The sequence below is a fragment of the Mercenaria mercenaria genome, chromosome 18 (genome assembly GCF_021730395.1).
Source record: "Mercenaria mercenaria strain notata chromosome 18, MADL_Memer_1, whole genome shotgun sequence".
In the NCBI taxonomy this organism is placed as follows: domain Eukaryota; kingdom Metazoa; phylum Mollusca; class Bivalvia; order Venerida; family Veneridae; genus Mercenaria; species Mercenaria mercenaria.
Window position 1 is genome coordinate 63,760,362 of NC_069378.1, and position 72,089 is coordinate 63,832,450.

The 72,089-nt window shown below is 34.1% G+C and overlaps 4 protein-coding genes across 5 annotated transcripts; all 4 read left to right on the forward strand.

Annotated features, from left to right (window-relative positions):
* The first annotated feature begins 10,627 nt into the window (after nt 1-10,627).
* LOC128550607 (uncharacterized) lies at nt 10,628-13,634 on the forward strand. Its single transcript, XM_053529903.1, has 5 exons — nt 10,628-11,132; nt 12,103-12,198; nt 12,419-12,526; nt 12,891-12,950; nt 13,576-13,634. Exons 1-5 carry the CDS (start codon nt 10,805-10,807, stop codon nt 13,632-13,634), a joined length of 651 nt encoding a protein of 216 aa, XP_053385878.1. The 5' UTR covers nt 10,628-10,804.
* Nucleotides 13,635-16,026: 2,392 nt separating this feature from the next.
* Nucleotides 16,027-36,667, forward strand: LOC123538461 (uncharacterized). Its single transcript, XM_053529904.1, has 24 exons — nt 16,027-16,708; nt 17,670-17,765; nt 17,986-18,075; nt 18,460-18,519; nt 20,745-20,852; nt 21,177-21,284; nt 21,613-21,720; nt 22,775-22,882; nt 23,173-23,280; nt 23,609-23,716; nt 24,000-24,107; nt 25,334-25,402; nt 25,770-25,871; nt 26,340-26,408; nt 27,384-27,443; nt 27,933-27,992; nt 29,673-29,732; nt 30,489-30,600; nt 31,221-31,325; nt 31,526-31,596; nt 34,041-34,196; nt 35,532-35,708; nt 36,145-36,401; nt 36,611-36,667. Exons 1-24 carry the CDS (start codon nt 16,372-16,374, stop codon nt 36,665-36,667), a joined length of 2,694 nt encoding a protein of 897 aa, XP_053385879.1. The 5' UTR covers nt 16,027-16,371.
* A 1,953-nt stretch (nt 36,668-38,620) lies between these two features.
* LOC128550744 (tyrosine-protein kinase Src64B-like) lies at nt 38,621-41,348 on the forward strand. Its single transcript, XM_053530451.1, has 3 exons — nt 38,621-39,152; nt 39,358-39,495; nt 39,991-41,348. Exons 1-3 carry the CDS (start codon nt 39,008-39,010, stop codon nt 40,236-40,238), a joined length of 531 nt encoding a protein of 176 aa, XP_053386426.1. The 5' UTR covers nt 38,621-39,007; the 3' UTR covers nt 40,239-41,348.
* Nucleotides 41,349-56,183: 14,835 nt separating this feature from the next.
* On the forward strand, nt 56,184-65,236 carry LOC123537812 (interferon-induced very large GTPase 1-like). 2 transcript variants are annotated; one of them, XM_053530452.1, is made up of 3 exons: nt 56,184-56,369; nt 57,351-57,692; nt 62,346-65,236. In XM_053530452.1, exon 3 carries the CDS (start codon nt 62,474-62,476, stop codon nt 65,234-65,236), a length of 2,763 nt encoding a protein of 920 aa, XP_053386427.1. In that variant the 5' UTR covers nt 56,184-56,369; nt 57,351-57,692; nt 62,346-62,473. The 2 variants fall into 2 exon arrangements, with proteins under 2 accessions (XP_053386427.1, XP_045177580.2); XM_045321645.2 differs by lacking the exon at nt 57,351-57,692 and having other exon boundaries at nt 56,185-56,369.
* Nucleotides 65,237-72,089: the final 6,853 nt, after the last annotated feature.

Here is a 72,089-nt window from a genome sequence, read left to right on the forward strand (position 1 = left end):
ACAGAACAGAACAGAATTTTTATTTCACTTGAACTAAAAGTTCCTCGGATAAATACATTTACAAGCATATTTGTATGGCCCGAAAATACAGATGACATTCATACAATTACAATGGATTTTGACATTAATCATATACTATTATTTATAAATTATTTGTAAGATATTTCAGGATTGGATGGACGGATTAACATTTAAATAGCATACAAGTTTTATACAGTTAATTATATAATTATTCAGTGTTGCACCTATGCCGCAGGTCAATTATTTACGCTACATAATACGAACAATATTCCAAATGTATACAGATTCTTATTCAGTTCTCACATTTGTTCATATTTGGATATTTTCAAATGCGTACAAACAAATCCAGACAAAAAGAAAAAATTCCAAATTGTATTTTTTTTAAAATTAAATTTCTTTTTCTTTTCTTATTTGTTCGTACGACAAATGATTATGAGAAATGAAAAGAATTTATACAATTTTGGAAATTTGTTCGTTCGTATGAACAAATTCCAAATTTAAAATTTTTTTTTTTAAAAAGTTAAATTTTTTTTCAGTTCTCGCATTTGTTCGTACGAACAAATGCAGGCTGCTCTTAAGAACAATGATTGTGATATGAAAAAGAATTTTTAAAGCAGTTTGAAATTTCGTTCGTACGTCCGAACAAATCTGGGCTGTTTTGAACAGAATATCAGAATTGAAAAATAAAATGGACAGGATTTGTTCATAGTACGAAACAAAATTCCAAATTGCATTTTTTTAAGAATAAATTCTTTTCAGTTTTTCTCATTTGTTCGTACGTATGAACAATGATAGTGAGAAATGAAAAAGAATTTTTTTTAAAACAGTTTGGAATTTTTCGTGTCCGAAACAAATCTGGGCTGTTTGAACAGAATATCAGAATTGAAAAAAAATATGGACATGATTTGTTTGTACGTACGAACAAAATTCCAAATTGCAATTTTTTTAAGAATAAATTCTTTTTCTGTTCTCCCCATTTGTTCGTCGTTTCGAACAAATTTAAAAGTGAGAAATGAAAAAGAATTTTTTAAAGCAGTTTGAAATTTTGTTCGTACGTCCGAACAAATCTGGGCTGTTCGAACAGAATATCAGAATTAAAAATAATATGGACAGGATTTGTAGAAAAGAATATCTGAAATTTAAAAATTATATGGACGGATTTGTTCGTAAAGTCCGAAAAAAAATTCCAAATTGCATTTTTTTTTTTAGAATAAATTCTTTTTCAGTTCTTCATTTGTTCGTACGTACGAACAAATCCAGGCTGTTTCGTACATACAAACAAATGATAGTAAAAAATGAAAAGAAATTTTTAAAGCAGCTTGGATTTTTGTTCGTTTCTGTTCGTACGTCCGAACAAAATCTGGGCTGTTTGAACAGAATATCAGAATTTAAAAACAATATGGACAAGATTTGTTCGTACGTTACGAACAAAATTCTAAGTTGCATTTTTTTAAGAAAAAATTCTTTTTCAGTTCTCTTATTTGTTCGTACGTACGAAAAAATCCAGACTGTTGTACATACGAACAAATGATATTGAGAAATGAAAAAGAATTTTTTAAAACAGTTTTGGGAATTTTTTGTTCGTTCGTCCGAACAAATCTGGGTGTTTCGAACAGAAGATTTCAGAGTTGAAAAATTTAAAATTTTGGGCAGGATTTGGGTTTGTACGTTCGAACAAAATTCCAAATTGCATTTTTTAAAGAAAAAAATTTTTGTCGAACAGAATTCAGAATTGAAAAATAATATGGACAGGATTTGTTCGTACGTACGAACAAAATTCCAAATTGCATTTTTTTAAGAAAAATTCTTTTTCAGTTCTTTTCATTTGTTCGTAGTACGAACAAATGATAGTGAGAAATGAAAAAGAAATTTTTAAAGCAAATTTGGGATTTTGTTCGTACGTCAGAACAAATCTGGGCTGTTTGAACAGAATATCAGAATTGAAAAATAATATGGGCAGGATTTGTTCGTACGTACGAACAAAATTCCAAATTGCATCTTTTTAAGATTAAATCTTTTTCAGTTCTCTCATTTGTTCGTCGTCGAACAATCCAGGGTGTTCATGCGTACAAACAATGATAGTGATAAATGAAAAATAAATTTTAAAGCTATTTTGGAATTTTGTTCGGCGTACGAACAAATTTGAGCTGTTTGAACAGCATTTTCAGAACTGAAAAATAAACGGAATAGGTTATTGTTCAACGTACGAACAGCCAGGATTTGTTCGTACGTACAACAAAATTCCAAATTGCATTTAAAAATGTGAGAAATGAACAAGAATTGTAATTTTTTTTGGAATTTTGTCGTAAGTACGAAACAAATTTTGATTTTCTGTTGCTGTGGTCTGCGATTTCTTCAATTTTTGCTGTGATTTTCACCGGTAAAAACTCCGTATAGCGGCAAAAAAGAGGGACAGACCGGAAGATCCTCTTTTATTCCGGAAGCAGATCTGTCAAATTTAGCAGAAATGAGAAGAAGAAAAAAAAAAAGATACATTAATCGGGCTCAACGAAGACGTTTGGATATAGGCGGTCTAAGACCACTAAATTTCAAAATTGTGCTAGGAAACAACTGTTGATATTTCTTAGATTTCATTCTTGTTTCCAGACGCTACTTTATATGTTGGACCCCAGCTTTTTAGTATACAAATCTAAAAGCGAGGGTCCAGATTACCTTTCTGTGTAAAGGTCTGAAAGTAAGTTTTTTTTTTCAGATATTATACAATGTGATAGTTATTTATTTTTCATAGTGATGTTAGAATGTATGTTTATAGCATAATATTGTTAGAAAAGAAGAGTCAACATATTGAACTATGATAATAACAGTACTAATTATAATATTTTAAATGTATAGAAATTATGGAAATATGAGATATAACATGTGTTTATATGGTATACAAACATTTGTTTGTAAATAATGACAGTTCATGCCTGTAATATTTAATTTAATATACTAGAAAACTTTAACTTGTAAGCTGATATCTCAGATACCACTTGTGAAAATGGATTGAAACTCTCTTATTCTCTGTGATAAACTGAATTACACTGCACAGGTTCCATAACTCTATTTTGCTTTTCATTCAAAATTATGCCTCTTTTTCGTCTTAGCAATTTTTGGTTAAGTTTTTGCCTGTAAACTTAAAGTATCTCGGTTCCCACGCATGGGAATGGATTGAAACTTCACACATTTGTTCACTGTGATGATCTAACATTCATTGCAAATAGTTTATAACTCTGCTTTTCATTTTTTACAAAATTATGCCCCTTTTCCGACTTCTCAATTTTTGGTTTGGTTTAGTATTTAATGTAAGCTGGTAGCTTAGCACCCACTAATTGGATTGAAACACTTTTTCATTGTGATGAGCTGACATGCATTCTACAGGTTATATAATTCTCTAAATTGCATTTTAAAAAAAATATACCACTTTTTCAACTTCATTATTAATTCAGTTGACAAGGTTGTCCAGTAGTCAAGCGTTGCCATCCTCCGTAAGCTTCTCGAAACCTGTTTAACAATAAATTCCTGTTATATAAATTACTAAATATTTATATATGAATTTAGAGTTATTTTTGTTTAACATCAATATTACTTCTACTTATATTAATGGACATTTGATTGAATGTCTTTCTTATAAAGGTACCGTGAAATATATATATACACAACAATGGGCGTTGCTTATAAAATACATGTACAAGTATGCGAAGCCTATAGGCCTGACACGCATTTTCAGACTCATAATATTGACGCGTGCTGGTTCGCACTTACATTGTCTAGAAAGCGATGTCGCACTTACATTGTCTATAAAGCGCTGATTTTCATGTTTTTTTTTACCCTTGACAAAATTTGGTGTCTTCTTCAATGCCACATAGCATGTACAAACTATTCTGTTTATATACCAATTTATCAATGGAACAATATGTGTGTACATATGGAGATTTTAGCTCAAATTTCTTTTTGTTCTGCCAAAACAATGCAATACATTTATGTAGCAGTACATAATTATATATCGATGTTACTGCCTTAATTATGGAACCGATTTTTGGCGCGAAAACGTGTTTTGAAAGGTTTAAGGTTGATGTATTTTTGCGTATCATAAAGCGGCATGCCTCCAGATCGTTCGACAACAAAAAAAATATTTTTTAGATATCTTCAAATAAATGCTATATTTCTTAAGAAGGCTTTAAAACTTAATTACTGACAAACTTTATGTTAAACACATGAGAATTTGCTGTTTTTACTACTTTTTACGATGAAAATCGAAAAGCGTTTGTCGCGCTTTTACTCCAGGTAAATTGTCTCGATTATAATTAACTATATTTTGAAGTCATTATTCACTACTTCAGCTATAGCGCTATTGGTTACGGCGGTCCGGGGTTTGATTTCGGACGCGGTCATCTTTTTTTCTTGATTTGGAATTTTTGAAATATTTTAGAAACAAAAATTCATATTCTAATGTTCATAATAATTATGACCAAAACTTCAGTTTGAAAGAAAGATTATTTTTTAGCCAAATCAGAAGGCATGCTGCTTTAAATCTAACAGAGAATATGACATATCTTGTTCGGCTTTTTGGAATATGAAAAAAAAATCATTTTTGGTCAAAACTGTATCTCGTAATCTTAACAGTTATCTTCCCTGAATAATTGTAAACTTCTAAAACAGTGCCATTATGATATGTTTTGATGTCTTAATGCTTTTCTGTACTGCATAATTATGTTTATGTACTGTCAGTTGATTACAATTTTTTGTTATTAAAATAAAAAACAACATGAAATGGACATTATAATGGTTTGCTTTGTTATTTATTTCCATAATGGTAATATTCCATGAGAAAACCAACATAGAGCGTTTTGCGCAGTCTGGTCTGGAGCCATGCTGTTCGCAAACGGTTTCTCTTAATTGCAACTGGCTTTGATAGCAAACAGCATGGATCCTGACCAGACTGCACGAATGTGCAGGCTGTTCTGGATCCATGCTGGCTGCAAATGCACTATGTTGGTTTTCTCATGGCGCGGCTCAATTATATTATTCCATGATTACGTCCAATCCCATGCATTTTAAGTGATGATGTAATTAATTCTTAATTAGCAATGACCATGAAATAGATCCTGAGTATTTAGGCCAGTATTTTATACCTTTGGTGATCTTTTGAAATGCCATAATGAAAACACTTAATGTGAATAATTCCATACAGCGGTCTTGTTGGAGGTTGGTTGTTCTACCAAGGGCCTGAAAATAATACCGAAGGTGCCCCTGTAAAAGCTTGAATACCTACCATTTTCAAAACAAAAGTCTTTTGGGAAGGTAACGTCTACAAGACAATTTTCATGTTTTTCCGGTTCCTGAGAAAGCGATGCACGATTCATGGGTGAAAAAAAGATAACCGTCTAAAAGATTACGTCTCCAAAATTCTTACATGTGTTGAGAAATAAACTCTTACCTGTACCTAAAATTACGAAAACACATTACTATATCCGAATACGGTACGTCCGTTTACACTTGTGCTAGTGTATATGGGGCATGGTACCGGTCCCAGAGCTTCACAATCATTGTGTCTACAGTGCATAGAAGTTGTACCTTTAGGGTAGTTGAATGATATAAAGCCCGAGCTTTGGGGAGTTGAGACAGTAACACAAGTTGGTAATCTACTAAGGCTGTAGGAGAATTCCATCTTACAGACGAGGTTCAGCGTTATATGTGATTGGCTTCCCGAAATCATTGAGCTGAACCAACAATTTAAATCATTAACATATCATTGGAATATTATAATATTTAGACACACGGGCCTGGGGAAATAAACAATATTCCCGCGCGCTTAGGAGAGGATATCTCTGAAGCCTCATACTATCGTCCTATTTTATTGAACTGTCAAATGCATATTGATTAAATGGGCGGTGCATAGAATATTTTAATCTTCGATTGATTTTCGGTACATTCCGTTTAGTATACGGAAAGTAACCAGCAAATAAAATAGTTTATTTTTAAATCGTGTATACGTATATACGCAAGTCACAATAGCTCAGTGGTCATTGTCAATAGCTTGAAACCTGGAGTTCGTAAGATCGATACCGTTCAGTATCTGATTTTCCCTCCCCCCCCCCCCCCTCACAAATTGCACAACTTTGCAACAAAACCACTTTTCATGTAATTTATTAACCAAATATTTTCCTTAATTGTTTTTCAAGTATTTTTTATCTTTTTCATTAATTTTCATTATATATATTATGTATTTTTTTCACAGTTCATTTCACAACTATACAAATTTCATAAATATGAATTACAACTAGCTAAATTCATCATTCAGTTTCATTCGCGGTGTGGGTACTGCTGTCATCGAAGTCATATAAATCATATAAATAATTGAAAATGAAAAATAAAATATGTGCTCTCCCTAATGGGCTCAGACCAGCGATTTCCCGCATTCGAGCCAAATGCTGTAACCACTGAGCCACAGATACGATCGAGGAGAATGTGTTTCACTTACAATACTAATAATGATATTTAGACAGTTTACCAAATTGTTTTTCCGTAAAACATACGGATAGCACCGAAGTTGGGCCGAATATTATAATATCGAATGCACAGAGCGTGTAATGTATGCATATTTGACAGGTTAAAAAAATAGCACAATACCAGATTAAGACGATCGATGCGCTACCTGCCCTTCAGAAAAATCTACAAACTGTCCCTGTCGCTTTTACCAGGAGACATAGCAACTAACCCAGGGCCTGTATCATTTCCCTGTGGAATTTGTAGGCGACCCGTGGCAAAAAAAAACCAAACCCACCGTTCCCTCCTATGCGACATAATTATGTGAAATATATATATCCTGAAAATGCATTTTATAGCTAGTTTTCTCTCAAACGTCTGTTTTCATTCAAAAACGTTAAAAGATCTTGTCAAAAACACTCATTTTTTGAAAAAAAAGAAGAAGATTTTCCTATAACCTTAGGACAATCTCGCAAGCATACATACTTTATGTTTTTAACAACACAGAAAATGAATGACTTCAGATCACCTTCAGCTTTTCCCGGAAGTAAAGAAAATGAAAGTACACAGGCTAAACTTGAAAACTAAAGTCGCATTTGCATTGGACAATAGCCGGTGTTCACGCGCAGGGGCCACCCCGTCGAAATGTATGTGCGTGGACTTCTTTTTTTTATTTTGCTAATGAGGAGTCAATTTTCAGCACTTTCTAACGATTTGAAGACATGTCAGCTTTTAATCTATGAAAAAATATTTGCACTCGGAATAAACGCTCCGTAACGGAGCAATGGTATATGCAAAATTTTGGAACATCGTCAAATCGTTCAAAAGGTCCTTTTTGATGTTGTCTAAAAGTGTCAGTAAATGCCCCGGATGTCAGATAGTTCGGTATTTGAGTGTTGCAGACCTAGACATTTCAGAAATATTTTCAAAAAAATATTTCGTGTAGTAAATTTTGATTCTACGGAAGCGTGAAAGGGTCATCAGACGCTAATGCGTATTATTACGTTTACGGCCGCGGAAAGGATGTTAAATGTGAAAACGTATCTCCAAAGGAGTATCACAATTGATCGAACTTGGACGAACACTGGTTCTGTAACAACTGTAAGAAACAGGACTAAGCTTCTACCAAGAAAATGAGCTGTCCAAACTGCTCTTTTTTCAACCAGATCAGTAAACTAGGCTATAAACTCTGACAGAATCAACATTCTATTAAACCATCATGGCACTCCCAAACGTTGCAAGGGAGATAGATTATACAAACTTTACAAATACGATAAATGACAGTTACTCCCCGTCGACCAATAAATAAGAGGACTGCCCCCACGCGTTCGCAAAACATTTTTCGGTCTCAGATAAGTTTGAGTTGGAAATTTTGACATCAATTTTACTAAAACTGCAATGTTAAATTCCAACTGAGAATGACCATCAATACTGAATAGTCACTTGGAAAGAGTTATTCAATTCAATTTTAGTTTTAAACATGCTGTTGAGATATAAATAACAAATAAGTATCAAACTCAGCCGAGACCGAAAGTGTTTTGTGAACACGGGGCCTGGGGTGACCTCCCCTCAACGCCACAAAATGGCAGTGCCCACGATCCCAGTGATTCGATGAATTCGTCACCAGTCTCGAACGAATCTACTGCGTATGACAATTTTTCAGGAGGTTAAAAGCCTCAGAAATATAAAGAGAAACATGCCCTTGCTGGGCCATCTAAACATAAACAGTGTTAGGTATAAAATTCAGGAAATCAGACCATTGATTGACCGGAAACTAGTTGATGTGTTCTGTATCACTAGAACGAAACTGGGCACTGCTTTTAGTGATAATCTTTTTTTTTCAGTGCCAGGATATAAATTACATAGAACTCATGTCTTTTGTCATTGCAGAGATCCCTATAAAATACAGATCAGACTTAAAAAGCAAAGTTCTGGAATGATTATGTTGTTTTGAATTAAATTTCTAGAAAGGAAAATGGGGGGGGGGGGGGGGGGGGGGGGAGTGGGGCAGGAAGAGGAGGGGGTGGGGCGGGGTTCTATTTGTTTTTTTTTTTGACTCCCGTCACAGTCAAATGTCATTTTTGATACAGAGATGACTAACATGTTACTAGTAGATTAATTATTGATTAATTTTGATCATATTATCACAATCGGAGATATGAACTATGATGTGAAGTCAGATAAAGGCAAACCAGTAGAAAATCTTTTCGACACCTTTAACCTAAAAAATATGAGTAAAATACCAACTTGTGTCTCCAATTTTGAAAACCCGTCAATAGTAGACCTTATTTTAACAGACTCACCGACTTGACTTTATTACACAACAATGATAAATACAAGTATAAGTGATTGCCTTTGTATATGAGCCGCGCCATGAGAAAACCAGCATAGTGGCTTTGCGACCAGCATGGATCCAGCCAGACCTGCCTGCGCATCCGCGCAGTCTGGCTAGCATGCATGCTGTTCGCTTTCAAAGCCTACTGCAATTATAGAAACCATTAGCGAACAGCATGGACCAGGACCAGACTGCGCGAATGCGGTCTGGATCCATGCTGGTTGCAAAGCCACTTTGTTGGTTTTCTCATGGCGCGGCTCATATATATTTCACTAGCCTTAAGGAACAAGTAAAAACTGTTCCTAAAACAAAAGTTATCTTCCGTAGCTACAAAACTTTTGATGAAACAGTCTCTAATAACGATCTACTAGAATCTTAAGTCCATTTCACGTAGCACATGTCTATCATGACATAGGTGATATATTGAGCACACATCGCCATGTTTGTAGACATCCTAAATGAACACGCAATAATAAGAACAAAATACCCCGCAAACACCCACCACCCTTCACAGTTACAGAAGAATTATGTACAAGGCACGTCAGCACACAAAAGATAGTCAAAGTAAAAGTACAAGAGACTGGGAAAATCACAGAAAACTAAGAAACCGCAAACCACCTACAAAAAGATATTCCATAAATGTATACTCAAAGGAAAGGTGTAGCGATACACCAAACTCTTAGGACTTCTACAGTCAAACAGTTCCTCTCTAAGGTATCTATAAATAAAACATTTGTGACATAATTTTAAAAGAAAATGACATGCTTATATCAGAACAATTAAAGTATGTGAATTATTAAACGATTTCTATGAAAACATCGCGAAAAATACTTACATAAGTATAGACGACACTCACAGAAGTATTCAAGAAAGAGTTCAACCTTAAAACCGAAAGGAAGTCGACAGAATTTGATACCTCTGGCTTTTTTGTGTGTGTGGACTAATTGTGGATAAACTGATTCAATGCGTACATTAATTATTTCTGTTTCAGATCAAGATCATGATTTCTGAATAAAACCAAATGTGTTGAAAAAGGGCACAGTGCTGAAAAGAAAATCTTCGGACTTATTCTTGTGAAACCCATAGTTACCAAAGTGTGTCATTCTATGGTCTAAAAGTCATAATCATTTATAGTATCGAAGTCGTTGGTCAAAATTGACTTGTTTATAAAAGTTAAAGAAAGTAGTTTTTTGATCTTTGGACAGCAAAAGCTGACACGTGATAAAAAGAATATTTCATTTGTGACTTTCCGCATTGCATCTATTGAACTGTTGAATTATTGATAAATTGCTCTTTATTATTTTATTCAGGTCGTTTAATATTAATATGAAAAGACACTCGTGTAATATCCTCAGGCTGTATTTACAAAATGCAAAATACTAATCTCTTATTACATTGAACTTCTGGAACAAAGTGCACAAATTCTTTTTAGATAAAAATCTGATGCTTTTTCGGTAGTACATATCGCAGCAGTTAATAACAATGCCTTCATTAAATGACTGAGATATAACTGTCTCAAGTGAATTGGAAATACATGCATGAGATTACGCTGTTTATTTTGATAACTAAGAATTTTAAGTGTTTTAAAATATGTTATCTTACTCAATGTTCATGTTAACTCATACTGATTAAATAGTACTATTTTAGCCTTGTTATGAGAAACGGTCTCAATTAGATAAACTAGATTCAAACTGTGAACGAATTTTTCAAGGTTAAGTAGTCAACATTTGACAATATACGGACTTTCGTAGTTCAAAGGTTAATATCCATGTTTAAGTGTCTCATGGGTGTCTTAAGAATTCAAATACGTAATTACTATACGAATGACTATTAAATAAAACGATTTGGTTGTCTTACTAACTAGAATGTTTGTTTTCGGTATTAAAACACTTCGGATGACGTTTTTGTATTCATGTATATTTATCTACTACAAGTGTTAGATAACTAACAATAAACGCAATGGAAATCAACAGACTAAGTAAACCAAAACTAAAGAAGCTTGGTAACTTTTGGTTTCTTGACACCGAGGGCAAACTGAAGCGCCTGAATTGCCTAAACAATGCTCAAAATGTGTACATGGAGGAGAACGTTATTTTCGCGGATGATTCTGTTTTCCAAGTTGACATAAGTAGTAATAAAACGGTAAAGATCACGAAGGTAGAAGAGGTGTTTGACTGTACAAATGATGATGATAATCATTTTACACAAACAATGAAAAATGATGCTGAAAATTCTGAAGTATGTGTAACCACTGGAACTATTCACATTGAAAGTGCAGCGCATAAAGGTGAGAAACCATATATTATTTTCAACCTTATAACAAAAACATTCTTCTAAATGTTTACTTCGTTTTCTTAGTCATATTTCAGTAAAATGATTGAACAAAAGAAAAATACCCTTGATTTGCACTGATGATAAACGTTATCCGGTCAAATTATAATGTTATTGCACAGATGAAGACAAATGTTAAAATACTTCTTTGAATTTCATGAAGTTATATGGGACAGACAATAGTAAAGTCACACACTTGTCAGGTCAAGCAGTTATCATCCGAGTTTAAAATACATTTGAGCCGCGCCATGTGAAAACCAACATAGTGGCTTTGCGACCAGCATGTTCCCTAACGGTTTCTCTAATTGCAATAGGCTTTTAAGGCGTAGAGCATGGATCCTGACCATACTGCGCGAATGTGCAGGCTGGTCTGGATCCATGCTGGTCGCAAAGCCGCTGTGTTGGTTTTCTCATGGCGCGGCTCATTTGTCTGTTGTTTAAAGAGTGTTGAGTCCAGTGGCGTTTGCGTGTTCTTTTAAGGACGAAACAGTTATTTTGTATACAGATAATAAAACCATAACCATAGATTATCCTTATATTTACAGTTCTTTTCTCTTGCACATTTTAAAGAAGCAGATATACCCTAGTAACGTCAGGTGTCAGAATAACAAACATTTATGTTACATCACAATGTACACTTCCCATGCAAAAGTTTCGTTTTGCTTATGTTAACATATCGTATATAAACAACTGTAGCCAATCAAGTGGTCTGACCTCCTCTGGATAGCCCCTCCTTTGTGATAAAAAAATATTTCAATTTAAATGCACATGTATAAAGCTTCATCAACTAAGCAGAATGTTACACAATTTGTATCTGAATTCGTTTAAGGGTGTATCTTGTTTATCTTACTAAACTGGAAGAATTTATGAGCACAAAGATAAAGTATAAACACAATCATTATATGTGACAAATTCTCATTTCATAGGAACTGTTGAATGCCTAGATGACAATGTTGTAAACGACTTGACAATTTCTGATGTGTTCGTCGAGAGAAGTCAGAATGCTTGTAAAAATACAGAAGGTAACTCCCGGCCAATTATAATTGTTATAGAACTGAAATACGTTACATATGTGTTAATATGAATTGTGAAGATATTGGAGAAATTGAATAATCTATGTACGAAGGCAATCAAAATAAATGTCCACAGCTCTATTCAGTTGCATCGGCATTATATGTAACATTTTGTGTAAGCTGCTAATCAAATTCGACAGAATTCAATATATAATTACTAATTTTACAGGATCTGTTGATTGCCAAAATGACAATGTTAAAATGACTGTGAGCCCATTGAGTACGCCCGAGATGCTCTTATATTTACACCTAAAGAAGGTAACGTCAGTATTGATAGGTATAAATTTGGAATTGTTACATTACTAACAACCTGATTATAATTATGTCGATGATGGACCTCAACATCATCAAACCAGAAATATCACAAAATACATGTCAGATCACATCTCACGTTAACATAAAGAACCTTACAAAAATTCGAATAGTTTTTGTTTTGCCTCTTTGTTCATCTTTAATATTTGGCATGCAAAAACTACTTTTACATGAAATATCACTTCTTATGCAGTTTATATATCATACGATGCAATATGAGCCGAATCAGACGTAAGAGTGTTCCTCAAATTGCCGATCTTACAATGTTGCTGAATAGTGAAAATATTTGTGAATTCATTTTTATTCAATCAAACCTTTTTTTATTTTAGACAATCCCGATAGGGGCGAAATACTTGAAATTGACAAAGAAGAGTATGTACCTGATGAAGGTATGCACATAAATGTCAGATCTTCACTATGTTGTAATAAAATAAAATGATATCTCCATTGGTAGATAGGGCATATTTTAGTGTAAAATTACGATGTATTGTCAGTGTCAAGCTGTAATGCTGCGTTTACACTTTGTTTTTGGATTTAACGTCGCACCGACTCATGATATGTCATATGGCGACTTTCCAGCTTTAATGGTGGAGGAAGACCCCAGGTGCCTCTCCGTGCATTATTTCATCACGAGCGGGCACCTGGGTAGAACCACCGACCTTCCGTAAGCCTGCACTTAGCCACGATGTCCACGATGTTTTATTACGAAACCAACACGATTCGGGTCAAGATCTGCCACGATTTTCATCACGTTCTCTCACGATTATCACGATATGCTATCACGTTTTGTCACGTTCTGTTTAGATACCTCACGTTATCAAGTTTTGTTAAGCTCTCCTACGATTTATGGCCACGATTGGATCAAGATTGTCACGTTTTGAGCACGATTGGAGTATAAATAGGAGGCATGGGTCATCCTCTCATTCTCTATAGAGATTCCAAAGAGGTACGAGCTATGCATCCAAGAGATTAACAATATGCTGAATTTGCAATTTTCGTGTATGCCTATAATAGTTGGCTCGTCGGCGGCAGCAACAAGGGACGGAACATGGCAGAATAAAAGAGAGAGGTAGGAGAAGAAGAAATAGAAAGCCGTAGAAGACCTGCTAGTGAGACCATGGTTAAGTGGAAACCGAAGGCACCAACAGGGGCAATACACTCAACTTTCCAACAAAGAACTCAGGGTTGAAGATGTTGGCTCCAACGTCAACTACGTAAGGATGCCTCCAGATCTAGTGTTAGGTGAAAAATTCAGGAAATCAGACCATTAATTGATCAGAAACTAGTTGATGTGTTTCTGTATCACTAGAACGAAACTGGACACTACTTTTAGTGATAATCTTTTTTTCAGTGCCAGGATATAAATTACATAGAACTCATGTCTTTTGTCATTGCAGAGATCCCTATAAAATACAGATCAGACTTAAAAAGCAAAGTTCTGGAATGATTATGTTGTTTTGAATTAAATTTCTAGAAAGGAAAATGGGGGGGGGGGGGGGGGGGGGGAGTGGGGCAGGAAGAGGAGGGGGTGGGGCGGGGTTCTATTTGTTTTTTTTTTGACTCCCGTCACAGTCAAATGTCATTTTTGATACAGAGATGACTAACATGTTACTAGTAGATTAATTATTGATTAATTTTGATCATATTATCACAATCGGAGATATGAACTATGATGTGAAGTCAGATAAAGGCAAACCAGTAGAAAATCTTTTCGACACATTTAACCAAAAAATATGATAAAAATACCAACTTGTGTCTCCAATTTTGAAAACCCGGCAATAGAAGACCTTATTTTAACAGATTCACCGACTTGACTTAATTACACTACAATAAAAAATACAAGTATAAGTGATTGCCTTTGTATATGAGCCGCGCCATGAGAAAACCAGCATAGTGGCTTTGCGACCAGCATGGATCCAGCCAGACCTGCCTGCGCATCCGCGCAGTCTGGCTAGCATGCATGCTGTTCGCTTTCAAAGCCTACTGCAATTATAGAAACCATTAGCGAACAGCATGGACCAGGACCAGACTGCGCGAATGCGGTCTGGATCCATGCTGGTTGCAAAGCCACTTTGTTGGTTTTCTCATGGCGCGGCTCATATATATTTCACTAGCCTTAAGGAACAAGTAAAAACTGTTCCTAAAACAAAAAGTTATCTTCCGTAGCTACAAAACTTTTGATGAAACAGTCTCTAATAACGATCTACTAGAATCTTAAGTCCCATTTCACGTAGCACATGTCTATCATGACATAGGTGATATATTGAGCACACATCGCCATGTTTGTAGACATCCTAAATGAACACGCAATAATAAGAACAAAATACCCCGCAAACACCCACCACCCTTCACAGTTACAGAAGAATTATGTACAAGGCACGTCAGCACACAAAAGATAGTCAAAGTAAAAGTACAAGAGACTGGGAAAATCACAGAAAACTAAGAAACCGCAAACCACCTACAAAAAGATATTCCATAAATGTATACTCAAAGGAAAGGTGTAGCGATACACCAAACTCTTAGGACTTCTACAGTCAAACAGTTCCTCTCTAAGGTATCTATAGATAAAACATATGTGACATAATTTTAAAAGAAAATGACATGCTTATATCAGAACAATTAAAGTATGTGAATTATTAAACGATTTCTATGAAAACATCGCGAAAAATACTTACATAAGTATAGACGACACTCACAGAAGTATTCAAGAAAGAGTTCAACCTTAAAACCGAAAGGAAGTCGACAGAATTTGATACCTCTGGCTTTTTTGTGTGTGTGGACTAATTGTGGATAAACTGATTCAATGCGTACATTAATTATTTCTGTTTCAGATCAAGATCATGATTTCTGAATAAAACCAAATGTGTTGAAAAAGGGCACAGTGCTGAAAAGAAAATCTTCGGACGTATTCTTGTGAACCTCATGATGGATATAGTTACCAAAGTGTGTCATTCTATGGTCTAAAAGTCAGAATCGTTTATAGTATCGAAGTCGTTGGTCAAATTGACTTGTTTATAATAGTTAAATAAAGTAGATCTTTTGATCTTTGGACAGCAAAAGCTGACACGTGATAAAAAGAATATTTCATTTGTGACTTTCCGCATTGCATCTATTGAACTGTTGAATTATTGATAAATTGCTCTTTATTATTTTATTCAGGTCGTTTAATATTAATATGAAAAGACACTCGTGTAATATCCTCAGGCTGTATTTACAAAATGCAAAATACTAATCTCTTATTACATTGAACTTCTGGAACAAAGTGCACAAATTCTTTTTAGATAAAAATCTGATGCTTTTTCGGTAGTACATATCGCAGCAGTTAATAACAATGCCTTCATTAAATGACTGAGATATAACTGTCTCAAGTGAATTGGAAATACATGCATGAGATTACGCTGTTTATTTTGATAACTAAGAATTTCAAGTGTTTTTAAAATATGTTATCTTACTCAATGTTCATGTTAACTCATACTGATTAAATAGTACTATTTTAGCCTTGTTATGAGAAACCGGTCTCAATTAGATAAACTAGATTCAAATTGTGAACGAATTTTTCAAGGTTAAGTAGTCAACATTTGACAATATACGGACTTTCGTAGTTCAAAGGTTAATATCCATGTTTAAGTGTCTCATGGGTGTCTTAAGAATTCAAATACGTAATTACTATACGAATGACTATTAAATAAAACGATTTGGTTGTCTTACTAACTAGAATGTTTGTTTTCGGTATTAAAAAACTTCGGATGACGTTTTTGTATTCATGTATATTTATCTACTAAAACTGTTAGATAACTAACAATAAACGTAATGGACGCAATGGAAATCAACAGACTAAGTAAACCAAAACTAAAGAAGCTTGGTAACTTTTGGTTTCTTGACACCGAGGGCAAACTGAAGCGCCTGAATTGCCTAAACAATGCTCAAAATGTGTACATGGAGGAGAACGTTATTTTCGCGGATGATTCTGTTTTCCAAGTTGACATAAGTAGTAATAAAACGGTAAAGATCACGAAGGTAGAAGAGGTGTTTGACTGTACAAATGATGATGATAATCATTTTACACAAACAAATGAAAATGATGCTGAAAATTCTGAAGTATGTGTAACCACTGGAACTATTCACATTGAAAGTGCAGCGCATAAAGGTGAGAAACCATATATTATTTTCAACCTTATAACAAAAAAATTCTTCTAAATGTTTACTTCGTTTTCTTAGTCATATTTCAGTAAAATGATTGAACAAAAGAAAAATACCCTTGATTTGCACTGATGATAAACGTTATCCGGTCAAATTATAATGTTATTGCACAGATGAAGACAAATGTTAAAATACTTCTTTGAATTTCATGAAGTTATATGGGACAGACAATAGTAAAGTCAGACACTTGTCAGGTCAAGCAGTTATCATCCGAGTTTAAAATACATTTGAGCCGCGCCATGTGAAAACCAACATAGTGGCTTTGCGACCAGCATGTTCCCTAACGGTTTCTCTAATTGCAATAGGCTTTTAAAGCGTACAGCATGGATCCTGACCATACTGCGCGAATGTGCAGGCTGGTCTGGATCCATGCTGGTCGCAAAGCCGCTGTGTTGGTTTTCTCATGGCGCGGCTCATTTGTCTGTTGTTTAAAGAGTGTTGAGTCCAGTGGCGTTTGCGTGTTCTTTTAAGGACGAAACAGTTATTTTGTATACAGATAATAAAACCATAACCATAGATTGTCCTTATATTTACAGTTCTTTTCTCTTGCACATTTTAAAGATGTAGATAACGTCAGGTGTCAGAATAACAAAAGTCTATGTCACATCACAATGTAATCTTCACATGGCCAAATTTCGTTTTGCTTATGTTAACGTATCGTATATAAACAACTGTAGCCAATCAAGTGGTCTGACCTCCTCTGGATAGCCCCTCCTTTGTGATAAAAAAATATTTCAATTTAAATGCACATGTATAAAGCTTCATCAACTAAGCAGAATGTTACACAATTTGTATCTGAATTCGTTTAAGGGTGTATCTTGTTTATCTTACTAAACTGGAAGAATTTATGAGCACAAAGATAAAGTATAAAACACAATCATTATATGTGACAAATTCTCATTTCATAGGAACTGTTGAATGCCTAGATGACAATGTTGTAAACGACTTGACAATTTCTGATGTGTTCGTCGAGAGAAGTCAGAATGCTTGTAAAAATACAGAAGGTAACTCCCGGCCAATTATAATTGTTATAGAACTGAAATACGTTACATATGTGTTAATATGAATTGTGAAGATATTGGAGAAATTGAATAATCTATGTACGAAGGCAATCAAAATAAATGTCCACAGCTCTATTCAGTTGCATCGGCATTATATGTAACATTTTGTGTAAGCTGCTAATCAAATTCGACAGAATTCAATATATAATTACTAATTTTACAGGATCTGTTGATTGTCAAAATGACAATGTTAAAAATGACTGTGAGCCCATTGAGTACGCCCGAGATGCTCTTATATTTACACCTAAAGAAGGTAACGTCAGTATTGATAGGTATAAATTTGGAATTGGTTACATTACTAACAACCTGATTATAATTATGTCGATGATGGACCTCAACATCATCAAACCAGAAATATCACAAAATACATGTCAGATCACATCTCACGTTAACATAAAGAACCTTACAAAAATTCGAATAGTTTTTGTTTTGCCTCTTTGTTCATCTTTAATATTTGGCATGCAAAAACTACTTTTACATGAAATATCACTTCTTATGCAGTTTATATATCATACGATGCAATATGAGCCGAATCAGACGTAAGAGTGTTCCTCAAATTGCCGATCTTACAATGTTGCTGAATAGTGAAAATATTTGTGAATTCATTTTTATTCAATCAAACCTTTTTTTATTTTAGACAATCCCGATAGGGGCGAAATACTTGAAATTGACAAAGAAGAGTATGTACCTGATGAAGGTATGCACATAAATGTCAGATCTTCACTATGTTGTAATAAAATAAAATGATATCTCCATTGGTAGATAGGGCATATTTTAGTGTAAAATTACGATGTATTGTCAGTGTCAAGCTGTAATGCTGCGTTTACACTTTGTTTTTGGATTTAACGTCGCACCGACTCATGATATGTCATATGGCGACTTTCCAGCTTTAATGGTGGAGGAAGACCCCAGGTGCCTCTCCGTGCATTATTTCATCACGAGCGGGCACCTGGGTAGAACCACCGACCTTCCGTAAGCCTGCACTTAGCCACGATGTCCACGATGTTTTATTACGAAACCAACACGATTCGGGTCAAGATCTGCCACGATTTTCATCACGTTCTCTCACGATTATCACGATATGCTATCACGTTTTGTCACGTTCTGTTTAGATACCTCACGTTATCAAGTTTTGTTAAGCTCTCCTACGATTTATGGCCACGATTGGATCAAGATTGTCACGTTTTGAGCACGATTGGAGTATAAATAGGAGGCATGGGTCATCCTCTCATTCTCTATAGAGATTCCAAAGAGGTACGAGCTATGCATCCAAGAGATTAACAATATGCTGAATTTGCAATTTTCGTGTATGCCTATAATAGTTGGCTCGTCGGCGGCAGCAACAAGGGACGGAACATGGCAGAATAAAAGAGAGAGGTAGGAGAAGAAGAAATAGAAAGCCGTAGAAGACCTGCTAGTGAGACCATGGTTAAGTGGAAACCGAAGGCACCAACAGGGGCAATACACTCAACTTTCCAACAAAGAACTCAGGGTTGAAGATGTTGGCTCCAACGTCAACTACGTAAGGATGCCTCCAGATCTAGTGGAACTTAGAATCGTGTTTCCAAGATCCCCATACGATGGAGCATCAAGGTCTGGTGCGCTACGTTAAGGTCTGTTAAGCTGCATTACGCTGTACAACGATTTCCACGTTCTTTCACGCTCTCTCAAGATTTAAGATAAATCGGGATAATCGTGGCAAAATTTTTGACTATCACAAATTTTGTCACGATGCTTATGCTGCGTTTACACTTAGCCACGATGTCCACGATTTAAGAGAAGCGTGGTGAGCGTGGGGGCTCGTGGGATCGAATCGTGGTGATCTTGAGGGAACTTGGTGGAATCGTGATGATCGTAAGGATCGTGACAAAATTTTTGACAGTCAAAAATTTTGCCATGATTATCCCGATTGATCTTAAATCTTGAGAGAGCGTGATAGAACGTGGAAATCGTTGTAGAGCGTAATGCAGCTTAACAGACCTTAACGTAGCGCATCAGACCTTGATGCTCCATCGTATGGGGATCTTGGTGAACTTTGAAACACGATTCTAAGTTCCACTAGATCTGCAGGCATCCTTACACAGTTGACGTTGGAGCCGACATCTTCACGCCTGAGTTCTGTGAAAAGTTGAGAGTATTGTCCCAGTTGGTGCCTTCGGTTTCCACTTAACCATGGTCTCACCCACCAGGTCTTAGGCTTTCTATTTCTTCTTCTCATTTCTCTCTTTTATATCCTGCCCTATTCCGTCCCTTGTTGCTGCTACCGACTAGTAACTATTATAGGCATACACAAAAAATGTAAATTCAGCATTTTGTTCAGCTCTTTGATGCAGAGCTCGTTCCTCTTTGAAATCTCTGGAGAGAATGAGTGGATGACCCATGACTCCTATTTATACTCCAATCGTGCTCAAAACGTGACAATCTTGATCAAATCGTAACCATTAATCGTAGGAGAGCTTAACAAAACTTGATAACGTGAGGGATCTAAACAGAAAGTGACAAAGCGTGATAGCATATCGTGGTAATCGTAAGAAAACTTGAGAGAACGTGATGAAAATCGTGGCAGATCTCGACCCGAATCGTGTTGGTTTCGTAATTAAACGCTGCAGGTAGTAACAAAACGTACTGAGAGCGTAAGAAAGCGTAGAAAAGCGTAGTAATACAAAATTCGTGCAATAAATCGTGGAGCTCCGAGCTTTTCTTTAAATCGTGGACATCGTGGATATCGTGGCTAAGTGTAAACGCAGCATTACGATCATCACGATTCCACCAAGTTCCCTCAAGATCACAACGATTCGATCCCACGAACCTCCACGCTCACCACGCTTCACTCAAATCGTGGACATCGTGGATATCGTTGCTAAGTGTAAACGCAGCATAAATAAACGTAAACTAATACTTGTATAGTATTTTTTTTACCAGGATCTGTTGAATGCCCAAATGACAATGTTGTAAATGACTTGGATGAAACAGTTTCGGATAGGTCACAGGAGACCGGTCAGGATGCTTGTATATTTAAAAGTAAAGAAGGTAATACTCAACCAAATCTGGTAGTTACAAAACTGAAACTAATTACGAAATTAACAATCTGATTGTAATATAATTATGCCAGAAATTTTAGATTATGAAATCACACAGGCAAAAGAAATACGGGTCCCACAGGTATCTGTCAGATCATTTCTTTACGTTATTGTAATAAAATGAAATAAAATTAAAGTAGGTAGATCTTCACGTTGCTGTAATAAAATAAAAGAGTATTTCCATTGGAAGATAGGACATTTCTAAGTGTAAAATTACAGTGTATTGTGTCAAGCTGTAAATGAACATATAATTGTATGGTGTTTCTTTTTCTAGGATTTGTTGAATTCCCAAATGACACTGTTGCACATGACTGGGATGAAACAGTTTCGGGTAGGTCACAGGAGAGCGGTCAGGATGCTTGTATACTTAAAAGTAAAGAAGGTAACACTCGACCAAAACTGGTAGTTACAAAACTGAAACTAATTACATAATTGATAATCTGATGGTAATGTAATTATGTTAGAAATTTTAGATTATGAAATCACACAGGCAACAGAAATACCGGTCCCACAGGTATATGTCAGATCACTTCTTTACGTTATTGTAATAAAATAAGATAAAATCTTAGTAGGCAGATCTTCACGTTGTTGTAATAAAATAAAAGGATATTTCAATTGGTAGATAGGACAAATCTGAGTGTAAAATTACAGTGTATTGTAAGTGTCAAGCTGTAAATAAACATAGAATGATATAGTGTTTCTTTTTCTAGAATCTGTTGAATGCCCAAATGACACTGTTGCACATGACTGGGATGAAACAGTTTTGGGTAGGTCACAGGAGAGCGGTCAGGATGCTTGTATACTTAAAAGTAAAGAAGGTAACACTCGACCAAATCTGGTAGTTATAAAACTGAAACTAATTACATAATCTTATTGTAATGTAATTATGCCAGAAGCTTTAAATTATCAAATTACAATTGCAATAAAAACATTAATAAATCAGATCACTTCTTCACGTTATTGCAATAATTATAATGAAATTATATTTTTGTAGGCAGATAGGAAAATACTGACTAACAAATTTAAAATGTTTTGTAATTGTTCAACTGTAAATGCAAATCGGTTTCGACAGAATACCATATGAATATGGTTAATTTTATAGGACCTGTTGAATGTCTAAATGACAATTTTGTAAATGACTCGAATGAAACAGTTCCGGATGAGTCAGCCGAGAGCGGTCAGGATGCTTGTATATCTAATAGTAACAAAGGTGACACTTGACTAAATCTGGTAGTTGCAAAACTGAAACTAATTACATAATTAACAATCTGATTGTAATGTAATTAAGCCAGAAATTTTAGATTATGAAATCACACAGACAAAAGAAACACGGGTCCCACAGGTATATGTCAGATCATTTCTTCACGTTGTTGTAATAAAATAAAAGGATATTTCAATTGGTAGATAGGACATATTTAAGTGTAAAATGACAGTGTATTGTAAGTGTCAAGCTGTAAATAAACATAGAATAATATAGTGTTTCTTCTAGGATCTGATGAATGCCCGAATGGCACTGTTGCACATGACTGGGATGAAACAGTCTTGGGTAGGTCACAGGAGAGCGATAAGGATGCTTGTATAATTAAAAGTAAAGAAGGTAACACTGGACAAAATCTGGTAGTTATAAAACTAAAACTAATTACATAATCTTATTGTAATGTAATTATGCCAGATGTTTAGATTATCAAATTACAACTGCAATAAAAATATTAATAAATCAGATCACTTCTTTACGTTATTGCAAGAATTATAATGAAATAATAGTTTTGTAGGAAAATACTGAATAACAAATTTAAAATGTATTGCAATGGTTCAACTGTAAATGTAAATCGGTTTCGACAGAATTCCATATGAATATGGTTCATTTTATAGGACCTGTTGAATGTCTAAATGACAATTTTGTAACTGATCGGAATGAAACAGTTTCGGATGGGTCAGCCGAGAGCGGTCAGGATGCTTGTATATCTAATAGTAACGAAGGTAACACTCGACAAAATCTGGTAGCTATAAAACTGAAACTAATTACATAATTAATAATCTGATTGTAATGTAATTACGCCAGAAACTTTAAATTATCAAATTACAATTGCAATAAAAATAATTAATAAATCAGATCACTTCTTCACGTTATTGTAATAGTTATAATATAATAATTGTTTTAGGCAGTAGGAAAATACTGAATAACAAATTTAAAATGTTTTGTAATTGTTCAACTGTAAAATGTAAATCGGTTTCGACAGAATTCCATATGAATATGATTCATTTTATAGGGACTGTTGAATGTCTAAATGACAATTTTGTAAATGACTCGAATGAAACAGTTTCGGATGGGTCAGCCGAGAGCGGTCAGGATGCTTGTATATCTAATAGTAACGAAGGTAACACTTGACTAAATCTGGTAGTTACAAAACTGAAACTAATTATATAATTAATAATCTGATGGTAATGTAATTATGCCAGAAATTTTAGATTATGAAATCACACAGGCAATAGAAATACGGGTCCCACAGGTATATGTCAGATCATTTCTTTACGTTATTGTAATAAAATGAAATAAAATTTTAGTAGGCAGATCTTCACGTTGTTGTAATAAAATAAAAAGATATTTCCACTGGTAGATAGGACATATTTAAGTGTAAAATTACAGTGTATTGTAAGTGTCAAGCTGTAAATAAACATAGAATAATATAGTGTTTCTTTTTCTAGGATCTGTTGAATGCCCGAATGGCACTGTTGCACATGACTGGGATGAAACAGTTTCGGGTAGGTCACAGGAGAGCGGTCAGGATGCTTGTATACTTAAAAGTAAAGAAGGTAACACTCGACAAAATCTGGTAGTTATAAAACTAAAACTAATTACATAATCTTATTGTAATGTAATTATGCCAGATGCTTTAAATTATCAAATTACAATTGCAATAAAAATATTAATAAATCAGATCACTTCTTCACGTTATTGCAATAATTATAATGAAATAATATTTTTTAGGCAGATAGGAAAATACTGAATAACAAATTTAAAATGTTTTGTAATTGTTCAACTGTAAATGCAAATCGGTTTCGACAGAATTCCATATGAATATGATTAATTTTATAGGACCTGTTGAATGTCTAAATGACAATTTTGTAACTGATCGGAATGAAACAGTTTCGGATGGGTCAGCTGAGAGCGGTCAGGATGCTTGTATATCTAATAGTAACGAAGGTAACACTTGACTAAATCTGGTAGTTACAAAACTGAAACTATTTACATAATTAATAATCTGATTGTAATGTTATTATGCCAGAAGCTTTAAATTATTACATTGCAATTGCAATAACAATTAATAAATCAGATAACATCTTCACATTATTGCAATACGAGCGTAATTATAAGGAAATTATATTTTTGTAGGCAGATAGGAAAATACTGAATAACAAACTGAAATGCATTGTAATTGTTCAACTGTAAATGCAAATCCGTTTCGACAGAATTCATTTTGTAGGACCTGTTGAATGTCCAAATGACAATTTTGTAACTGATTGGAATGAAACAGTTTCGGATGGATCACCCGAGAGCGGTCAGGATGTTTGTATATTTAAAAGTAAAGAAGGTAACACTCCACCAAATCTGATAGTTATAAAACTGAAACTAATCACATAATTAATAAACTGATTGTAATGTAATTATGTCAGAAGCTTTAGATTATTAACATGTGTCACTGAAAAACGGGCAGGATACTTGTATATTTAATAATAAAGACGGTAACTTCTGGCTTAATCTGATAGTTATAAAACAGAAATTAAAGTAATTACATAATTGATAAACTCTTTATAGTGTGACAATGTCAGAAAAGTTAAAATCACAACATGAAGGCATTAAAACAAATATCGATAAATATACCTTATTTCACTTATGCATGCTTTTTTTACAATTTAATAAAATATTCTTTCCACAGGCAGACAGAAAAATACTAAGAGTAACGTATAAAAATCGTCGATATAGACTGTAAATGCAACTCGAATCCGACGGAAATCATTCTTAAATAACACGTTTTGATAAGATAGAATCTGTTGAATTGCAAACGAAAATGTTGTAAATGACAGGATAATACAGTTTCTGATAGGTCGGTTAAGCAAAGTCAGGACACTTGTATATTTAGAAATCAGAAGGCAACGTTCGGTCATAGCTATGAAACTAAAATAAGTTGTATGATTGATTATCTGATTAAATGAGACAATATAAGGAACCCTGACTTAAAGATCAAATGAAGTATCTACAAATCTTCATTCGTACAATGTTTCACACGTTCACGTTACTGCAGCAGAACGAAACAAAAAAATTAAAAGGGAGGCATAAATTGTTTGTTATTACGTTGTATTGTAATAGCTGACACGATAAATGCAAATCAAATTCTACAGAATTCATTATTATAATGATTCATTTTATAGGACCTGTTGAATGTCCAAATGCTTTAGATCACTGGAATGATATAGTTTGGAAAGAGCCCCTAGAGAAAGGTCAGGATGTTTCTATTAAATTTAAAAGTTCGCTTACTTATTGCAGTACATTGCAAGAGCATTTACAATTACATGTAGGAAAGTACTAAGGGTAGAATCACTATGAATTTTAACTGTTCAGATGTAATTCGAAAAAGGTGTATCTGTCTTAAATTAATGCAGACAAGCTTGTTGTAATAGTTATTAGCTGATTATATACACTGTGATGCTGTAAATAGCAAGGTACAAAATTGAATGCTGATATATACAAAGTCAATTACGCTCTGCAAAGAAATATTTCAGCTGTTGTAAGATATGGATAATTCGTTTCCCCTGTTTGAAAATAGTATATCAAAAACTATCTAAATGTTTATATATTCGGGAACAGAAAATATTGTTGGAAGTGCCGAATCAAGCGATGTTGATTCTCACGACACGGACATAGATGTGGATCTTGAAATGGGTCAACAGGAGTATATTTCGGAAGAAGGTTGGAAACTAGTTTAACTAGATATCTTTACGTTTTGTGTACTTACAGTAGTAATTTAGTAATTTAATATGAAATATGTCAATTAATAAAACGGATATGAGTTCATATTGATAGTAACAACATTAAAATCTGAAATATCAGAATTAAGAGAACATCATGACTCTTCAACAAAAACTATTATAAAATATTCAGATTGTTGGATTTACCCTTGAGAAACTAACTTCTTCAGATGTGTTTGTCAGCGTATTTTTGGTAAAAAGGTAACTTTTAACAAGCCGATAATGAAATGAATCATCACTTAATATTTCATAAGAAAGATAATACAGCTTTGCATGTATCAAAATGTCACAATAGAACAGATTTTGAAAACAGGAGCTTTATTCGGTGTTGTTTAAATAAATGATATGGTTTATCAAACATGCAGAACTGCTGGGGTTCTTAAGGAGACATTTGTTAAATAAATTCCAGAAGATTCGGATGTGGACAAACAGCTTGAAAGAGGTCACGAAGATGTTTTACTCGACGAAGAGCAACAGTGTAAATATATACAATATCATTAGTCTTTATTCTTTTAACGTTCCAAAAGTATTTCAATGCCTAAATTTCTAGATGTTCCGCAATATTAGAATTCCAGCCCTGTTACCACAGTAGAAAGAGCACAGAAATATTAATCGAAAATTAGCAAATCAGGTCAGCTCACTTTTTACATGTTGTCTGTGACGATTTGAAAGGAGACAGTGTATTTGAAATCATTCGTTCTCCATTTCTGATTCATCTGGGAAGTTTTATGTTACGTGCTGTTTACTGGTACACATAACTTTAAACAAAGAGGTGCGTTATCGAAATGAAATTGTGTTTAGAAGTCGTTAAACCGATATCAAGTTGGAAAACAAACAGAACAACCGAAGGGCACAAGTAAACGCTTTAAATAGGGTTAGTATTATTCAACAGATTCAGCCATATCATGTTTGCTATTAGTTGGCTTGATTATATTCTAAGCTTTAAAGCTTACATATATTTGATGTACCTACATAGTGTCATTCTGTACTACACGTGGCACCCTGTACTCGGTTTTAGCGTTGTTATCGTTTCTATTCAAGCCGAGACTGCTAGTATGTCAATGCTCCATTGCATTCCATTGCTGTAGGATTGCTGCTCGGAAGGCCGTTTTGTTGGAAATTGACTTTGAATATGGAATATTTCTATGTTATTTTTCCAAATGAAATTCTTATTGGTATGATCTGAATTCTCAACAGTCCCCTTCAACTTCATTGACGTGTGAATGTCGTTAAACGTCGCTCTTTACTTGGGGTCTGTGCGTTCTTGTCTTCATGGAATTTATTTAACATTACTGTATATTTAAGAATTTAAGAAAGTAGAACTTACTCGCACCAAGCCTGTCATTACAAATGTAATGGACCTAAAAGATATTAGAGTGATGTTTAACTGCCGATCCTACTTTTTTGCTACGTAGTGCTGGTTTTTATTTACTCAAACCTTTTTTTATTTCAGACAACCCCAATATGGACGAAATACTTGGAATGGGCAATGAAGAGTATGTACCTGATAAAGGTATGTAATATACGAATGATAGATTATATAAAACAATATTCATACCATTGAAACAGAGTGTTTATATAGATGATCTGCATTAACCATGAAGAAATTTCTAGTTAACTAATTGATGTTTGTTTGTAATAATTAGATAAAAGCCTTTCACAATGCAGATTATCTATCTGTTGTATAAATCACACAACCAAGAATATATGACGGCACTTAAAGGTAGGGGCTGGCCTCGGGGAACATCCAGTATGGGTAAGCTCCAGGAACACACCTTCCAGAAGCAAGCTGGATGACTTTTCACAAGGCTACCCGGGCTGAAATCTAAATCATCTATCACACGCGATCCGAAGACGGAAACTTGAACCATTCACCGAATTGTATAACACAGCTCCTCGGAACATTTGTCAAGGAAAACAAATCACTTAATATTAACATTTGTAGATCTTAGTTGTCATATTTTGACTGATGTGACAAAAGTTTCTTCTTTGTTATATGTAGAAAAACAAGACGTAGAGGAGCTATTTGAAATGGGACATGAAGAATATTCGTCCAGTGAAGGTATGTCTGTATATGGATTTCTTACAAAATCTATTATGTGTTAACCTTTTACAGTACAATGGAACCTTCTTTAATATACTTATTCTTGTCATAATGAAGAATGCAGGAAGTTGAAGGACAGATTTGATGAAAATATTACGCATTCCGACACGAGTCTACTTCTATCCCATCATATCTTGTATATACACGAACAATACCAGTGCTAAACGGTAGTAAATCAGATTTTAACAAATATGGTAAGCAATGAGCTAAAACGTTGTATCTGCTGGTATGTAAAGTCATAAACACATTTAGGTCTCTGCAAAATAGCTCAGTAACATCATGCAGTATGACGTCATTAAGGTGTGACTACATACACAACACAAGATCAAATAACATTTTTATTTCATAATTCAGGTCACTATTAGGTTGCAAATTGTTAAATAACGTTATAAATTAGCCTCTAAATTTCGTGATACGATGCTTTCCATGTAGCGGCCTATGAACCGTATGCTGAAATGTTGTTTAACAGCTTGTGCGAATGTGTGCGTGGTTAGAATCAAAATGATATGTTCCCTTCTGTTAGGTCACAAACCTGTAAATAGGATTCCCTATATAGTCTATATTAAACTGACTTTTTTTAAAGAGCTGCGAAAATTAGCCAAACTTAGCTAGAACAATTTCAGAGAACAAATCCTTACCTCATTTTTAAGAGTTTCGATAAAACTGATATAAAGTGAAGAGAAAAGTAGGTGTCATGTATCCTCTAAGAGGGATTTCTCTCGTCTCATTTGCTTACTGTAACTCACATCAAATTCAAACTGCTGTGACTTGAAAATACTATTCATGCTATTCATGATAAAACTGAGTTTCACTTCACCAATACAATCTTCTCTCCCATTTTTCCTACCAATATGTCAAAAATACATCAACAATGGAATTTAAAAATAAACCAGCTTTAATTAAGACCTCTATGGCCATGCCAAGTGAAAAATTAGTGTTCAAAAACATGTCCGCCATTACTCGACCAGATGGCTCCCACGCTGGTTCCTTTAAAATAGTTTAGCCTTTATTGGTAAATAAAGCAGTCGCTTTGATGGGAATATTAACAAATCTCTTTTTATGATCTATTGATTTAAGAAATAATAAGTTCCCAAACGTGGTTTATCGCAGAATAACCCGAGTTTTGAGTTCTTATGCGTAAGAATATATCACGAAGGCCTACCTTCGTGATATATTGTTTCGCATAAGAACGAGAACGAAAAACTCGGGTTATTCTACGTCAAATCACACTTGGGAACTTATTATTTCGATTCTAACACGACATACTAGTATCAAAAATGTTAGAAAAAAGTGGTAGCTACTTTTTACGACCGTACTACGCACCTGGATCGGATGAAGTCATTGCACGCGAGTGGTATATTGCAGGATAACCCGAGATAGATTTTGCTCTACAAGTATATAGGTTATTTGCTGGTCGTGTTAGAATTAATGATAACGTATTCGAAACTGTTTATATTTAACTCAGTGATAGGAACACAATATTTTTTTCTTATAAAAATGTATATATACACAATAGGTAATCAGTTCTTATAGCAGAGTCATCAATTAAAATTGTATAAAACGTTTCGCCTGCAATCCATATCTTTTGACCTACGGGGTGTCTTTGAGACTGAGAGTGATTCTGTGATTAATTTCCAGATTCTTCAGATGCAGATGAGAGGCCTAAACCGGACAATGTAAACGGTTCTCCTCTGAAAGGTTAGTTTGTGTGTTATTCACATAATATTTGCCCCCTTAAAGCAAATTGTTTATACTGCAACACACAAATGCATCTGTCAACAAGTTAGATGTAGGTAAAATAGAAAAGGTGGAAACTTCACAGGTCGCTCAACACGACAAATATGAAAATGTTGCAGGCTCGGTTTGATTGAGCCTGTTCATGGACGGTGGTGGAAATGCACACTACCGTTCACGCCCTCTAGCCCCAGGTTGAGCAGAACTCAACATTTACACATGCTAAAAGTACAAAAAGCAATTTTGAGACATCCGGAGATGTATTCAAACCATGTCTTCGCCGTTTGTTTCTATTCTCTCGCATAATATCTGAATTTGTTTGTTTTGACAGATGAGCCAAAGTTTGAAACTGAGCAGGAGGAGAGTGTACCAGCAAAAGATCAAAATTTAAACAATGTTCTCGTCTTACTCTGTTCACTAGAAAGTTTAAAATACATTTTAATTCCCTGCAAAGATACACCATATCAGTCATTTTAAGTTCTGCCTGACATCAATGTCATTTACATTATGCAACAAAATGTTTGAAGTTTGTTGACTGATCTGTGTGAAAACATATTTTTGAATGTTATAAGTATACCATTGTCATATTAAAATGGTTAAAATGGACAGTTTTGAATGTTATACAAATAAAACCCCAATAAAGATGCATGTTTCTGTTCTTTTTATGTCGATATGCAGATATGGTACAGCCTTAAAAATTGAACGATTCTTTTTTTTCAGGTGTATCGGAAGTTGTCACGATGAAGGCTCTGTTTGACTTTGAAGCTATGTTTGAGGATGAAATCAGCTTCCGACAAGGAGACAAGTTAGATGTTGACAAGAACTTACTAGAGTATGTAGATGAAACTTATTATGCTTATTATGTAGTTTCCCTCTATTTTTACTTTAAGGCAGTCACAAACATCATCACCTAGCAAAAAGATAGAGGCAATGAAACATCGGTAACATAAAAGCTTAAGAATGAACATCTGCCTACTAGATAAGATTTGAGAAACAAATTAACGTATCGTTGAACGAAACAACGAAAGAAACATTACTGAAAAAATGCTTATTGGACGAAACATGAAACTAGACATGCAGGATTTAATATATCCTTGACTATGCTTGTTTAGAGTTTGATCCATTACAAAGGGTTTACCTTAAAACATCTAATTAACCTGGTCGTTTTCTCCAAGAAATCTAAGTTGTTGTATTAATAAGATAAGGATAATCAGATCTATCAAACCTTTTTAAAAGTATCCACAAACACTGTAAGCACAATGCATCTTATTATTTTGATCCCTATTCAGTGAATCAGTGTGCTAACATATTCAATGAACGTTCCCACGTGTTAAGACTCTATCGCTTAACACATAACTGAATTTGTTTGCAATTTAATTTACAACTAGTTCCTACTTTGTTGTGTTCTTAAAATCACATAGATGATTTCATGCAAGAATATAACTTTTACAGCCAAGCTTCGTTTTGGTTTAATGCCCTCCACCAGACTTCAGGGAAGAAAGGGTATATTCCAAGAAGTTATGTGACGAAAGATGACGGCCCTTTACAAATTCATGAGTAGATAACTTTGTTATTTTTCCCCCATTAGATGATAATGCAAAATTCCTTTTCATACATGTATAATAAAGAATTTCTAGAACAGAATTGGTAAAAAATTGAGATTTTATTGGTCTCTTTTAGCTTTTAGACACCTTAGATAACAGATTCATTTACAAGTATCTTCAAGTTTTGTGGGTTATTGAAAAAATATGTTACAGAGACAAAGATGAAAAACTGCTTCATGATCCCTCCACCCCAACTGGTAGCTATCTTATTAGGAGAGCAAAAGGTAATATTTTCTTCGTTTCCATCACTCATGTTGGTTTAAATGTTACTTAGAAAAACGTTAATTTTCGTAAATGGCGTTTTCAGAAATGTTTGGTACCAACAAATATTCTTTTATTATTACCACAATCAGCAGACATAAGTAGAGCGACGTTGAAAAATATCAGTTCGAACAAATGTCTTATGTATCAAAAAGGTATTATACATTTGTACAACATTTACCTTAAATAACTGTAATTTAATACGTTAATGATTGTGTTGCCAGTTACCACATCTTTTTTTATTCAAGTATTATTGTTCTTTTTGCAAGTACATCAACGTAAACTTTCGAAGTAATATCAAATCCAGAAACCGAAATTACACTTTGCTTTGCAAATGACTGAAAAATCTAATTGGTTGTGCGAGCATAGGAAAAATGAATTGGTTTTCATATTATTTCAACCGAAAATGCTATAGGGTGAAAACTATCATATTACTAGCATTTGTCTCATTTCTAAAATGGATACTGATTAAGCAGTAAGACAGACAAAAAATGAATTGGTGTTCATATTATTTCAATCGAAAATTCTATAGGGTAGAAAACTATCATAATACTAGTATTTGCCTTTGTCTAACCTGGATACTGATTAAGTAGTAAATAAGATAGTTATTGACACACCCTATAAACGACTGTACTCTCTATTTCCTGTTGCGACAATCAAAAAATAAAAAAGACAGCGGAGTAAAAATCAATTATTTATTACACGGAATGTTATTTAGTTTAACGATAAGTGGCATAAATATGTGATATGGTGATCATAATTTGAAACAGAAAGTTACGTTTTACAATGCGGAAAACATGTATATTGTTTGCATCGATAATCCATGATATTTTCGACTCGAATTTGTGACTGACACCGTATTCCATTTTGCGACTACAGTGGGCGATTTATGTCCTTTAAGGGCAAAAATAAAATAAAAAATCGATACCAAAAAATCTGTATTGATCAGTCGTTATGTATGTTATGTCATTTAATGTCAAAGTACTAATCCATTTGGAGTGGGGAGGATCTGTGAGTCGCTATCATACCTTATTATATAATCAATTGAATGCTACAGAATCGTTTACATGTTAGTATTCCGTGTTAGTTTTACAAGCATATACTATAATAAAATACAGAATGATAAACTGAAAGTATACACAGCGTTCCTATTATGTCTTGCCAGAAATTCCCTATGGAATATTATCTGGAAGTCACGCGAAGAGATGTTACCTTTAGACAGAAGGGGACTATAGGTCGACACCCGTCTGCAAACAAAATGATCCATCCTCATAGGGTTGTCTGGGAGTACGGAACTTCCGTAATCCTAGAATCGGAAGCTAGAATTGCAGTACCGTAATCGTAGCCTCTGCCATTTTATTAACTATTGCACCCAGAAGTACCCTGCGGCTGGATATACAGCCGTCGTGTATACTACCTGTCGTGATTTCACCGCTATTTCTCATGTTTGAAATACTTTTCATTTTACAGTGATAACGCTTGCACATGCCGGGAATCTGTCCTTGCGGATTAAGTTGTTTTCATTGCTAAGCCTGGCTCAGTCAACTTTTGTTTGGTTAAAAATGGCGTGAGTTCTACCTCGTCCTTTTTAAATGTCATCGGCAGATTCAGAATATTTTAAAGAAACATTTAAATAGAAAGCTGTGTGTCATTTGGTAAGTATAAATGTACGAGAAATAACGGTCAAATCACGGCAGGTAGTAAATACGATGGCTGTATGTCCAGCCGCAGGGTACTTTGCGATGATATATCGGTTTCAATTGTTTGCAATTCTAGAAAGTATAGTCTTGTTCGGACACATCTTCTCATGATGGTGAACATTTGTGCCAAGTTATTTCAGAATCCCTTAATGTATGGCACGGACACGAACAATAGACCCTGTTTTACCTTCACGTGTCACAATAAAGAGAAAAGGAAAAGTAAATAACGGGCATTAACTACAAATTGCCGATGTTTATGTGTAAAGTTGGAGAGAGGTGTAATAGTATTCAAGTAATTGCACGACCAAATTTATGAGGACACACATACAAACAGGATGAACAGACAGATGGCATAGTGATTCCTATATACCACCCTCCTCCAAACTTCCCCTCATCGATATGGGTTCGAGCCTCACTCGAAGCGTTGAATTCTTCATGTGAGGAAGCCATCCAGCTGGCTTACGGCAGGTCGGTGATTCTACCAAGGTGCCCGCTCGTGATGAAATAATGCACCAAAATAGAAAATATGATGCATCATACAAAAGGCGAACAATATGCTACAAATGGATTTACTTATACAGGTACATGGGATGTTTAATGGACAGTTATAGATTGTATGCCTATTTGTATAAATAACACTATTTCCTCATCGGCATAAAACATGCTGTCACAATATTCTTTGACATAACCTTGTTGTTTCATTTTAGACGATGCATTGTTCATATTATCTGTCAAATTAGAGAAGGAAACAAACAGTGAACCAGTGAAACATTATAAAATAAGATATTCGGAAAACAAGGGGTACTACATAAGTGCAAGGCGATATTTTGATACTCTGCCTGACCTTATCCGTCATTACAGTTGTAAGTGCAAGTTATTACAAATTATAATTATCAATATCAATACTTACGCATGTTTTTTGCCTAAAGTAATTATTCATATATAATGTAATTGTAACTTTTTACCATTCCTGTGTAGTTGAGTTGCCTACAATTAATTTCAAGTAATGAAACACGATTTGGGTGCTCGTACAAGACCTACAATGTACATATTATGTATATCGCAGTTTGGTATGAAACAAATATGCGTTTTTAAAGTTAATTTGGGCTAAAGGCTTTCTTATTTATTTGAAACTCGCCCCTGTATTTCATACCCAGATAGGAACTATTAAACAGAAATATATATTTATATCTATGACTCTGTGTTCTTTTTGTTTCTTTCAAATTCGTTTAATTGATCAATTGCTGCGTACCTAATAAGTAATCCATCCCTCAAACGAAACATTCTGAGCCGAACGTATTCCAGGCACGTTTTCTTGAGGCAACTTAAAATGGATGTATGTTATGCGTGTCGACAACCACGGACAGCCGAGCATTGTGTGTTCTCAAGATTTCTCTGCTCCGGGTGTCAAACATTTTATGTAAGAAATAATCTAAAGCAAAAGAGTGTTTTACAGACCATGTACTATAACACTATCAGTATACACCGTTTATGTACGACGGATACGCAAGACGTAGTAATAATTTTACGAGGCGCAGTCCGAGATGGAGTAATTAAACGTACGGCGATATCGCCGATATAAATAGTATTCTAACACGACTAGCACATAATCTATATACATACAGCAAAATCAATCTAGGGTTATTCTGCAATAACCCACGCGCGTGCAATGACGTCATCCGATCCAGATGCGTAGTAGATACCATTTTTTCTTACACTGTTGATACTAGTATATCATGTTAGAATCGAAATCACATGTTCCCCAAGTGTGATTTATCGTAAAATAACCCGAGTTTTTCGTTCTTTTGCGAAATAACAATCACGAAGCCGGCATTCGTGATATATTCTTACGCATAAGAACTCAAAACACGGGTTATTCTACGATAAACCACATCTGGGAACTTATTATTTCCTAATTAAAACACGGTTTTGCTATTAATTGTTTCGTTTCTAATATGCTTTTAATCTAGTAAAACAGTAGATAAGATATGTAATTAGCGCTCTCTCTTGGTCGCAACAAAAAGATGACGTCACCGCACGTTAACGTGGCGTTATTCTAGCGTAACTGTGTTTTAACAGAGACAAGGATATTGGAATGAACTATGAGTGCAACAGCTGTGCGCAGCTTCATCAATGGAAAAACAACAAGAACGTATATAAATTATTAAGTAATTAATAAGCATTTATATTGTGTTTAGGTGTCTCTAATGGCTTATGTTGTAAATTGGAAAATCCTTGTTTGGTAAACCCACCAGCGCTACCGATTTCATGGTTAATTGGGCCCAGGTTGTATGAAGTAACAAAGGAATCAGTAGAATTAATCACGAAAGTTAACCAGAATGTTTCAAACCCCTTTTTTGGAGAACATTGCCTAGGTAAGTTTTAACAACTGTACGTTCCTACAGAAAGGGGACAACTGCTGAAGGTTTTCCCTCAAAATTTCAATGTCTCAAAAACTAATTTATATCATGTTTTTTGTCAAAGTTTGAAGCTTTTTATTGCCTTTCACGTGGATGTATATAGACTGCAAATTAACCATTTTAAGTCATGGATTTTTTATATAAACTGTTTTGTTACATAAACTGAGGAAATACTCAGCGCTACTAGTATTTGGTTTATGATACATACAACTGAAAATGGCCAAATGAAAAGAGCATGTATTCTGTATTCCGTCAAATGAGGTCCTTTAGATTGTTTTAGTAATTGTAGTTTATTCAATGAGAATTATTACTTTCTCATCTTGTGAAACATGAATGTTGCAATCCTAAAATGTGATTTTGCAAGAGATTTCTTTACGGTCTGAATCTACAGGTACATTTGGTAATGAGTTTGTTGGTGTTAAAACACTGGATGATGAAAAAACTCCAGTAAAGGATTTCCTGACTGAGGCTCTTGTTTTAAAAGACTTGCGACATGATAAACTGGTTCGGTTGATAGCTCTATGTACACAGTCGCCGCCATTTTGGATAATTACTGACACACTGACAAAAGGGGGTTTGCTTACATATTTGCGTCAAGACTTGGGGACGGGTTTGAACTTCGACAACCTCCTGTATATCGCTAGTCAGGTATTACATACATTTGTCTGCAAACACGTAAACAGTAAGACGTGCGAAAAAAACTCATTGTGTCTGTATGTTAAGATTCTAAGACATTTGTTAATAATGACTAACCCACATTGTGTATGATTTTAAATGCGCACTGTTTCAATAAAGTGAATATTTATAGTTCCAGAATTACAGAAAGTAATTTGCATTTTTGATTATGTTCGTTTTAGCTTGAGCTCACGTTTTTCTTTTACCAGAACACTAAAATATGGAACCTAATTAGATGACTAAACGCAATCTTTAATGTTTACAAACATGATGTTTACGAAAACTAACAGCACAGCTCGTTTAAATGGGTCAACCGTGTTGTTGTACATATAAAATAGATTGGCCCCGTTTATAGGCTGGTCAGGGCTACGGATGTGTATTGTATTTTGCCATCGAAACGTTCCTATAAAATACTTCTTCCCCTTCCGTTTAGATCCGTCCATGTTCACAAACATGTTCGTTCATTTTATGGACTGTAGTTTGATTGGTCAATTTAATACGTTACCCATAGGTAAGACCGTATCTACGAAGCACACAAATACGGCATTATTATAAAAATTACATAATGAAGGAAATTATCCCCACATGAATGAAATATCATATGATCAACTTTGCTCTTTGAAGTAATTTTAATGAATATACACTGGATAAGTTACCCTGTTAGCTTGATCGTCTAAAGCTCACCAACAACACGTTCGAGCACAGTTTCATCATAAGAATGTCGTAAAATTATACTCGCATTATTAATAATGTTAATAAATAAATTACTTTTACTAGGAATGAAGTTTAAAAATAAATTCTTCCAGATCAGTTGCAATAGGTTCTAGGGGAGGTAAGCGCTGCGTGAAATTGCCACAGTAACGCGAGAAGAAACACCCAACATTCTACGATTTGTATACCAAAACCGCGTACATGTTATATTTTGTTACAGAAGTAATGTTTATATTTACAATAGAAATATAATATTATTTGATTTAATGGCAGTTTTGTTTTGGCAACTTTTATACTAAACAAGTTCGTTGTTTTGGAAACATGCTGAAAGTAAAATGTAAAAAATGCTTTGTCTCCAATTTGCTTCAAGGCGGGGGGGGGTGTAGATGTAAGCAATTTTATTGTTTAAACACCGGTTTTCAACTGTATTTTGGGTTATATCACACTTGATACAGTCTTGAAGTTAACATTGTTTCGCACTGTGTTGCATTGTTTAAACAACTTTTTCCGTGTCGTTTTATTTTAATTTTGTATAATTTATGTTATTTCCTCAGCCAAAGAGACGAATTTCGAAAGTGATATACTGCAAACGATCAAGAAATCATTATAGCAACAAAGTATCGTGTAACAATTATAAAAACACAAAATAAAACTGTCGCATCTAAACTGTCGATAACATTTTTTTTCTGGGGAACCTCAAGTGAAAGGATTTAATCGGACAGAAATTAAGCTCCAACACCCTGCTCTCTGCATTCAAAAATAACCATTGGGCAGAAGTAAAACCTACCTACATTTATTCCACAATATGTAAACTACAGAATAATTGCAAAATAAAGAACTTTTACCACATGTAACTTAGCAAATATAAGTATTTTCAAAGATGTCTAAATCTTCACCCTTCTGTGTCAGAGGTTAAATTCACTTTAAACAGCAAGAAATGGCTAATCAAATGTAAACTGTCCATTTTTGTACATAAAATCAATAATAAAATAAATCTTGAAAAAAAACAGTTTATCTTACTAGTTGAAAAAAAATATAATGAATAAAAGTTTGGTCCAAGTGAGGCATAAACCTACGCACTCCTAAAAATTAGTAAGTAGGTTTATAGTAAGAATTGGATACTCTTCAAAAAAGAGGTATACTATTACGGGTCCGTCTATTTACCTAACAATCGTATTAGGGAGGTAACATGACTAGACCATAATCATTAACAGTCCGGGTAGAAACCCACCCTGAAACCGACAAGAAAATTGCCTCATCAGTACTTCAGTGCTTTGACTATTCAAAACGTCATAATAGTGTGCGATACCTATATGTGTGCGCTCTACCGATAATCACGTGATGTTTGCTAATCTTTTTTCATAAACAGGGAAACCCTTTAATATCAGAAATTGTGGACGAATATTATTCATTTTAAATTTATTAGGAAAACAACGATTTTCAAAAGAATTTGCAGCATTATAGTAGAATACAGCATTTTTGAAAAGCTGACACCACGATGTATGGGCTAGTCGCTTTAAATGCTATACGTAAAATATCGACTAAATATCTTTCGCAATCAATAGTTAATACACAAGCGGAAATATTAGATATTTAGAAAATTGAAAGAAATGTGTTAAATACAACCGGCTGTTAAGCATTCTTTGAATTTGAGTTTTTGATTAAATTTAAACACACGAAGCAGAAATGCCATCGAACTGATCATCACGAGAAATTCATATTTCCTGTCTGAATACGTTCTTTACGACTGATCTATTATGCCTGGATGAGCTATGAATGCATGATTTCTTGTAATAACATGTAACGAATTGGTATTGATGGCAACTGACACATATTACTGATTACATTATTTTCAGATAGCTGATGCAATGGACTACTTATCAGAAAAGAAAATTGTACACAGGAATTTGAGAGCATGTAATGTTCTCGTTGGCGTTGACAACAAGATAAAAGTATCAGGATTTGAACTAGCTAAAATATTGGATGATGACGACACATGCGCCAGTTCTTCTGGTGAGATTGTCTTCTTGAGATGTAACTTTACTTTCGGAGTGTCAGTACTATCAGTGATGCGACCCGTAAAAAAATTATAAAAAAAAAATAAATGTTTAAAAGCCATAAGGATATCATTAAGCATGATGAATTCATAACCGTACCGCAATGTAATCAAGACTGAAGAGATTTGAAGTATACGGAGGAAAACAAATATATGTTTCAGTTACAGAAAGTCTGATCCCATTGAAATGGACAGCACCGGAAGCCGCTTTTCAGAAGAAGTTCAGCGTCAAGTCTGATGCATGGTCATATGGAGTATTGTTATATGAAATCATTACGTTTGGAATGGCACCATATCCAGGTTTCTATTGTAGTAGTATTTTTGGTAAACACGAGTGAAGGGAAGAAAAGTATATACAGGGCCGATAATGCTTTTATAAATATCAATTTCGAAAGGCGTGACCGGTAGAATGATTCAAATAAATGTCTTAGTATCTAAAACCATGTAAGCGTGCATTAGCTTCGGTTGGAATGTTAATAATGTATTGCTTATACACTTTGTGCATCAACAGAAAACTACCGGAAATTAGATAAATTTATAATGCGAGTTTTCTGAAATGTTTCATCACGTACTTTGGGACATCTGTATAGCCGCTGACTTCGAATCGCTTGTCCTTCATCCAAGTGGATTCGAAATTTCGCTTGAGGTAAAGAATAATTTCGTGTGAGGAAGCCATCCAGCTGGCTTGAGGAAGGCCGTTGGTTGTACATAGGTGTCCGATTTTACATCGAAACAATTAAATACTCTCATGTACATTAATGCCGATACTGACATACATTATTTTGCCTTTTTCAGGGATGACCGATTCGGATGTGGTACATCGTGTCATCAAAGGATATCGAATGCCTATACAAAGGAAGTGCCCAATAATGTGTCCAGACCATTACTATGAGATGATGATCAAATGCTGGGACGCAATCGCTGAGCGCAGACCTTCATTTGCTTTTCTTAAAGACTTTTTCGAACATTATAATGTATATACGGAAGAAATGGAATTTAAATTTGATTATTATCGTTGTTCAAATACACTCAATAGTAGTTAATATGCTATTTTTTTTCAATAAAGTCAAAAAGTTATTACAGATATAAGTGTATTGCTAACTAGAGTTGACTGTGTTTGCTTGTTTAGTTAATATATGAAACTGGTTGTGTTGTTAACCTAATTATTTTTCTTGGACTACGCTCCAGGACCAAACTTTGCTTTTCAAGTCAGTGCGAACATCTCCATATAAATCAGAGGTTAAGAACGAATGATTTCAGACACAACGTTTTCTATCAGTGTTCACGGAGAACATACACCTTACCCGTGGATCGAGCTAACGATCCCGAGCCAAATGCTATGCGCTATCTGTGTTGAGCTAAGTCAGCGGACTGACCAAACTTTTACGACCACCTTTTAAGATATTTGGTAAAACTAAGTGTTGCGGTAGAAAGTTTTTTATTAGTTTTAAAGAGTAATATATGAGAAAGCATACCCGATATGAGTGACATAGAAATATATGATATTTTATCATAATAGCTCCAAAAATGAACTACATCTACGACCGGAAGATGCCTCCGTGATTTAGCGATTAATACCTCAGTCACACATATGGCGCGGATAGCTACGTCCAGTCACGGATAGAAACGTAGTTATCCGTACGGATTGATACGAAGGTACGGCTCAGGTACGGATCGATACGGATAACTACGTTTTTGTTCTTGGCTAGACGTAGCTATCCGCGCCGTATGTGTGACTGAGGTATAAGGTCGCTAACATCAAACCACTTTTCCTCATAAATGTTGGTTCGAGATGTCTACCCGTGATGTAATGATGCCCGGCGGGTCACGTGATGAAATAATTCTGTGAGAGGGACCTGGTGTCTTCCCCACCATGAATAGTTGAAACATCGCCATATGACCTATGACTGAGTCGTCGTGACGTTAAGCCCAGCGAAAAACCAAAAACAAACAAACGACCGGGAATTTTAACGACTTCTTCGCCTCATCATTTGATGGTCATTATACGTTCTATTTTCAGATATCAGTCTAATTTTTGTAATAAATACGTACTAGGAAAGACTTACTTAGGCGTTTCATGAATATGATTTCACACATTTGAGAACTGACATTTAGTAGAGAGAAAGTCCTATCGATAATGTATTTAGTAAATATACTTTCACTGATGATGACGACAACGACAGCTTCCAACTGATGTTAGAGCATTGATATTGATTCTTCCACTGATTACTATATCCGGAAATAAAAAAAGTCATATTATTACTACGTATTACTATATCAACACATTGAATGAGATTCGTTCAGATATGGATATAAATGGGCTATTTCGGTCAGATGTTGATAGAAAATGAAAATTGCAGTGGAATTTTCTGCAAAAAGTGTAACAAAATTAAAAAATAAAAGGAATCATATTTTCACTTTTTGTGTTTTTTTGTGTTTTTTGTTTGTTTGTTTTTGTTTTCTTTCTTTCTTTTTTATCAAAAGAAAATGCATATTCAGAGCTCAAACATTATAACCCGCTATTAGTGGGAAAAAGTAAAAAACAAAATGCATGTCAATGTACTGTCACTTTCGTCTGCTTTTCTTAACAGCAGATTTTCTTACTATCACAGTTTATGTCTTCGTGAATTAGTAAGTCAAATTTCCGAGTCAACTTTTCTGCAACTTTGGTATAATTTATCATTCGGAAAAAACTCGCATTAGTGTTGTAAGTTCGCCGAATTTATTGAACGCAATTAGGTTGACATGAATGATAAGTGATCGAACAAACACGTAACTGTCAGGGCAAAATGTATTTGAATAACTGAAAATGCGTAGACCATTCGTTTCTTAAAAGGATAGAATGTAACGTGCACTTCTATGGCTTGTGATTTTCTACGATACTTGATACATAATGTAAAAGTACCTGTTAAACATTACTGTATCATATACAATTAAAAAAACCAAATTACGATGGTTCCCTGGTATTTATACTAAAATATTTAAAGCAGAATCACACTGTCCGATGGGCTTCGGTATCCGTTCCATCCCGGATTGCTCCGGATGTTAAGAAAATTAAATGTTTGCAATTGTATGTAAATTCTAATCAATCATGACAAACCTATTGAACTAAACTGGATAAAACGTATACTCGCAATTTTAAACACAGTGATTGCTTGACTGTTACGATATTTTGATAGACGATTTTCAAGCGTTACGAATTATCACGGATTCCTTATGGTATATTTATCGTAGCAAATTGCATGTTCAAAATTTGCATCCTTGTCCGCATGCCCCATTTCTGACTGGATCACGAATGACTTACGAATGAGATTGGAGTTACTACGGATGCTTGCGGGTGCTACCGAACTCATCCGCATTTCCATCGAGCATTTTTCTTTGTGTTGTGGGTTTTAAGCAGAAAATAACAGTTTCATATAAACGAACAGTATAAATCTATCTGTCTATCTACATCATCCATCTCATACTGGAGAAACAAAGTCGCATTTCACGAATACTATAAAGTAGTTTTACTTGCTAAGCCTATGTTCTTCGAAAGTCTTCTACCCTACATACTCGACAAGGGCTTAACATAATTACATTCATAAAACTAAGCAACAGGTAAAACCCTTGCAGCCAAAATGCACGTATATAATCCAGTCATTAGTATATTCTCCAAGCGGAGTTAGTATATCATGGGTCTTTTTTTTTATAAAAATAATTTAAACCTATGCAATAATTACAAGAAAAACGTGTAAAATTCAAAGTCACGTTTTAAGGTGTAGAGTAGAATGAATACTGTTCATCGGCAGTTTACATAATTCTAAAACAGCATTGTGGGTCTAATACCAAGTTCTGCAAAGGTGTGTTATTCCTTCTCAAAAATGTCAAGTATCTGGTGTGGTATTGACCAGTCCTCTCTGGATCAATACTTAGTTCATCTTGTTCAAGGTCAATGGTCGAGTGAAGTTCTTATATTCTTATATCGTCATTGTAATTTCAGCATTCAAACTAAGAAAACGCTGGTTAATACTCTGATTCAATGTCATTTCGACTATTCATGTTCATTTTGGTATTCTGGACTTCAAAGGCATTACAACATAGGTTGCAGGTTACTCAAAATAAGGTCGTTCGGTTTATTCTCAATTTGCCACCAAGGTCATCGGTGACTGTGATACTGTGAGATGGTCAATATGTTGAGAGTCGAGGATAGGGTCCGACAACACCGTCTTAATCATGTTTTCAATATATTCCATGGCAAATCCCCAGAATATTTCAATCATAACTTTCAGAGTGTGTCATCTTTACATACAAAAACAAGATTCAGCCAACTAAATTTTATTATTCCAAAAAATCATAGTTTTGTAGATAGTACTTTCTTTTTTAATGCTATACATGACTGGAATAATCTGTCTGATTCTATAAAACAGATAAAATTCAAAAAACTATTTCAAATAAGAAATAAAGAAACATCTGTATTAATGTGCGAGGCAGAGACAAACTGGTATTTTAAAGTGTAAATTTAGTGATATTTATATGACTGTGTAGATCTATAGATACAGTTTCAGTTTTATTTTGTAGATTCATGATTTATAAAGAATTTTTACTTATTGTTTTTTTCCCATTCATCGTACGAGAATATAAAAGACGATTTACTTACTTATTATATAATAACAATTCATTTTTAGCTTTTGTCAATTTTTACAGGATATATAATTTTAGGGACCCCATTGGAAATAAGTGATTAAGTTTACTTTAATGGGCCATCCTAGGCTATAAGATCAAATTTGCATCATATATTATGATTAGTTATTAATATCATATTCTTAGAATAATTGTCTTTTATATTGAACAGGTATACGTTTATGTAATGTATGATTCTTTTATTATGATATTGTATTCTTATGATCTTATAACCTGAATAAAATTGAATTGAAACACAAGCTTTTTAAATAAACCATAAAGCGCCATGCTCCTATTTTTTCTGTGTTAAAATCAGACAAGGAAGAAAATGTACATTTTTTACAATATTTACGTCCTTAAATGTTGAGTAACTATGAGAGAACTATTTCATTTGTAGTATAGGAATTACCTCCCTTTCAATTTATAGCGGACCATATTACATTCATGAGGTATGTTTCTGTAACCTAAAGTAACATGTTAAACAGAAATTTAGTCATAATTATCTGGTTACATGTATATTAATAATATACAGATAAAAAGAACGTTTTCAAGATAATGATTTTCTTTTTCATTATACATCAATATTTTATTCATTGAAATGCATTGCCATAATGTACCATAATGCATTATTGATAAAACGTTTGTCATTACTATAAAAATGAAGAAGAAGTTATAAATATTTTCATATATATTTCTGGCAGAAAAAAAAGGAATCCTTAATTGTAAATTTCCAGGCATCGAATAATTTGCGTCCCTTTAAATAAAGATTCTTTATTTTTTTGCCTTTTGTCTAAATGTTTCTTTAAAGAACTAAGGTCTTTGGATGAATTATTCAATTGTATTGTCTGCTGTATCATCTAACATACAACCCTTTGACAAATATGTGGGAAAATGATTATTGAAAATGGTATCTTACAAACAATAAATATAGCTTCTTGTTTATAACAAAATAAAAGATAATGTGGGGTTCACGATATAAACAAAGGCATTTCCAGCATTTAAAAGTAAAAGAGATTTGATAATTGATGAATTTATACATACAAACATACCAAATAAGTCACTATTTAAAAGATAAGAGGGAGTAGGTGAAAGCACAGACAAAGGCCAGCAAATAGTCTAGAAAAGTGAAAGGTGTGACAGTAGTATAGCAACCAAAAAAGATCTAAAATGTAGCGGATGTAACCACCTATTTTGCAACTGTTAGATGTGTACTTGTGAGACTTAGCAGGCAAGCGTAAATTAAAAAGGTTAATCAAAAATGTGTTGTAAAAGCTTTAAAACTACAATGCCTACACGTATGGAAATTAACAAAGTCGGTCATCAATACGTTAAGTGAGAGACTTGAAGAGACTTGAAAAAAGAAAAGTAGGTCTCGCATGAAAGGCCATATAAGCTTGCATGCTGGGAAATTTCATTACAATATATATAGACATTAATACTTATAAGTGTTTGCATTTTTTTGGCTATATTTTGCCCAAAGTCCACACTTTCAGTTAACTGGTTCAAGTAGGAAGGCCGAAGTAAAATCAAAAGTAATATGTGACAAGGAAAATAAGCTTTATTTTAGATCGTGAGCATTTTGCGAAAATTCCCTGTATTTTGCGTTTTAATCTGACCGTAAGAAAACAATGAACTAAAACCACAAAACGAGACCGCTTAAATTTTGATTCCGTTTCCTTGATAGAAAGTGTCCCAATCCCTGACTTTGTAGTTACCTTTCTTGGTGGTCCGTCGTCATTATCTTCCAAACACGATTGTTCATAAAATGATGATTTGATGGCAAAAAGAAATTATTTTTAAATAGTAAAATTCTTCTTGTGCATGGTTTTGTGCAGAACATGTTATGTAACGTCATAAAAATTTCGCAGCGTCATGAACATTTCACCGTACCCGTAGAAAGTCTCCCATTCACATAGATAATCGATTTTTGTAGCTTATGTCAATGATGAGACTGGATATAAATAAATCTTATGTCACTGGGTGTTTTTGTTTGTTCTAGTTAAGCGTTTTTTTAACAGTTAACGATGGTGTCTGCAAGGCTCAACTTTACAGTGCTATTTCACTGAAATGTTACGCCGTTTACATGTGGCATTATACCCAACCGAGTCTCATTATGCTGACACCGAATGACAAGTCCTAGAATTATCCTCTTAATGCTGAGCGCCAAGAGAGGAAGCTATTAGTACCATTCACATCTTTGGTATTACACGGCCCGAGTGCGAACCCAAGTCCTCCCGTACTCGGAGTGGTCTGCCGAGGCCCGATGTAATCAAACAGGTTTTCAATTGTTTGTGGATTTTCGAGTAGAACAGGTGCTTTAGTGACGCATTTTTGACACTGATATAATGCATTCTGTATGAAATGTGACAGTTTGATATTTATATTCAAACGATGGCAAGTATTGTGAATCGAGACCGAAAGTAGGGGGTTAATTTGTGAACGGGAGCCAATATGCGTCATTTCAGGGTTAGCAGATTACAAATTGACTTACGTACTCGATCTTCCTTCGTTAGATCTGATGGAGATCATTCAAGTATAATCGAATTTCCAATATAATAATAATAATAATAATAATAATAATAATAATAATAATAATTGCTATTTTATTTCCAGCGTTGTTTCTTTTTTGCTTATTTCCAGCGTTGTTTCTGTTTTGCTTAGACTGGACTCTAGATCGAAGTTTCGTCATATTATAAACTTATTAAATTTATTTATGAAGAAAAAATCATACCCGAGTCGCCACGGCACAATAGCACAGCAATAAAAATCTGAAAACCCATAATAATCACACATTGAAACCACCTAGGTTAAATATAGATATTTCTAACTTCTATTTTCCCTTTCAAAATGTTGAAAAAGGCTCTGACAGGCTAGCTGAAAGTTTGTCTGAACATAATCTGCTCTAGCTTGTCTTCAGATCCACAAGGAGATGACTTTAATCAGATTGAGCAGATTATGGCTGATTGGGTTTTCAATCCCAAGTTTCTTTCTATATTTCGTCAAGTTATGACAGAACTTACATGCAGAGTAAATGAAGGAAAAAATGTTTTCAATAAAGATACATAACACAGATCAGAAATGGTCATAGTTTATATAATCAAAGAGGGATTTGAATTTTTGACATTTTATATTGTACAATGTACATTCTGTATAGTATACTAAGTACTTTGGAGGACTGAAGCCATCAAACTGGCTTACGGAAGGTCGGTGGTTCTACCACATGACCGACCGTGACGACATAATCAACGGAAGGGCAGCTGGGGTCTTCCTCCACCATCAAGCTGTATAGTCGCCATATGACCTATAATTGTGTCGGTGCTACATTAAACCTAGCAAAACCGGTCAAAGGGACAGTGGGATACACGGACATTGGTAAATTTTAATGCAAATAGGGGGATTTTTTAAGAAAGAAATGCAAATAAATGCAACAATTTATAAGTTTAAACCAATATCTCCAAGGAGGATCTCTAGCGGTTTAAATCACATATTCGTTAGAAAATATTAACTTATTATTTTTCAGTATATTGTATATTATGAATTCAGTTAGTTTCTTAGTTTCGAGGGCATGCGATTTCGGCCGTACCTAATATTTCTTGTTCTTCGGAATTTTTTATTAAATGTTTTTAATAAATAAGTTGACTTTTTAGTAATTTCGCTCTCAGGATTGATACAAAAATTTAATCACAGAACATACATGTATATAACTTTATGTTTTGTTTATTTTTTAAAAAAAGAGAGGACATGATAACTCAATGCGCCATATATTGTAACAGATAATCTGGGTACCTGTTTTAAAATTGCCTTTCATACAGTTACAGTTTTGTTTCGAAATAAGTAGATAATGTCAATCATGGTTGATCAGTATTTTACTTTAATTGCGTCCTAATCATTGGCGTACAAAAAGAATGTCGTGAAATGCGGCGAACAGAATGAAAATACAGCTGTCTGACAGTATCACATTACCGGCTTATGACATTTATAACTAATAAATCATGTCAACCGATTCAGCGTTTCGTCGTGTTGGTATATTAATGTCTTGTGAAAAGATATGATACAAACTGCGTTTCGACCTTTACTGTGGGGTTATCAAGATCAATGTTTTTGTTAATGTCTGACAAGGTTGTACCATGCATGAATATTTTAAAACTTGATATGACTATTTACATCATAATGTCTAAACTACAAATAATAAAATCTTTTGCTAAAGTATTTTAGTACATTGGTGCAGGGCACGGTGGTTTCTCGTAGTAATCAAGTATTGATGTTTGACCTTATATTCGCATATACTGCACACTCTATAGACTATTAAAACGAGCCGCGCCGTAAATAACAAAAACATTAGATTTACATTTATTATTTTATGATATGAACTTTTAAATCCGTGACAGTAATAAACCATTCTGCAACATTTAGACCAAGACGCAAAAGGTATATTTGTATTAAAATGGTCATACTGATTATGTATCGCTCTCTGTGACTGTAAAATTGTATTCCCACAAGCCCGACAACTTTAGGCAAACTACATATCAAAACAGAGCAAACAGATACTATTCAAATGGTGTTTTGTATTCATGTCTGTTGTAATGTTTGTCAACAGAAGAACCTAAACCAGCTGCAATGATTACTTAATTTATATTATGATCTACTTTGGGTAGGATAAGCATTTCTTCAATGCCATATTTACCCCGTTTCAATAAGAAGTTAACGTCGTTATTTGTAATGCTTATTTCACTGCAAGTGTATTCAAATTGTAGTGCAATATAACATCATTGACATAATAAAGAATAACAGAAACGTTATGTACGTATTCCTCAATTTACTTCAACTTCTTTTATGTTGAAGTATGCTCCGCGTTGGTATGATAAAAGCAATTACATACCATGCTTCGATAAATTATCTTTAACCTTTGTGTATTTTGACGCACTATGGGGTAAAGTAAACCAAAATATACGTTATGAAGGCCAAAGTTTTCATAAAATATTTGAAATGCTATTATTTAAATTGTTTTAGATCCAAATTGGCCTAATTGTCTAGATTATGTTATAAAACAATATCTGGTGAGGTCATGTTTAAGGAGAATAAGTACATAACTTGTTAACGGGAAATTTTGCGCATTGGCAGCTTATAAATACAAAAATGATTCAATGGTGATCATTTTAAAGAGCATGGGTCTGATCCCTTATATGTATTTTTTTCAAATAAATTTGATTGTTTGTAAAGTATTATTTTCATTTTACATGCATACGTTTGTATTAAAGAAATCTTTTCCACATTTCGCCGCCGAGTTTTCTTTGCGCCATCGCTGCATTTTTGCGGCATATGTTTTTGCTGACTTTGTATTATTACTTTCATTACACATGAAACTGTTTGTATAAGAATCTCTAACACCTTGCCTAATTCCCATTGCGTTAAAGCTGCATTTGTGCTGCAAATTATTTTGCTGAGACGATGTCATTTAACGAGACTGTTTTTGAAGATGTTCTTGACTTATCATGCAAAAGTGCCCGATGCTCCCGTACCCGTGATGATAAATACTGATAACGAGTATTAAGCTAACTGCACACAAATCTCATACCCTTGTTTGCAATAGCATATGACTTGTTATTTTTCGGACGAAAGACAGGCGCATAGGAATTGTAGATGTGCAGTGACAAATAGTGACAATTTTGTTAGCATTGTAATGCAAAGTACTATCTATACACATAAAGATGTCTACATGTGTGGGTATTGCTCAAAATTCTAAATATAAAATGTGGGTATAGTAAAGCTCTAAAACGCAAGAACAACCGATGTGCCTGGTTGAGAAAGAAAAAAAAAAACGCTTACACACGTGATCGATTGGCCGATTGAAACATTAAATAAACTTTTCTGTGTTTATCTTTTCGTTCAAAGGAGAACATTCCGGAACCTCTACCCATTTGTCATCGATGACTTGCGTCGAACGACCTAACACTAGATGTTAGGTCTCATCCCTTTACGCCGTTTGAAATAATATTATTAATGTCATTGTGTATCAGCTTGTTGACCGTGCAATATACAGTCTAACATTGCGTGACATTCCGCCTCGGATTATAATCAGTTAATACTATACTATTTTAAGTCAATATGACTATTTTCCATTTCTGATGCTTGTTATGATTTCAGGTTCTTTGGGATCATGGAGTCCATTCAATAGATGTGTAAAAGAGTTCCGTTTAAGACGCTGCTAGGGGGCGTGAGAGGTGTTGCACATTTTAATTCCCTCTCATGAACAGTCTCTATCAACCCGAGTCTGCTATAATTCTTTCTTGGTTGCATTCTATGCTTCCAAGGGATCTTTTACAGATTTTATTTTTTCTTCAATAGTTAGGTCAGATTGTATAACTTGAATTTACACAGACCTATGTTATAAAATACAGCTCATGTTCCTGCTACACGCTATTTAGCTTTTATAATTTAAGGTGACGTGTAACGCTTACTGATATTTTATAATCAAATATCTAAAACTTTGTATAGTTTTATTTTATTTAGCAAGTATTTAAACGAATAGTATGTTTAATCTGCAAACGGACACACCAATAATGATGAATTAGTCTATAACTACAAACGTCATAGGTCACTAAATGGCATAAAAGGTCTAAAAACCCATCATAACTTTGTGAACACAGCTTACACGTAAGGGTGACTCTCTGCACTCAAAGGGTCTACTGTATTTTTACAGTTTAAACCGTGCTAGCAGGAACATTTACTTTACTGTGATTACCACAAATGCTCCTTAAGATACTTTTAACTAAATAATAATGATAATAATAATTCTGCTTCATTAAAGTTTGATGATAGTCTATCAATTCGTTTCGTTATTAAAAGTGAAAATTGGAACCGTTATAACTACTCAGTTTATTTCACTGCTTTATTGACAATTGTATTATTTAAGAGATGGGTACTTTCGCATTTATAAACAATTTTTCGATACGCGAATAAAAAACTTAACAAAGGGAATGATGCGAATATAAGAAACATTTTATTATATTTGTGAGATAGTTGCATTTACAAACAACATATTAAGCGAAACGTCATTAGAAATGCAAGTTTATAAAACTATTAATACCTCCCTTTCCCTATCTTGGTTAAAAGACAGAGTGGACAAATTTAATACCAAAGCTACAGTTTTTATCCCACGCCGATGAAATCGGGAGCGGGATATTGAAATGGCGTTGTCCGTCCGTCACGTCCGTGCGTGCATCCGTCCGCAGCCATATCTCAGTAACTAGCAGCTAGAATTTCATGAAACTTGAAAGAAACATGAACCAACATACTGCGATGATGCCCGTCAAGTTTGTTTTCGATTGGTCAATTTTTCTTAGAGTTGTTGCCCTTGATTTAATGAAAAATGCCCAAAAAAGTGCGTGAAGTTGTGTACCCACACCTGGTCACCACCTTGCCTTGGTCAGACCCCCTCCCCCTCCCACCCCACCCCCTCGCCCTCCCCCAAAAAGATATTTTTTCATTCCTTTTTATTTTTTTTCAAACCTTCCATGAATATTTATCAACATGCAAAGTTGTACCATTCCCCCACCTCACTCCTCCACCCAGTCATGCCCACCACCCCAAGCATGCATCACCCCGCCCCTCCCCCTTATATATATATATTTTTTTTTTTTTCATTTTTAATTTCCCATCAATATTTATAATCAACATATGATGTTTTGTACCCTCACCCAGTCACCCCCGCTGCCACCCCCCCCCCCCCCACCAAAAATAGCATTCATTTTCTGTTAAATTGATTTTGACTAATGAAATTATTTGCCTCTTAGTAACATCCTTAACTTTTTGCCGGATATACTGTTTTGCCGTTCCTCACCAAACCCTTTTCGGCGGGGGATACCAATTCATCGAATTTGCTTGTTATACTTGCCTTTTAGTTCATATTGTTGAAATATTCTGATGTCGTAAAACTAGAAATATTTTGAAATGAAAAGAAATATGCAGCGTCTTTAATATTTTCATAATAAAGTCGGTAAAATATATAAACAATAAAATATATATGTTTTCTAAAAGGACGCTCCTGAACAAATTTTTAAACGAATGTACAAAGCGCAAATAGTGCTTAAATGTGACTGATCATTACTAACAGTACTTTATACATATCAAATTACTGTCTCACATTGCCAATTACACTAGAGTTTCTCATTTGAAGACCACCACAGGTTCGTAATTATTAAAATATTTTTGCAAACATTCCTTCTATCTACAGACTGTAAGTAGACATTAAGACGCCTCAGTATAATATTATCGCTCTTGATATCATAGTAAATACTAATTATATGTCTATGACGTAAATAGTAAATTCTTTACTTAATTGGCGTTGTCGTTTAATTGATTAAAATGGTTAGCACAATTCAAAATAAAATTAGCCGATTTGTTAACCGAATTAAAACATAAGGATTAAGTCACCTCTGAAATCACAGATAGATTAAATTACATTTGTATGTCTTCGATTTATATATGTGGATAGGATCCTGCCCCGTTATAATGCAGCGCGGCGGATGAAGTCCCCTCCACCCCGCCCCCACCAGACAAAAGAAAAACACAGACACACAAACACGCACACACAACGTACACAACGAATGCAAGATATAATAAATAGTTCCGAACGCAATAGATGGCAAGACATTTTCCTCAGTATGATAATTATTATAATGTTATTCATTTATGAACAAAGATTAAGAGAGTATTAGAATTACCGCCAAATTATCAATGTTATTGACAAGCAAGAAAATAAGTCGAGACCTTACATGTAATGGCTTTCGAAACACTGTTCTTGGTCCTAAGGGGCAGACATGAAACTAGTGTCCATAACATAGACTATACAGATATCATAAAAAGTATTGACATTATTATACATTTTATTGTTTAATAAAATACGTTTTCGTTATTTCCTTTTTCGCAAGCTTAGAACTAATTAAACTGAAGTACTCTCAAAATGCCTCATCGGTATATTGCAATTATTGCATTGAAACGACTATTGACTCAATCTGATCCGATAAGATTATGATTTCTTTTGCGATACTTGAAGCGTGACCTTTGTCACCTGTGTCATTGTAACTCTTGTTGTAATTTAATGCATTTACGTTCTGTTCATTAAAATCAGTATTGACCTTTATTCTTCTCAAAAGCAGTCCTTTCTCAAAATATTTTATTGATACCCTTTAAAACGACAATATCACCACCATGAGAGACTCGCCGAAATTATACTAACATACTCATTCAAGGGGCGAAAACAAAATAGTATTATGATGCGAAAATGCGCCCTTACGTCGAATGGTCGGTAGTGTGATAATGGTCACTTACAGAAACTCCCTAGGTTCACATCATAATGTTTCCGGCCTTTGGCCTTTCCGAGCATATAACTGTAGATGTCACTTAATAAGTATGAATAAACTATCCAAGACCTATCATAAAACAGCAAGAACTATACCTGTTTACCTTCACTTTTGTGACCTTAACTCGGTTACCCACAGATTGGCAGTGTTTTTTTGTGATATTTATGAAAATGTTCTGTTGCTAAAACTTGCTTATTTCTCACACAAAATGCATCATTTCAAATAATTTTGAAAAGAAATCATGGATTATAATAAAGATAGTTTTTAAAACACACCCTATATATTTTACATGAATGAAAAACAGCTTTAGTTGGTGAAGACACCTTGGAATTCCCTATACATTTTCAGCCAGTCGGTAGCCCTGAGAGTTGTTTTCATCTGACGTAAAACGCCCCGAAAGCACGACGCAAAAACACGTCTCTGTATTATGTTATCGCGTCATCGCACCATTGTTTCGCATTATACATGGCGAATACTTGTTGCAAATTAAAGATCTGGCATTGTGCAGTATAAGTCTAAATTTTAGACTTAAACGATTTTAAATTAGAAAAGTCACCACAAATGTACACTCGAAGCTCTATATGAGGAAGAAGCACAATTTGAACAAAAATCTTCCTCGGTGTGTGTGTGTGTGTCAAAGGAGGGGGTGTAACATGACGGTGGTAGGGGTCGGAGGGCTCTGTGCGGCGGGGATGATGGAAAACTAAGGCACAAAAAAACTAAAATGGATTTTTGTGGGTTTATGTGAGTGTGCATCGGGGTGGAGAAGGTAGAGGGTGGGGAAGGGTATAATGTGGAACGCTACACTCGTCAAAGCGTCCTATATTAAAAGTTTAAAGTCAATACCTTCAACAATGGTGAAGTTTAGCTCATGACAAAAGTACAAGAGATAGATAGATTTGATATTTCAACTCAGTTTGTGACTACCTTAATCTTTCACCTAGCCACCGAATTAATGCGCTTTGCTAAACGTCTCATCACCACGTACCTATATGTCAATACCTTGAATGCTTAATATTAAGATATGCTCCGGACACAAAATATGACTAACAGACAGGACATATGGACAGACGGACAGACGCAAGCCCAATTGTGTACTAAGTTTGTTTTCCGAATCTAAATTATGCTCCAGATACGAAGTATAAAAGACAAATTTGACCTTTTAGTTCCATTTGTGAAATAACTGTTGTCCTACCAATCTGCTTAAGGCTCGTTTCACATCGTCTGATCGCCACCTACCTCTATGCAACGTTGAAAGTCAATACCTTTAATGGTTATCAATCTTTGCTCCTGACACGAAATATGACTGAAGGACAGGACAGAACGACGAACGGGCAGACGAAAATTGACGTAAATTTAAATAACAATTTACAGGTCAATACACTCAATTGATTATTTGATATTTTATGTTTAGTGTTTAAACATTACAATAGGCTGGCAAACTCTTTTATATAATTATTTGATCATTTATCAGAAAAAAAAGTTTATTTATTTTAATTGAACATTCATGCAGTATTATCAATGACATTGTAAATTCTAAATTTGACATTCTTGTGATCAATATAATTTCTGTTTAGTTAAATAAACTGTTCTTAATTTAGTACTTGTTTTTGTTTGTTTTTTCTTTTTGTAAGATTTGACTTGCTTTATTGAATAGGTTTAGAGTAGACGCAATGGTCCAATTGTAACCCTATCTCTCGAACAACCAGAGATCTTGAGGTCGAGTCTTTGCTAGTCCAACTAAAATAGCTAACGTTCGGACAAAAGCCCCATGTAAGATTGCCTTACATCTGACACGCTAAAGAAACAGGGAAGCTTCTAGAATTGGGATTTTTCCATATATGATTATACTGGAGTTAATAACAGTCCATTTTCATGTTTTCTTGTGTTTTATATTTATAGGTTATTAGCTTTGTATCGGGAAATATGCACAAGTTCTTCAGCGGAAATATTGCGCGACTTTAGGAGCGCAATATTCTTCCGCTGAAGAACGAGTACATATTTCCCGATGCAAAGAGAAAAACCTTTTATTACATACGCATCTACACGTATAAATATTATGTTAATATCATAAATATGTTCCACAGCCTGAATAGGATTGACAATACTGAACAAAATAGAAAAAAATAGTGCAACAACACACTGAATTACGTCACGCACCCGATATGAAATTCTATTTGGAATTATAAACGAATAGAACAACAAAGTAACCTGTATCACATCAAACAGTATTCTTATCTTCAAACAAGAACTCTAAAGAACAATCTTTTAGTCATAAAGAATTTCAAATTGTTCTTTTGTATCAGTAAGACAACTCTCAGAAACTTCATTTGTGAAGATATATTAACCAAACAGGTGACTAGGAAATCACAAAAAATGTAGGATTTTTAAACTGTTAACTATTTTAAGTTACTTTTTATGCTGAGTGGTCACACATACATCCATTCTGGTCTGTATAACTTCTAGCCGCAGGAAATCTTTCGACTTGTTTGATTTTTTAAGCGTTTGTTTTAACTATATGTAATAAATTAGTCCATGATCCTAACTGCTCCATATGTAATTTAATTCTTAGTTTTTAAACAACTCCTTTCAATGCATCGGTCTAAGCTCTCTTTACTTTGAGGACATAATCAGTTTGATGCCAGGGACTGCCTGCCTCAACATAATTCACCAGTCTAACAGCCAATTTTTGCAGATGAATAAAAAAAAATACAAGACTCGAAAAAGCGGTTTCCTCGAATACATGGATAATTGTGCCAAAAATATGGACATTGTAGGTACGTACACGGACGCAAAACAAAAAAATCTGAATATCAATTGCTTAAAAGTTGCATTTATACATTAACTAGAAGTGTATATATAAGCTAATTTTAATTTATGAGAAGGTCTTGTGTTTTGAATTACGTTCATTATAATACGTAACCTAAATTACCTGGCAACAAGGTAAACATATAAACCTTTAAACTATTTGATCTGCGTCGCATTCATATATTGTCTTCACGACTAGGCTGAATGACACGTAATGAATAGAATTTTTTGAATATCAACAAGATTTGTGAATATTACAAATGGAATAAGACTCATAATCGTGCTTAAAGATAAAACAGAAATAGAAGATTTGTTTTAGTGGGGATTATTAAATTCTATCGTGTAAGTTAGTCTCATTGAATATCACTACATTTTACATTGTCAATTTCTCAACATAGCGAAATTAGTCATTATGCCTTCTCTTTTAATGTTACAGTAGCAGTGTTTTATTATTCCAGCGATTGTCAAGAACTAAGATTGACCTGCAAAAATCAGTCTTGTTCTTTGCTGTTTTCCAAGACATAAACTTGACAAAACGCAGAAATCAAAACAAATAATAAATAAATAAAATAAAATAAAGACATAAAATAATAAAAAATAATAATATAAAAATAAATAAAAAATAAATAAATATAAAATAAAAAAAGTATAAATAAATGAAAAATATATAAATAAATAAAAATGAATACATGCAGAAAAACAGCGCATGTGTCCAAACATTCTTATTTGTCAATTCCTTCTTCCAACGAAAGACCGATTTCCGGGGCATTTTGCTAGACTACATTTGAGTAGACCTATTATTGTATAATAATTTTGCCTGAGTTACTGGATTGACTGAAACGCTTCCACTATTTCTTTTTACATTTTATAAAATCTTGATATGATTATAGTGCTATATCAACCAGAATCTGTGTTTCGAATTTGCAAAAAATAGTAATAACATAAGTCAGCATGATTACATATTTCAACACATTGTTTATATCATAACAGTTTTGTTTCTCAATATACAGTTAATTACATGTTTTGTGAATCAAAATCACTCATTCTTATTCTGAAAAGGAACGTAAAATTTGCAGAGAGCACAATAATTATCTTTCAGTATAATATTACGAACCTTTAACATTTGGAAAGAATAAACCATTTGGCATACGATCCTAATACAACTTAAAGTGTTTTTATTGTAAAGGGGTATCTTATCTCTGTGTAAATGATTTTAAAATGGTTTTGTATCGTTACATGATATGATTATGTCAGAAACCTCTCGTCTAATTCTAAAATAATTGCAAATTACTAACCTTGCAAATATTACAATTTGTGAAACAGGGCATACAGTTAGGAAATAAAAAAGGAGGCAGAAGTTTGATTGAGTCTGTTCATGTGAGGCAATGAAACATACCATACCCCTCAAGTGCTTAGCACCGGGTTAGCGGAACTCGTCATACAGACCTTTATTTCACTAAGTGATCACAACGGACAAAAAATATAACAACACAAGTTAAATGCTGGGAACGGTTGAGGTCCTTTGCACGAAACTTAAAGACCGCTGTTGTGACAGCAGAAAAAATAAAACAATGAAATAAAAGAGAAGAGATTTTGACACATGGAATGCAGCACAGGAAAAGATAAAGCTTGCCACTCATTACCATTGGACAAAGTGGGAAAATGGTATATGACTTAATATGTTATTAAATTTCTAGAAATAATGGATTGTTTATTATATTACTGTCAAACGGTCTTACATTTTAGAAACTGTATATAATTTGATGTGAAAGTAACTAAAATATAGACTATTCGTGAATATTCTGCTTTCTGTATTTTCTCCAGCAATACATTTCATTTTGTTTTGGCCGCAACATTAAAGTTTTTGTTCAGCAATAGCCTAGACACTATCTATGCATGTGTACATTTCAGTACAGAATAGAATAGATAATAATTAAGTAGCTATGTTGAGTGAGTTTTACGCGTTTAAAATCGACAATTATGTTATTTGTCAAGGTAATATGTCACTCTAGAGGACTTCAGGAAAAGGGTCCAAGATAGTGTTCATCTTGGTATCTGAATAACCTTTTAACCAAGACACTTTGAGCGAGCGACAATTCACATCAAGTTCAAAATATCTAGTTCTAGCATAACTCATCTTCATTACCACTGTTCTTCACTTGAAATGTTAGAATGTTTTAATTTTTTTTTACAAACATGGCCGTTCGTACTCATTGTTTTACCCTTGACTAACCAATTGAAGTTTTTGACAAAAATATATGTTGCTAAAAATGAATTTCATCTATAATAGCATTGACCGCCAGATAACACACTTTTTACTAAACTGGATACTGTTGTTTATTTTGGCAGTGTGTACTAGGAAACCTACATAGCGTTTCAGCAACACGGAGAACTTTTGCATTGGTATATCAGAGTAAATGAGGATTCGCTTCAATAGTAATGCTAGTCTTGTTTTCCCAGTTTTGTTTCCTTTATAGCTCACCTTAGCACGAAGGTCACTAACTAGGTCACCCGCTTCGATCAAAGGAAAGCTTGTTACCACTGTAGAGGCCACATTTCTAACTCTATCTTCATGACATTTGTTAGAATGTTTATATCAATGATTCCAAAGCCATTTTCAAATCTGGGTGATGTGGCTTCAGAAACGAGGTCACTCGCTCGAAACAAAAGAAAAGCTTGTTAACATACTAGATGCCATATTTTTGACCATATCTTCATTGAACTCGGTCAGAATGTTTAACTTGATGATCTCTAAGTCAAGTCTGATACTGGGTCATGTTGGGTCAAAAACTGGTCACCCATCAAAATCAGAGGAACGCTTCTATATTTTCGAGAGGCCACAAATATGACCTCATCTTCATGAAAGTTGAACAGAATGTTTATTTTGATGATTCCTAGGTCAAGTTCGAATCGAATGGAAAGCTTGTTAAAGCTCTAGAGGCCACATTTCTAACTCAGTTTTAATAAAACTTGTTCAGGGTGTTTATCCTGATGATTGGGGAGCGGTAGTCTAATGGTTAATGTGTCGGCCGCTCAATCTAGGGGTCGCAGGTTCGAGCGCTACTAGGGTTACGACCACGCCCTCTCATATGACACAAATACTGTTGTTTTTTCCAGGAAGCTTTCATCATAATTGAGCTAAACTAGGTTATAATCTAGATTATCTCGAATCAAAAACAAGGTCACCCGCACAAATCAAAGGAAAAGCTTGTTAACACTCTAGAGGTAACATTTATTACTATATCTTTATATCTTTATGAAACCTGGTCAGAATGTATGGATTCAAAAACTAGGTAACTCGCGTAAATCAAAGGAAAAGCTTATCAACATTCTAGAGGCCACAATTTTTACATAAAACTCGGTCAGAATATTTATCTTGATGATCCCTAGTCAAAATTGAAACTCGGTCATGTGGGGTCTAAAACTAGGCCACCCACTCAAATGAAAGGGACGCTTGTTAACATTCTAGAGGCAACATTCATCTTGATGATTCCTAGTATAAGTTTAAACCTGAGTCATGTAGGGTCAGAAACTAGGTTTCGTGCTCAAATCACATGAAAAGTTTAACACTCTTAAAATTGGGCCACATTTATTATCCTTTCTTCGTAAAACTTAGTCAACTGCTCTCTACGTATGTTTGTTGCGGGGTCAAAACCTAAGTCATCCGGTCAAATCGAAGGAAAAGAGAGGCTCTAGGCCCAACTAATCAGGTGAGAATCAGGGTCATCAAGACCCTCTTGTTTTGTGAACGGCGAAATATATTGGAGGGGTCGAAATATAATTTTGAAACTTGATCGGACGAGCTGTTGTGTAATTACGTGTATGCCGTTAATCTTCAGTCATAACAAATCCTTAAATTTAGCTGAGGGGGAGTAGGATATACATTTGTACGTAACTGAAACAAAATAATTACTATCGGTAACCTCTTCTTTCAAATTTACTGATACGCTTGGGTATCTATTATTTATAAGACGTTTGACCTTTTTCCTGGAAATTTTCAGTTGTAAGTTCAGTAGCGTGGCAGAAGGGATACTTCGGACTGTCTTTAAAAGACGGTAGTACCAACTTGCTTTCATGAATTGTTTTTATTTATTTATAAACTACTCGTTATATAATCTTCAATATAAGTTACAAAAACACTGAGTTTGCCAAAAGCCAAAACTAAAGGAAGAGGTTTGGAACATTTACTGGTAGTTAATACAATGCATACTCTAATAAAGAGTTATACTTAAAGAGCTATATGCTATCAATCGACCAAAATAAGAAACAACACTGAGTATATGCATGGGAAGTCGTTTTAAGACAACCAAACAACAGACTGCTGTTAATTTATTAAACGCTATAAGAAAACCTTTACGGGCATATAAACTACGATACTACACTAAAACTGTTTGGATCAAATTGTAGAATTTTGCACAATGAAATTAATTCAAGAAAACAACTCAGTATAAGATGCATAAGTACTGGAAATAAATTTTTAGCACTTCAACTGCATGTCTACTTAATGATAATGCATGACGATGCAAGATTACGTACTCATACCTGCATCTACAATACATTTCTAAGAGTGGACAAAAGGATCTATGGCCCGACCATTAATTGTTGAAATGTGGAGAGAGTATCGACGTAAATGTGTAAACTTAAAGCTTGTTAGTGTTCACTATGCTTTGCGATAACTTACAATTTCGCATTAAGCTTTAAATATTGAGATGACTGGCATAATTATGTCTCCCCTCCACCACTCTTAATTTCCGATCATTAACTAGAAAACCATTTGATATAGAACCTTAAAAATTCATAGGGAGATAGCATTTACGGCTCTCTTTTGTTTTTAGGATCTCTTAATTAAAGGTCGAGGTCACAGGCCTGAACACTGAATAGCATTTCCGATCAATAACTTCAGAAGAAATTAACACAGTATGTTGAAATTTCACAGAATGATTCGACATGTAGAGTAAATGATCCATATTGATCCCAGTAAAAGAATGTTCCAGCAAACCAGGTATGTGGTACTTTACGGAATGAATAGAATATAAAAGTAAATAATTGCGATTTTAGCCACATCACACATCAGTCATATCTATGCTTTGTAAGAAATACGTGCATCTGTTTTGTCGTGATTGAATTTGATTGGATTATCACACATATTGATTATAGCCATTAAGAGGTATACTTTTAGGTGTCATGCGATGGTTTTGTCAAACAATTTTATTATACCCTGTGACTTCTAAACAGCTGGCCGCATGAATTTAATTTAGTGCCTTCTTCAAAGAATTTCTTTTGATACTATGGGTATAAAGTCCCCAAGATTTTTTGCTTACATGCATTCAATAAGAAACACGAATGGTTATGTGTGCTCAGTTTGCACGGAATAGAGACGAATTGCATATTCTATAATGTAAGCGCATTTTAAATATGATTGTGCAAAATATATGCATGACTTTTTCTGATAGGATTTCTGTCTGTCTGTATTTGTGTTGCATATATATTCTTATTTGCTGGTAGCGTTTTATTCTTCTCACTCTCCACGCCCCCACTTCTTCCTTCCCCTTGCAATTGCGCTCCCTTGTTTTTGGCATCTCTTCTTCTTTAAATTACTATGAGTTTTTGTGACCCGACGGAATCCTATGACGGTTCACGATTGATTTTTCCTGCTTATATGTGTGTTTGTATGTCTTAAGCAGTACGCTACGGTTTGTTGTATCTTACTTCTTTGTTAATATATGTTAGTTACTTGGGTGTGGTTGTGTGTGTTTATCTTTGGTACATAAATATCTGCGCTATTGTGATTTACGTTGTAATGTAACTGTGATTAAGGAACGTAGCATTCCCTTTGTATTTTAGTCCTTGTTATTCTTTCTCCTTGTTGCACTACCCCTTCAGCCCTCTCCCCCCTTACCCTTCCCACCCCCTCTATCTATACTTCACATTATGTTTTAATGTTGTTGTTGGATTTTAGAGCAATCTCTCTGTAATACTGTAATATTGTATCCGTTATAGCATCTTCTTATTGTGGGCCTACTTTGCAAATGCGTGGCTCTGAGGCTTTGTGCTTCCGAGAAATCTACCCTTACCTTTTATCTCTGATAGCACATACACCAATATACTAAATAAAATGTCTTTACTAAATGTATTTTGTACTTATTATTGTGCAGTAGACCAACACAGAAAGCCAACCATTTGCAGTATAAACATTAAAACGAAATAATAAAGTATTTGTGCATGTACGCCATCACAGTTAATATAAAATGTGCAATATTTCCAAACCGCTACAAGTCGATTTAACCACAGTTTTGTATATGTTCTAATTATTTTCAGATATCGTCGACCGCAACAAAGACTTGCTATTGTTTGTATTAAAGATGGAAGTCGTTTTCCTTTGGCCAATAGACAACGGTTAGTTTGAGGTGTAAGTAAAAACCAGTTAATACTATTAAAACAAAACAATGGCTGAAGCTTCAAAAACACAGTATTTTGATGAACTTTTAAACCTACTTGATATTAAAGAATATTATCCAGAGAAACTGACCAGAGAAAAACTTTATGAAATTACTCCTGAAAGTTTAAGCAGCGATAAAAAATCGGTGACGGCCGTATGGCAGTTCATTGACAAAATTACACGTTATAATTACCATGCAAGAAATATACAAACTCAAAACGCTGGAGCAGGAACTAAACCCAAAAGCTTCCAAGAGAAGAGGAAAATACAAAGGGATTCTTCTATATTGAATGTCCATCCTTTGGACGTGTTAGCAGCAGTATTCCTATGCTGTGATCCAATAGCTAAGCAGGATCTTGTAATGCATCTGTGGGGATGCAAGTTGTCTATACCATTTGCAATCCAACCTTCGAAAGATGAACGTCTACTTGTATATCTATGGCCTTTGCGTTCTTTGATAGGTCAATTTCAGGAACTTGACACATGGGTAGAAACTTCATTGATTGATAAAAGCATGAAATCAGTTGCCTTTTTAAGAGTTGGCGAAAACGAATATTCGAAATCTTCTTTGCTTAATAGTATCATTGGTGGATCCGAAAAACCCCATCCAATGTTTTTCAACCGAAATTCTGAGGGTTCAAAAAGAAAAAAATCAGATCTAACGAACGGTTTAGTTGAAATAGGATGGTTTCTGTCTTCTGACAATGACGAAGGACAGCTAACTAAACCCCACATTTTTTTCAATTTGCGTGGAGATGCTACTAAAAACCTTTCTCAAGTTGAGCTGATTGGCCAGTTAGCAACAGTAACTATTGTTTTATGTTCACTCTGTAACTTAGAAAATTCAAAAGGTATATTAAAGATATTATGTGAAAACAAATCACGTATTATTATTTTGATAAGTGACCAAAAGCCAGATTTTACTGTCATTTCAACTTTTTTAGACAATTCATTCTCACATCTTTCGGAAACTCAAATGGACATAATAACAATTGAAGAAGATATGATCTGTGAAGTTCTTGAGAGCTTGCATCATGTCATTTCTAAAATGGAATCTGATGATGGCAGAGAATTGGTTCTATCTGACTTTGCAAAAAATTTGCCTTCAATGAAATATAGAGTAGACGAAACTGAAATACATTATACTGAAGCTTTCGAAATTTCATCAGATATATTGAGAGAAGTGCGTGACACCAAAGAAGAAAAAAGAAAAGACACATTACTTCCTCTTCAAGAAAGATTTTGGAAAAAATGGGCTCAGATGGATCGCGATCTGGCACGATTTGATCAGCTAGATCCCTCAAAAAGGAAACGTTATGGTAACATAACTAATTTACAAAAAGATATGTTTAAAACTAGACAGTCTCAATACTTTCATCTTAAGAAAAATGGTCTATCTGCACCTATGAAATTATTTGTAGGTGCATTCGTTAAACTAAACTATGTGAGCAGAAAAATATTTTTGAGGATGGTAAAGCTTCAGTTAGACATTCTATCGAGGAAAACCTTAAAACCATTCTATGATGAGTACCAAGAACTATTGAAACAAACGATTGATGCAACGGAGCACGAGAGAATATCAATACAGAAACAACTATTAGATCTTGACACAAAAAAGGCAAAATTTTCATTTGGCCTTGAACATTTTATAAGGGAACTAGGACAGACATATGAAGCGTGCCTTTATCATTCTGAGGACAATATATCGATATTCTGCGGGAAGGATACAGAGTTGCCTTACGAAGAAATACCAAGATTTGCATGTTTGGCTTTACTTGAAGGTTATCCAGTTGAAATTTTGGACGGAGAAGCATGTTATGTGCCAACCCGATGGATAAAAGGCGTGTTTTCCATATTACCTCAGTGTTTAGATGTACAAAAGCCACAAGCTAAAAGTAAAGTATACGTTATTTCGGTGCTCGGCATTCAAAGCTCCGGCAAATCTACCTTCCTCAATACTATTTTTGGACTACAATTTGCAGTTAGTGCAGGCAGGTGTACAGAAGGCGTGTATATGCAATTAATCAAACTGCACAAGTCTTTAGATAGCAACGCTGAATACATTTTAGCAATTGATACGGAGGGTTTGAAAGCAGCGAAACTAACAACCACAGAATCAATACAGCATGACAACGAAATGTCGACATTTGTCATTGGTTTGGCTGATACAACTGTCATCAACTTGATGGGTGAAAATGCTACTTACCTTCAAGAAAATTTGCCTATTGCTGTTCATGCATTTCTGAGAATGAATCTTGTAGGTTTGCACCCAAGATGTAATATAGTTCATCATAACGTAGATGAACGAAACAGACAGAAATTACTTGAGCAAACTCGCATTCTTGAAAATTGTCTAAATCAACTCACAAGCACTGCTTGCGAAGTAGAACAAATTCCACGTAGGCTGTTCAAAGACATAATAAAATTTAACATTACTGACCATACAGATTATATACCTGCATTATTTGAAGGTGGTCAGCCTATGGCCCCAATTAACATTGGATATAGCAAACAATCTGACAAAGTACGAAAGAAACTTATCGAGTTTATGCCACCTTACGACGAAATGTTTTCACTGACTGACTTTGCTAAACATATTGAAATACTTTGGAATGCTATCAACAAAGATAGCTTTGTTTTTGAATTCAAAACAACACTAGAGACAGAGGCCAAATTAGATTTGGATAAAGGTTTCTTTCAGATTCTAAAGCAGTTCTTAGAAAAGGTAGACGAAAAAGCAGTAAAATATAAAAGAAAACTTAACATGTAAAAGTTCATATTTTAGGAAAACGGAAGAGAAGTATTATACGTCAGTGAAGAAAGTCTCAGATCTGTTTAGAAAGCAACTGAAAGAATTTTTGTCTAAACCAAAAAAGGTGGTTCCGAGCAATTTTGAGCAATGGAAACGTGTTTACATGCAAAACTTCGAAGAGGAGATAAAGAAAAATGACGAAGTTATATCTGAACAAGTTAACCTCTACCGAGAACAGAATCAACCTTTAGTGACTTCGGACCAGTATAAAACATTTATTAAGATAATAAATAAAAAAAGCCAGTCTAGGAAATTGCTTAGTCATGATGATTGTTTCCATGAAGCATGGAAAGAATGGTCGAAATCGCCTGATCTTGATTTAAGAGAACCGTCTGTCCTTACAGATACGACAAGGTGCTTACAAGAAGTGTGTCATTCGGACAGAAAGTCAAATCTTCTTGAAGAAAACACGGTTTCAGAAAGCTCATTATTTGAGTTTGTACCAACGAACGAACTTCATCTAAACCATTCTTTTCACAAATTCTCAGAATCAAAAATCAAAGAATTGCTAGCAAAAATGAATGGCATAAAGGAAACTGTAATCGTCGCTTATAAGAAGGAGCTAATGCAAATAAGAGAAAAGAAAATGACTTACACGTATAAAGATCCGAAACAAATACTTTTGAAAACTGAAGATATATTGCGACAGGAAATCGAAAAGGTAGATCCTGAAAGAGAGATAAGTAGTCAGTTTAAATTTGATTTGCTTTTAGCGACTGCTGGAACAATAGTAAAAGATTTGACACCATACGCCGAAGAGGGATGTTTTAGTGTAGTTTTAAAGCGATATATGCATAAGCTGACAAAGATAACTATCATAGAAACGACGGAAAGCTCTGACGCGCTGCAGAACGCTTTACTGCTTGTGGCAGACAAGGAAACTGATTGCAATATAGCTTCATTTGCATTTCAGTGTGTCTCATCACTTTTTGAACAATCAAATCAAACGTTCCAAACTGAATCGAAGCAATCAATTTTGGGGTGGTGTTTATTGTATATTGTTTCTTGTGAACAAGATTCACTATTACTGAAATATTCATTATCACCAAAAGAAGCCGTATACACGTACCTTTCTTATTTGATTCAAAAAACAGTAACAACGAGAGATGTCAAAAAATACATTTTAGATTTTGTCCGCAACAGTGCAAATAAATGTTTGTTGTCCCTAGATGTGTTTGATCAGGCTGAAGTTCAGTTTCAGGAAGTGCTAAATGTTTTACTTTCAAAGGCAGAATTACGAGATGAAGTTGCAGATATTGTTAAATGTCATTATATGGGTTTTTGGCGTAAAAAGGTATATCTGCCAGTAATTCGATCAAACATTGAAATGTCTTTAAATATGTTTATTGATAAGAAAAGTTCAAAGCTATCAAGAAAGATTTTAAATGTATTGACAGATGTTTGTCATCGGTACGCAACAGTCATTGTTGGAAAAACAATTGGCTGCACTGAAGAGTGTCCATTTTGTAGAGAAATTTGTAAATACTCAAGTGGACATCCAGGAGAACACGAATGTTTTGTACATCGGCCAGTAGGATGCTCTGGTAAACACTGGAGTGGAACTAAACAATTGTCATTTGAAACATGTACACAACACATCGCTCAAAAAAATTACTTTTCCCGTGAAGGAAAATGGATAGCATTTTCAAAGTACACAGACATTCACCCCGACTGGAAAATAAGCTCTGACAGTTTTGGTGAACCATCCAGTATTTGGAAATGGATCTTTGTAAATAAATACTCTGTTCTTAAGAACAATTTTACACTTCCAGATAATCTGCCAGAAAACTGGACAAATATAAGTGCAAAGCATGCCAAACGAGCAATACAAGAACAATTCAATTTACAGAACATAAAGACGGGAATATTAAGCTTTCGCGGTGTAATTACTACAACCATTTAAAACACAAGCATTTTTATTGCATTAATGCTGCATTGTTTTGGGGATTTGGCTGTTTTGCTGGGTCACACCAAATACATGACAATTAGTCACAATGGTTTGCTTGTGTGACGTTCAGCGTGAAAATGAATAGAACTTCTCTTGTCACAACCTCTTGTCGGTGGATACCACCAAGAATGAGATGACGGGGGTGTTTGATATATATGAAGAACTTGTTTCAAATTCAACCCAAATGAATTATCATTAACTAGTAAAGTTGGGCTTAACATATCGTGCATATAAATAATTACAATTTATGTCTTCCAATGAGAGAGAGAGAAGACATATTGTTTTTGCCTTCGCCGTCTATGTTTCGTCCTCCATCTGCAGGATTTCAGTGACACTTCAAAAGAATAACTGATAATGAGCCTAGATTCGTATAGCTTCAGACTGTAAATGTCCTCACAATGTTCAACGTAATCGCATTGTCGCACGTCGTCTCATCAGATATATGACAGGTTGTATTGATAAAATGAAAATGAAACATCACAGTTATGATAGTTAGGATGTTTAGTTATTATTGTCAGTTTTCTTTCTCGATATTTTCTGTGATGTTTATGCTCTTTGATGAATTTATCAACGAAAACATGTTAGTATATCTCCTATCATTTTGATACTTCATAAAACATGGCCGTCAGGGAGAGTTGTCACTTTAAAAATGTTCTTGTCAGAAACAGCAGGCCCTAATTTAAAACAATTTTAAATAAAATGTTTTTTTTTAGATATTTATATTAGGGTTTGAAAGTCTAATGTAATTGTTCAAATATTGCAATAGGTTCAAAAATGATCATGTACATGTGTTTGATATGTATATGGTATAGGCTAATATAAAACAAACCTTGAATATCTTCTTCTCTGAATTCATAATAACCAAAGGCTTGATCGGTAAGTAAACCTTACTCTGTACTTGTACTTGTTATACAAACACAAATGAAGCCTTTTAACACATGGGAGCGCTATTGGGTCAAAGGTCGTCTTGGTATTTCACTGTTGTCTTAGTCAAGGAACAGTGCAATATTTATCCTTTGTCGTTTCACGAACACAACTACAGTGGTCATCATACATTAAAAATTAATATATTATTTCTTTTGCAAGTATTTTTGTAATCCGTAAAATTATCAATTTATATTTGCTATAATATTTAGATGAAATAGGTATTACACTTAGATGCGGGATTCATTACCAACTTGACAAAGCTACAGTGATATATTTCCACTTTTGTAAACATTTTCTTTAGCATTTTCTATACCGCTGTTGATATAGCTTATTAATTTGGTAATATTATTTGCATATCTGTCCATTGTCACTTAAATCTCTGAACATTGAGTTATTCGTAGACTAAATGCGCATAACAAAATGACGTGTCCAGAAAAACTAAGTGGTGTTAAGTAGATATTAATTTTTCAGTTCTATCCTTATAATCATCAAAATATCTATTTCAATAACACCACACGTGTATTACAATTAAGAATTCTAAGATTAATGTTTTTATCAGAAATAAGGTTCTGGCTATACGTTCATTCTGGACCAAACGTTAAAAAAAGTTCTAGCTGTTCGTATCAAATTGTGTTTTACGATTTAGAATTTTATTTTGATGATAAAAAAGTTTGAATAAACTAGGATATTACGACCAAATACGACAGAGTCATTGTTCGACAAATTGAATAATATTGAATTAATGCAAGGAAAAACGCATTTAAATGACATTTTCGCGAATATACGGAATCCTGGTTGTACCACTTTACTTTTCGCCCTTATATGCGACAAAGCAGTGTTGCATTGTCTAAAACGTCATATATGTTCGACATTTAAGCATTCTCGGGAGTTCTTATGGCGATACCTATCGTCTTAACTATCGTATATCTTTCTTAATTCTCGCATCGAGAAATTAAAATTCCGCTTAAATAATGTTACATACTTTTTTTGCTATAGCAGGGTGGACATAATTTACTGATGCAACATTAATAAACGGATATGACTCCTCCAAAGACTTTAATTAGAAATTTGTTTCGTTATATTAATGCATGATACCCAGGAGAAATTATATAGTTCATTTTGTCCAGATTTTTTTCCAAGCGACATTGCTACAAAACGACAGTTCGAGGTTTTTACTAACTCTCATTACGAAATTGATTTTCGGGAAATTTTCAAAATCGCATTGCGAGAATTAAGTAGGGCGTTTGAAAATAAAGACGATAATAATCGACTCAAAAATCTCGTGAGAATAGTTTAATCTCGCATGTATGTATGTTTTTTTTTTGATAAGGCGGCAATTATCGAATTGTCGCGTGTTTGTGAGAGGCACGATAAGGATCCCGTACATATAAGACAATTTCTATGATGTAGATTTTAATGACACTTTTTACAGTACTGAAATTATAAGGTGTTATAAAATAGATAGATCATTGTTTCACTTATTTGAAAAAAAAAAAAAGATCTTTCTATTTTATAACACCTTATAATTTCAGTACTGTACTGTAAAAAAGGTATGTTAAGTAAAAAGTACATGTATTTGATATTGGTCATGTGTCAATGTATGTTATTACATTTTATCTTTTGAAAGATATTAAACTTTAAGTTTTTGTACTACTCTACTATTGAGAATAGGATAATCGAGTGTGAAACCAATATCCATGACAAAATAGTTGCACTACTTTTGAATCGTATTTATTATAAAGAAAATCCTGAATTACCAATAAAGATATAATCGACTTTTCGTTATCGTTCACTATTTATAAGTGTATAGATTTACAAGTATTCTAAATATTTCTATTTCTGTATATCTTGTCAACACATTTGTGTACGTTTTCAGGGCTAATGATGTTTCGTTTTAACTTTCGGTCTATCAAACGTATTATTATGTATTTTTAATAAACTCGGTTCAATTATTTTAAGAATCAATATGTAAATAGAAAGTACAATGGGGGAGGGGGATTTCAGGTCCATCTGTATGTAGGTATTTTAAATCAGTTTCCATGAAATTGAAATAAGATTTATGTTTCAATATGTACACTTATTTTATTTATACATGTACAGATAATTGAATTGCCAGTAAAAGAACATTATTTAACTTTATCTCTTACCTTACTTAATTTCCAAACCTCCATGAATTTATTTTTTCAAGTCATTACCGGGTATTCTGAATCACTAATGTAGTAGTTCTATCTGCAGATCTGTACACTTGTTCAGTAAAATAGGCCTTGGATTGCTATGTAAACTTTAATATAGTTCAAATAACACAAAATGATAAGTAAATGTTAAAAAAGCAATTGGTTTTTTTTTGTTATGATTTCAGCACTGAAACGAATCATCACTAAATGTTATACATAGTACGAAAACAGTGTCAGTTGTCCAGGACTAAGTGCTAACATGTGTTGAAAATATTAACAAATGAATGCATAACAATGGTGAATATTAGCACAATTTATGAATAAGCAACTACAGATATTCAGTATATAACAGTACAGAAATTATGATAATTCAGAATGACCTCTGTTTAACATAAATGACATTTTCGTCACCACCATTTCAAAATGTATATACTTAATTATTTCATAGTGTGCTATCGCCCGAGTGTATAAATAATGTTAAAGCAGGATTTTGCTATGAATTATTTCGATTCTTATATGCCCTTAATGTAAAACAGTAGATAAAATATAGTAGCGCTCTTTCTTGGCCGCAATAAAAAACATTGACGTCACCGTACGTTTACGTGAGGTCATTCTAGCGTAAGAGTGTTTTAAGACAGAAAAGCATATTAAAATGTGCATTATTAAATACTAAGAGTGCACAACATAGCTGTTTATTAATTTTGTTTAAGTGCACGTTTTGATTGATTGCGAGTATACTTAACATTGAATTAATTTTCCCTTCAGCTGACAAACGCGCAATGAGCTGAATGTATACACTTTTTTAATAGGTCAGCAGGCATTTCTAAGAGTGATCATTAAAGACAAATGACCATCATTCTTTGTTTTAAATTAAATTTTCATAAAAAATGTTTCAATACGGTTTTCCCATGTCAAAAATCGAAACAAAAAAAAAAAGATTAATATATCATTGTTATTGTAGTTGAATTGGGTCTTTTTACAGGAAGTGAGACCGAGCTTAGCCTATGTCGTTTAGCTATAGAAAAGCATGGTCTATATCCCTTGCAGTAGTACACGTTCAGCCCATCTACAATCAAATGAACCCTGAAATGAAAATGGCATAATAACAAACATTATCTTAAGCGAAAATTTACAAGTAGTAATCTAGAAATCTAATTCGTATCGAATGCGAAAAAAAGATATACTATAGAAAAGAAAACACAATAAATAATCATACATATGTTTTTCATGCCATCATATTGTTAAGAACATTTTATACGTTCAGCAACACACACACACAAAAAAAGCAAGAAAAAAAGTAAAGAAAAAAAAAAAAATTCAGAATCAATGGTATCTTGAAACAACTGACAAGTGTATAGATTTCAGATATGTTCTTAATATTTTGTTGAAATTTTGCAAAATGATACGACGCCTTTTAAAGGTATCTTCAGAAGATATCAGTTGAAAAAATTCTTCAATGAATTATATCAGAAATATAATGCTATTCATATAAACACAACAATGTAGGTTCATATTTAATTAATTTTTTTTCAGACTCCCTGGTGAATGGTACAAAGATGGATTTAAAACAGTTGCTTTTGGATATAGGCCTTTGGGACTACTTTCCGGGAAAACTTAATAATGACTTCTTGCTCTCTGTTAGACAATTAACCGATAAAGAAGAAAAAGTGTTTACATCAGCCCAAAAATGTAATACTTTCATTTCAAAATTAACTTATTATGATAATAGCTGTAGGTATTTTGAAACTTCTCGTAGGGGATA

Bases quoted from the DNA above. Each gene is read 5' to 3' on its own strand.
- LOC123538461 (XM_053529904.1), top strand. From the start codon at position 16,372: ATGGACGCAATGGAAATCAACAGACTAAGTAAACCAAAACTAAAGAAG. The intron at 18,076-18,459 runs GTAACGTCAGTA...TTTTTATTTTAG, and splicing joins TATATTTACACCTAAAGAAG to ACAATCCCGATAGGGGCGAA. The intron at 29,733-30,488 runs GTTAGTTTGTGT...CTTTTTTTTCAG, and splicing joins AAACGGTTCTCCTCTGAAAG to GTGTATCGGAAGTTGTCACG.
- LOC128550607 (XM_053529903.1), top strand. From the start codon at position 10,805: ATGGAAATCAACAGACTAAGTAAACCAAAACTAAAGAAGCTTGGTAAC. The intron at 12,199-12,418 runs GTAACTCCCGGC...CTAATTTTACAG, and splicing joins TGCTTGTAAAAATACAGAAG to GATCTGTTGATTGCCAAAAT. The intron at 12,527-12,890 runs GTATAAATTTGG...TTTTTATTTTAG, and splicing joins GGTAACGTCAGTATTGATAG to ACAATCCCGATAGGGGCGAA.
- LOC123537812 (XM_053530452.1), top strand. From the start codon at position 62,474: ATGGCTGAAGCTTCAAAAACACAGTATTTTGATGAACTTTTAAACCTA.
- LOC128550744 (XM_053530451.1), top strand. From the start codon at position 39,008: ATGGACTACTTATCAGAAAAGAAAATTGTACACAGGAATTTGAGAGCA. The intron at 39,153-39,357 runs GTGAGATTGTCT...TATATGTTTCAG, and splicing joins CACATGCGCCAGTTCTTCTG to TTACAGAAAGTCTGATCCCA. The intron at 39,496-39,990 runs GTTTCTATTGTA...TGCCTTTTTCAG, and splicing joins TGGAATGGCACCATATCCAG to GGATGACCGATTCGGATGTG.